General features: G+C 40.8%; 1 protein-coding gene and 1 pseudogene across 1 annotated transcript; one reads left to right on the top strand and one right to left on the bottom strand.

Annotated features, from left to right (window-relative positions):
• Window positions 1-28,977: 28,977 nt before the first annotated feature.
• On the bottom strand, window positions 28,978-32,148 carry LOC133110514 (uncharacterized). The gene is made up of 4 exons (XM_061220692.1): window positions 30,924-32,148; window positions 30,565-30,711; window positions 30,094-30,195; window positions 28,978-29,377 (listed from the first exon to the last, which is right to left on the bottom strand). The coding sequence occupies exons 1-4, from the start codon at window positions 31,266-31,268 to the stop codon at window positions 29,069-29,071; spliced, it is 903 nt and encodes a 300-aa protein (XP_061076676.1). The 5' UTR covers window positions 31,269-32,148; the 3' UTR covers window positions 28,978-29,068.
• Window positions 32,149-51,969: 19,821 nt separating this feature from the next.
• Window positions 51,970-59,348, top strand: LOC133127565 (piggyBac transposable element-derived protein 4-like; annotated as a pseudogene).
• Window positions 59,349-68,830: the final 9,482 nt, after the last annotated feature.

The raw sequence follows: 68,830 nt of genomic DNA on the forward strand, positions 1-68,830 counted from the left end.
TATAGGTTTATATATGCCATGAATTATGTTTATATATGAATAAACTGAATAAACTGATTTTAAGATTTTAAGGCAAGACAGTGGTTATTAATATCCCTGTTGCTGGCTGTTCTGCCAATCAAAATAAATAATTGAATAGATAACTGAATAATGATCAATATTTTATATTCGAACATACAAGAAAACTATATACATTTATACAGATATTTCAATGTTTTTAATTCAGTAATTTTTTTCAGAAAATTACAGGTGCCAAAATTATTGGTACCCCTAACAATTATTTTAAATAAGATTAAAAGTTAAATTGGCAATAACATTTTACTTTAATTTACTTAATCTCAGTCTAAAGGAACTATTGTGTCACCCCATCACTTCCTGTTTCACTAGAGTATAAAAATAGGTTAAAAGCATGATCCCTTCAACCATCAGCATGGAAAGAGCTCTCTATTCAGAAGACACAGATGGTAATTGACCATCACAAGTCAGGTAATGGGGACAAAAACATACATAAATGTTTAAACATACCACTCACGTTGTAAGTGCAATAATAAAAAGGCATAAAACATGGAATTGTCGCAAACTTGGAAGGAAAAGGAGGCAAGCGCATATTATCCCCACATACAGTAAGGAAAATAGTGAGGGAAGCCATGAGTAACCCAAGGATCGCAGTTTAATGTCCAGTTTTAAGAATTGCAAAGACTGGTTGTGTCTTGGGGTCACCAAGTCTAAAAAAACATACAATGGCACCTCCATAACACAAAACTCTTTGGGAGGGTGGCACAAAGACAGCCATTACTAGCACAATAAACAAAAGCATCTTGAGTTTGCCAAACCTCTCTAGAATTATGACTAGAAGAGAGTGCTCAGATGAGACCAAAATTGTTTGCCAGCAAAATAGATGGCAGTCAGTCATTGAAGTTTTGCTGCCAGTGGTCCAGGGTCACCATTTAAGATCAATTAATTCAACAAAGTACCAGGAAATCTTGGCAGAAAACCTGGTTGCCTCTGCTATGAAGCTGAGTCTTGATCATATATAGACTATCCAGCTGGACAATGACTCCAAGCATACATAATCCACACAGAAATGGTGTATTATATTTATTTTTGTAATCTATTATTCATTCATTCATTATCCTAACCCGCTTATCCTGAACAGGGTCGCAGGGGGCTGGAGCCTATCCCAGCATACACCCTGGACAGGTCGCCAGTCCATCGCAGGGCACACACACCATTCACTCACACACTCATACACTCATACACTCATACCTATGGGCAATTTAGACTCTCCAATCAGCCTAACCTGCATGTCTTTGGACTGTGGGAGGAAACCGGAGTACCCGGAGGGAACCCCCACAAACATGGGGAGAACAAGCAAACTCCACACAGAGAGGCCCCGGCCGACCGGGATTCGAACCCAGGACCTCCTTGCTGTGAGGCGGCAGTGCTACCCACTGCACCATCCGTGCCGTCTTAATAAATAAATGACAAAAATATTGCCACTGGGGTGTGATCCTTCAGTGAGAATCATTTGAAGATTTGCCAATGGGGTAACAAAATGTTGCCAGACTTAAATCCCATGAAAAACCTGTGATCTTAACTGAAGAGGGGCATATCCCAAGGATATCAATGATTCTGAAAATGTCTGCATGGAGGAATTGTCAAAAGTCCAAATGTGTTCTCTAGCCTTATCACAATTATAAGAAAAGACTCATGGCTGTCTTCTTTGCCAGGGGTGTTTGCACAAAGTATTAAACCAGGGGTGCCAATCATTGTGAAACCTGTTTTTGGATAAAAATAAAAAATAAAATTTAAAATGGTTTGGTTGCTTCCATTGAGTCATTGAAAATGCATACTACATTAGGCATGTTGAAAAAAAAAAAAAAAGCGTATGTCAAATTTTTAGTTTACAGCAATTTTTCTGAAGATTTATCAGCGGTGGCAATAATTCTGGAGCCCACTGTTTGCTTGCAGTGGAGACACATACATTATTATAAATATGAAAATGTGGTGATATGATCACATGTAATCTAACAAGAGTGGTAATTATTGAGCTTTAATGAAATTAAAGTAGGATCTTGTAGGGTTTAATGTGACAGGTTGTGAGTCAAGGGGCCCAGGGCATTAACCAGCCAGGGGGGCCAAAATTCTTAACAGTGCTCCTGGTCATGATCCAAATTCCTCTAAGGCTCATACACACTAGGAGAAATCTATCTTTATTGCCACGTATTTTGGAGATGAGTGTGACCTAACTGTTAAAAAAAGGATTTCACTATTTTGGATCCAGATCTATGAAGAGGTTTATGGGAGCTATTTTTTTCCTGTATTCTTTACATTATATTCATTTTTCAATGTAAACATGGCTCTCATTTTTTATGTACCCTGCGGCAACATTATTTCTACAAGAGACCTTGTAATTGCTGGAAGCATATATTATAATATTAATGAAGCAAAAGTGATAGTTAACTATTCATGTAATCGCAGGCTTCACAAGAAAAAATTGTACATGCGCATTGTGCATGTTAGGAAGAAAAGAATTTGGCAGAGTGAGGATGTCAAACCACTCCATTTATTAGCACATTTTCCCCAACTGGTAACACAGGGTGCTTCTCTCCCCCTTTTTAAGCAATTAACTGCTTTTTCTAAATATAAATGCAGAGATCTGTGCGCAGATACCTTTTGATAACTAACCGTACCCATTTCCAAACCTGTAACATTGTTGCTTAGGTTTTCATTATGGTTTGGTTTAAGAGCATTATTTTTGAAGCAGTGAACAATTAATTGGCTGTTAATTAATTATTAATAAAAATCTAAAATCTGCTCAGCAGTAGATTTTTAGCTTTTTTTCAACACTTGTCAAGTGTGGAACGCCTTTGGATGCAGCTAATTGCTAAGGCATTCCAGCTTGCACGATCCTCATAATTGTTTAAATAGGTTTAAGATTGTAGATAAAACATCCGTAGATGATCTCTAGTTAGGTTTACATGGAATAATGAAATGCTGTCAATGAATTCTGCCCAGTGGCGGCTGGTGGCCATTTAACTGAGTGGGGAGCCATATACACATGCGGACGCAAGAATGCACACACACAGACACACACCAATACTCACCTCTATAAAGCAAAGACAAAGCAATGGCAATATGAAAAAAAAAAATTGTATATAGTAATACATACAAACTTAACCGTGGTAGCTTAATGCACAAATGGAACAATGAAAAACAAGAAAATCTGAAAAATGTAACACTTGGCGCCATATGTTGCTAGTACGTAATACAAATGCTTCCACACAAAAAAAAATACTTAAACTTCATATGATCATATCATATCTCCCTTGAACCATTTCATTGGTTTCAGTCTTAGGAGCATGGATTTGTTTCTTTGACAAAGTGAAAAGATCAATTCATTACCCTAGATCAGGGGTCGGCAACCCTGGTCCTGGAGAGGCTTTCGTCTCCACCTTAAAATAAGCAACCGATTCAGACCCAAGAAACCCGGCGAGGTGAGTTAACTGCGTAATCAACGGCTTTCATTGATCAATTAATGCCAAGTAACAACGAAAGCCAGCACACCCTGCGGCTCTCCAGGACCAGGGTTGCCGACCCCTGCCCTAGATGGCGAGAGGCTTTAGAGGGCAGCTGTGTAGGCTTTTCATGCATTTTTTGACTGACAGTAATGTTTGTTAAATTTCATCCAGGTTCAATGTTATGTTGCCATTGTCCAGTTTTAATAAAAAATAAAAAATCTAAGATGTTTTTTGTATGCCGGCTGTATTATTGCCCTGTTTTTATGTGTTCTGTGAGACTGTGGAAAGGGGTAGCCTACTTTATTAATTTTTATATCAACTAGGTAACATTCTGGCTTTGTTTTCGGTCATTAGAGGGACATCATGTCGCATTATTTTTATTATTGTCTGCATTGCACTGCATGAAGCTTGTGGTGACTGGTGCAGTGCAGCAACATGTTACCGTTAGTAGACTATTGATTAGAGCAGGCCAGCCAGCTAGCTTCAGTACTGGTATCCTTCTGTTTAATATGAGAATTGTAGCGATCATGTGTTCATATTGATCAGAACAGGCTAGCCAGGTTTCGTGCTGGGGTTTCCCTTCAATTAAATGTGAAACGTGCAGGTAGCAATTCAGGCTATTGTATCAATGTCTTCTGTGACATTTAAATAGTAAAGTTAGGCTCCAGGGCCATGTTGTCTCACATCATTACTTATAGAGGAACAACCTGGGACTGAAAGTTTAAAAAGTAGCCTACATTACCCGTGTCAAAACAAGGGATTTTAAATTTTTTTATAATGACGTGATGTTAGCGAACTGACACAGAAAGAGCATGACTAAATATTACTTCACTGATTTCATCCAAATACCTAATGGTTTTGTGTGCAGCCTAAAGGAAAGGATAGCTAATTACAGGAGGTCCAATGTACACATTGTACATTGTAATTACTGTAATTAGCTATCCTTTCCTTTAGGCTGCACACGAAACCATTAGCTAGCTATTTGAAATTACGCTAGCAATCACGCTGAACAACCGTGGTGCATGCACACGGCGATCCCCACTAATCCTTGCTGAGTCCCTCCCTTGGAGCACCGAGCCAATTATGCTGCTCCATGAGAGCCGGCCAAACTCAGCTTTTGACAGTATCAGGAATCGAACCCCGGTCCTCGGTGTGCAACTGTAACGAAGTGATGCCTGCATCAAGGTCCATTACTTTAGCTGTGCGCCACCGTGGCCCACAGGAATATATTCCTATTATATTTAGCTTAATATACTTAGCAATATATTTAGGAAATAGAACATGCTATTGACACTGCCATGTTACATAAGTTTACAAAAATTGTTGTGTGCTAATTTAAGTCTGGTATTCTAGGTCTAAAAGTACATTTGCCAGTCCGTTATCAACTGCTATTGATTCTGCCTCTGACTGTTGATGGAGTCTTTCCCTGGGACATGCATGATCCAGATTAACTTCTCTCCAAAATAACTGAATTCATGCATGCTCATTCCATAAACCCACTGAGTTAAATGCATTAAGGCACATGAGTTACAGTTTTAAAGGTACACTAGGTAAAAACAGTCAAGAGAGTAATTACAGTAATAACAACAGACAACTTCAAACCACAACACTGTTTATGCTTCCACAGTCTATGAATACAACGCGTAATATAAATCGTTGTTATACTGTTCTCGTGTACTTTTTCGGAAAGCTGACAGTGACAAACGCAACAGAGTCTGTCGTCTTTTCATAGTGCTCTCGTAAGAAAATGTTCCTCGAACAGGTGACTTTATAAGATCTTGACTTTGGTGTGCTACACAACAATCAACTATCAAGCTGGCTATATAACTAACATATGATAGTCTACCACAAACGATGCAACTGCAACTAACAGGAAATCTAAAATTTCCCTTGGGATGAATAAAGTATCTATCTATCTATCTATCTATCTATCTAACAGTTTGAAAGAAATAAAGGTTTACGGATGATTGAACACATAGAGACAAAAGGGCGTGGCTGCCGAAAGTGCACTCCAGATAAGCGATCACTGAAACTCAGTATCCTATTGCTTATCTAGTTATAAAAACAATACCAGTTTGCTATAACATGCAAATTAACGATTACTAGTTAGCTTCCCAAATGTACAAATATCCACCAGAAGCACAGCGCTTGTGCAATCGCTACTATGTTCGTATTGCCTATATTTTATCCTAAGTGGATATTTGTAAATTCTTCAAGCTAACTATAGCTAATTTGCTTGTTGCTACCGACTGCTATTGTTTTATAACTAGATATGTAGTCTTCACTTGGATAATAAGCAATAGTACTGGAGTGCAATTTGGGCAGCAACACGAACAATCAGAATAAGCCCCCAGAATGCCATTGGCTGTGGCAGTTGGAACAATTTTTTAACCAATGAGCTTTAGTTGTTGTACAGCTGTATAATGTTTTGATACATTTGACAGCCCAACAAATGTACACTTTGAGACCCGAATTTAAGGACTATAAACAGAGGCAGAGGGTGAGTCAACATCAGTGAGCCTTTTTCAATGATAGGAAGGGATGGTCTTGTTACGTTTTAACACAAAAAACCTATTGTACCTTTAAGTTATTAAATTGTGCAGGTTTCATGGTAAATAAGCAGGATAATTTATGTACAGTATTTGAAAATATATGTGGAGAAGAATTTGTTTGTTTTTTTCAGGTGGGAAGGTCACATTATAGGAGAAAGACTTTTTTTTTTAAATGGGACAGGGGGATTCAGGCATAGGACTGGTTTTGATTCAGAAAAATGTTTTGGGAAGGCCTGCTGGAAACTTCAGTAATCCACATGCTAGGAGCTGCAGGCTTTAGAGCAGAGCAGAGCAGATCCATATCCACTCTCACCTGAGAGAGATTTCTGCTGACCTACCTGCCCGCATTCTCCACCATCAGGACAGTACCTGGGGCACTCAGCCTCCTGAAACCTGCTTCTTCAATGTGAGAGCCTGGGGATTTCAGCCTTCGCTTATCTCATTCTTTTCCAGTCCAAACTGCTTTTTGTCAGCCAAAAATAAATGTACAGTACATTAAAATAAGACCTGTGAAACTACAGCACATGAGATATTTGCTATATCACCAACCTTGGTCTGGGATATTGCAGTTTTGCGTAAATTCTGTATAAGTCAGATTACGCATTTATTATACATTTAAACTGGAGCAATGATATTGTAAAATATGCACTTCTGAAAAAAACAATTCTGGGAAATAATTATGAATTAAGTCAGACTTGAGTGAGAAGCAGCAGCACAAGTATGTGAAATAAAAGGCAAATCAATGTCACAAAGCCAGTGCTATTTAAGACTTTCCTGAATTAATGTAATGGTGTCACAGTGGAGTGCTTCCGCTGACAGCTTGACAGGATTTTTACAAAATTCCTCACAAGTGCATGTATCCATTTTTTCTTCTGTCATTTTCACAGCTTCAAGGGTGAACAAGGTTCACACACCTATTAAATATTTTAGGCAAAATGTAATATTCATTCATGCAATGGTTGCATGAGGATGTGAATATCTGAATATGAGTTACCCGTCTCAGATACATTGGACCTCATGCAAGCACCACTCATACAAACTGATTTGTTCTTAAATCCTTGATGAGCTTGACAACCTTCTCAGCGTGTTCCCATAGGACAGGGGTCGGCAACCCTGGTCCTGGAGAGCCGCAGGGTGTGCTGGCTTTCGTCTCCACCTTAAAATAAGCAACCGATTCAGACCCAAGAAACCAGGTGAGGTGAGTTAACTGTGCAATCAACGGCTTTCATTGATCAATTAATGCCAAGTAACAACGAAAGCCAGCACACCCTGCGGCTCTCCAGGACCAGGGTTGCGGACCCCTGCCCTAGGATCTCCCAGGGAGACATCCACCTGGAAGCCTCCTAGGCTGCAGTCTTTCTACTGCTACTCCGCTCCTTTGACCTCTCCCAGCAGCATTCTCCACCAACCCACAATGCTGGCAACCTTATAAGCGAGACCTGATTTTTGTTAGGAATTGCTGCTCTTTTGACCCCATGGTTACCCCTTTGCATTAGGGGTGTGAATGGTTAAAGGTTTAAATATTTAACTGAAACGGAGTTGTATACGTTGCTAACCGATAACCAATTCTTTTTTCTGAAGCTGAAATGGTAAACTCAGTTTAATTAAATAAATGAGCTTTCACCACCAGTGACAAAACTCAGAAATTGGTCAAACAATTGAAAGAAAGATTCTGGCTGTGAATTAACTTCCATCAGGCTTCCATCAGGGGCTTAAGAATGCATACAGCACAGGGAAATAGATGCTGCAGTATTATAGTTATCAAATAATTTTAGTCTGTAGCGGTTGGTTCACTTATGACATATTGTATGGCGTTTCTTCAAAGAGGACTTTGTGTTTATTTGTTGACACGCTTTCCACCATGCAGTATATACTGTCAGGATTTGGGACAGAGGAACCAAATGCAGACTCAGGGGTATGAGGAAAATGGCAGGTTAATGAAGTAAATGGGGCAAATCCAAAATGTAATCCAGGGACAGGCGATGGTCGCAATCCAGGTACACAGGTACATGCAGGCGAGGCAGAGCATAATCTTAACACAGGCAGAGTTCAGTTAACAAGGAGACAGACCAACCAACAAAAGTACAAAACGAGATCCAAAAACACAGAAAGCTCAAAGCCAGGCAGATGTCAAAAACCAGAAAAATCCAAAAAGAGCAAAACCAGACAGAATAACACTAGGGCAGAGGTACGGGGAAGAGGAGGCTAGAACCAGGGGCCAAGGAATACAGGGGCAGAATCTCAGAAACAGGAAGAGACAAACTAGCAAAGTGAAACTGAAAAGGACAGGTATAACTACACAGGGGAATGAGGGAACCTAGGCGGGGCATGGGAGTGAGGGCGGTCTAACAAATAAACATCAGGTGAGACACATGATAGGGCAATCATACAATGATGAGGGAGGAATGAAAATGCAGGACTGGATTCACATAGGCACACATGTAATACAAACGACTCCAGATTAGGGAGTAGACAATTGCACAGACAGGAATGTAGTGATAGTCCAGGTGCGAACACTTTGCAGAATTAAGGCAGGCAATCAGAGATAGAACAGGGAGGTGGAGCTACAGAGCAGTGTAGAAATAGAGAATAATTATATTTAGTTATGTGATTAAACTATAAATACCGAAAGCTAGTGAATGTTAGTTTGTTAGTTAGACGAACATATTAGTGTGTTAATATAATTAGTACTGTACAAATTCTATGTTAGTGGGGATTACTATATTAGTGCTATCTACAAACATAAATGGAGAGAAAGCAGGAAGTAAGAAAAGCGAGACTGAGAAGGAATTTCCAAAAACACCCGAATAGTGAATCACGCAGACAGGGAAGTGACTCAGGCTCAGAACTACATAAAGACACAGATATCACAGGGGAAGATGAGTGCAATGACTAATGAAAACCAAACATAATAAATATATAAAATAATAAAAATATATAAAATAATAAATGTATAAAAATAACTAATAAACTAACAGACAGAATCCAGGATCATAACAAAACAAATAAAGCAATACATCATCATTTTGATTGAGTCTAACTTACTTAGTCTAATAGTGCAATCACTAGCCAACGTTTTTTAAAGTGTTGTGTTCTATATATCTAATGTTGGCCAGAGCTAGCTTACCTACATTTTCTAGGACCATGTAGTTTCACTATTTCTAAAATCAAGGAAAATTTTTTACCTAAAAGAAAAATCCATATACCAGTAGCCTATCATATCCATCGGATATTGAAAGCAAAAATTCCCTGCCTTAAAAGGAACATATTAATCCCATCACAAAGATTGCCCTGAGCCATATAAAATCAAACCTACAACCTGTGCCCTTGACCCTATCCCCTCTTCTCTTCTCCAAACTATCACACCTGACATTCTCCCATTTGTCACCTCCCTTGTCAACTCCTCCCTGTCTTCCGGCTGTTTTCCGGCATCCTCCAAGAGGGCCCACATCACTCCGCTGCTAAAAAAGCCTACTCTGGATCCCTCCATCATCCAGAACTACCGCCCGGTATCTCTTCTTCCTTTCCTTTCTAAAACTATAGAACGAGCCGCTTCTACTCAACTTTCTTCTTTCTTTTCTAACAACAACCTGCTAGACCCCCATCAGTCTGGCTTCAGATCGGGCCACTCGACAGAGACTGCGCTCCTCTCCGTCAGTGAGTCACTCCATGCCGCACGAGCAGCCTCCCTCTCCTCTGTCCTCATTCTTCTAGATCTCTCTGCTACCTTCGACACTGTGGATCACTCCATCCTCCTGTCTGCCCTGTCAGCAACGGGCATCTGTGGCACAGCCCTGGACTGGATTGAGTCCTACCTCTCTGGTCGCTCCTTCCAGGTTGCCTGGGCTGGTTCGGTATCGACACCTCGGCCCCTCGCCACAGGAGTTTCCCGCTTCTTTTTTCTCTTTACACTCACTCCCTTGGCCCTGTGATCACTGCACATGGGCTATCCTACCACTGCTACGCGGACGATACCCAACTCTTCGTCTCGTTCCCGCCGTCTGATACGCAGGTTTCAGCCCGTATCTCTGCTTGCCTGAGGGACATCCAGAGCTGGATGGACAACCACCATCTAAAGCTCAACCCAGGCAAGACTGAAATGATATTCATCCCTGCTAAAACCTCTCCCCATCTGGATCTCTCTATTTCCCTCGGGGATACCACACTCACGCCGTCACCCAGTGCAAGGAACCTTGGCGTGGTGATGGACAGCAGACTGTCCCTCTCCGAGAACATTGCGGCGGTGACCCGGTCATGCAGGTTCTTCCTATACAACATACGCCCCTTTCTCACCCCCTACTTGACCCAGCTCCTGGTCCAAGCGATGGTTCTGTCCCGCCTGGACTACTGCAATTCCCTCTTGGCTGGCCTCCCAGCGTCTGCCATCAGACCCCTCCAACTCATCCAGAATGCAGCAGCTCGTCTTGTCTTCAACCTTCCCAAATACTCACACGTCACCCCCCTGCTTACTTCCCTCCACTGGCTGCCTGTCATGGCTCGCATCAAATTCAAAACATTGGTGCTAGCCTTCCAAGCAGTTAAAGGGTCTTCCCCAGCTTATCTACAAAAAATCACCAGACCCTACACCCCTACCAGACCTCTTCGTTCAGCCTCCACAGGCCGCTTGGCACCTCCCCCTCTCCGAACCTCCACATCACGCTCACGACTACTGTCTGTTCTGGCTCCACGGTGGTGGAACGAACTCCCCGTTGAGGTCAGAACTGTAGAATCTCTCCCCACCTTCAAGCGCAAGCTGAAGACACACCTCTTCAAGCAGCACCTCTCCCCATCCCTCCCTACCTCCCTGTGAACCTTAATTGTTGTCTCTGTGACTTGTTTGTGTATCGGTATTTTCAGTTGGCTAGGTAAGCAGTGTTTGGACAGTTAACTTTGGTCACTTTTGCTCTGTTTGTTTGTTTCTTTGTTCTCAAAAAAAAAAAAAAAAAAAGGGCCCTCGTCCTTATCTTTGTTGTACAGGTAGCAGTTGAAATTGTACTTCCCTCTAGGGTCTTTCAGCGAACTTATCCCTGGTTATGGGTATGCACTTTGTTGTACGTCGCTCTGGATAAGAGCGTCTGCCAAATGCCAATAATGTAATGTAATGTATAATTATAATAGTGAGGTAGAGAGGGAAAGGTGCAGCCTGAAGAGGTGAGTTTGAAAGTGGTGAGTGGTGATGGACAACAGGCTGTCCCTCTCTGAGTACATTGTGGCAGTGAACTGGGCATGCAGATTCTTCCTGTGCAACATCTAGAGAATCCGTCCCTTCTTCACCACCTTCTGAACCCAGCTCTTTGTCCAAGCAATGGTAGTGTCTTGCCTGGACTTTCTGCTGGCTGGCCTTCCAGCATCCGCTGTCAGAGCCCGACAACTCATCCAGAATGCCGCAGCTCGTCTGGTGTTCAACGTCCCCAGACACTCTCATGTCACTGCTCACTGACCTCCACTGGCTGCCTGTTATGACTCGCATGAAATTTAAAACGTGTTTGCATACGAGGCAGTTAAGGGATCAGCCCCAGCATACAATCAAAAGCTCATCAAACCCTACATACCTGTCAGACCTCTCCGTTCCGCTACCTCTGGACACCACCACCGACCCCCCGCACCTGCACTTCCCAGTCACGGCTGCTGTCTGTTTTGCTGTTCTGCTGTTCCTCCTTCTGTGGGGGTCAGAGCAGCAGGGTCTTTCACTAAGTGCAGACTGAAAACTCACCTTTTCCTCCCTACCTCACTATAATAATTACCCATGCGTGCTATATGTATTAATCACACTTGCATTTAATTATTTTACTATTAGTAGTATTCTACTTGACAAAACTTTGGTATTGCTATTTGGTCTAAGTGTGTCTATGTGTCTAAGTCCTAAGTTCTATACATTTTGCATTGGAACCCTATAAAGAATGGGCATTATCAAGCTGTCCTGCATTGTCCCACGAAGTCCCGCAATTAGACTGTTTGCATCTGGTCACCCTAGTTTATATTTGTATTTGTTGAATGAATTTGATTGATTATGAAGGAATATTTTTAATATACGTTTCATTTGCTTACATGGAGAAGCCTCCACTGCTACAATATATACTGTATGTCTTGTTCTGGAACTATGTATGACATTTTATAAGTATCTGTAACACAACCCTGCCTGTGATGACATGGGTTGTGTTAAATACAGTCTGATGACAGATCCGAATTTCAGCTTTTATTGCCTGGTATTTTCATCTAGATTTGTTAGAACAACTTGGTTTTAGCCTTGGGTTGTGCCTGCGATGACTGCGTTTGTGTTAGAAAAGATAAACTGACACAAAGACCAGAGAGCTGTCTTGGGAGAAAGGCAAGCCATTTTGAAGCTTAGAAAAGAAGGGAATTACACAAGCATTGGGTATAGCTTGCACAACAACTTGGACTGTCCTGAAAAAGAAAGAAACCATTGGTGAACTGAACAACAGACATCGACAGGTAGACCAAGGAAAACAACAGCGGTTCATGACAGAAACATTGTGAGAGCTGTGAAGAAAAACCACAAAACATCTGTCAGTGACATCACAAACTATATCCACAGGGCAAGGGTGAAGGTATCTCAATCAACCATTCAAAGAAAACTTAGAGAGCAGCAATACAGAGACTATACCACAAGATGCAAATGAGAAAATTAGATGAGCTACAAATTCTGGAAGAAAGTTTTATGGACTGATGAGACTAAGATGAACCTCTACCAAAATGGAAAGCTCAAAGTGTGGAGAAAGAAGAGATCTGCTCATGATCCAAAATATACAATCTCATCTATGAAGCACGGTGGAGGAAGTGTCATGGCTTGGGCTTGCGTGGCTGCTTCTGGAGTGGGCTCACTCATCTTTATTGATGATGTAACTCATGATGGTAGCAGCAGGATGAATTCAGAAGTTTCCAAACCATTCTGTCTGCCAACTTACTGAGAAATGCTTCCAAAATAATTTGGAGGAACTTAATCATGCAGGAAGACAATGACCCAAAACACACTGCCAACACAACAGTGGAAGGTTTTAGACTGGCCAAGTCAATCACCAGACCTTAACCCAATTGAGCATGAATTTCACCTCCTGAAGAGAAGATTGAAGGGAAAACCCCCCAAAACAAACAACAACTGAAAGAGGCAGCAGTAAAAGCCTGGAAAAGCATCACAAAATAATGCAACAGTTTGGTGATGTCAATGTGTCGCAGGCTTGATGCAGTTATTGCAAGGGATATGCTACCAAATATTAAGTGTTATTTACTTTCATTTATTTAAATACTGTCTGTTGCAATACCTTTGCTCACTTAAAATACCAAAGGTGCTATGTTCTAAGTATTTTAACACATTTAGGTGTAAATACCAGGAATTAAAAGATGAAATTCTGAACTTGTGTTCATCTTTTTATCTCAACCCAAAATGTATTCAGTGTATTGCAAAAGAAAGGATGAATTTGCAATGAATTGGAAAAGCAGTAACATCCAAGTTATCTTGCTGCCATTGATAACTGTTCCTCCTTCTGTTGTTTCATGTTCTCATAAGGGAGAAGTGGTTCTTTTCATTCTCTCGCACCCCACTCTTTTCCTCCTAACCAACTTGCTGTAAATTAAATTAAATTCAATTGGCTTTACTGGCATGAAAAGAAAACACACTGCCACTGCCAAGGCAAATACTGACATATGCTCCATCTATCTCTCATTCTGCTCATTCGTGCTCACCCACTCTCAAAACACATCGCTGCCTTGTCCTTCGCCCTTTCCCTTTGCCTTTTTATTTCATTTTCTTTACCCCATCCACTTGTCTCCAGTTTTTGTCTTTTAGGGAGAGATCAAAATTAAAACTGATGTGTGACTAATGTCCGGACACAAGCCACAATGGTCCAACTCTTTGATCGTGATTCCATTAAATGTAAAATCAAAGGTAAAGAAAGGCAGATGCGGTCATGCCCCATCCAGTGCTTTCATGCTTCATCAGGTCAGTCAGTCAGGCAATGGAAGAAGTATGCAAGGCATGTATACAATTAAGGATTAGTTATTCAAAATAAGCCCTGTGATTTCTCTCCCTTTCTGAGGGATAATTAGTGCAGCATGTACATGTCCCCTAAGCAAGTTATTCAAAGATCAAAATCCGAATAATCAAAAATTATTCATCAATATTCTTTGTACTCCTTAGAATAAATGTAATCTATACTATAGATATCTGTGTGTTTGTAGCAATAACAATAATTTATGGAGCCACTTATTAGACATAGTTTAATTGTTCAGTGATGTGTAATACAAAACATAAGAATAATAATATGTAATAATTATAATATTTAGCAATAGTAATAATTAAAAGGAAGTGATACTGTGTATTTAGTTTATTTCTTTGCTATGGTGCATGACTGTGTCAATGTTTGCATTTGTTAGCATTCTAAAGATGTATTTCAAGCAAATTACATTTGAAATCAACAGATTTTCAAGAGGACAACACACCATCATAATCAAAGCATTCGATTCTCCAAGCTGCCCGCCTTCCAATAAGAAGGGTGTTTTATTAGCAATCTTTTTCATATAGACAACATCATTATAGTAACTGCAGATAGATGCTAAAAATTGCAAATCTAAAAAATGGTTTAAATTGTGTCAGTATTTGCCTGATTTGAAAGGGGAACAAATAGGGTTTGTGGCAACCAGGAGGGGCTCAGAATTAATTTAAAAAATGAATTCAGCACTTGACAGAAAATGTGCTTTTTGGGTGACCTTGATGTCAGCACTCTTTGAAACCTGGGATTTGTGCACATCTTGAAGAAAAGGAGCCTGCTCTTCTCTGATGTATGGTTTGAGGTGTGGTTTGTAACCCTCAGGTCAACATGCTTCATCTCCCACATCCCGAGGCTCTTGGGGGGAGGAAGTGCCTGACAGCAAAGGGAAACCCCAGAGGGAGAAGCACTTCCCCCTCTGTCTCTGCCACCATCACTCCATTGTTTTTGTCATAAACAACATCCTGGCTGAAATGAAAAAGGCGATGAATTTGGCATGGGTAAAAATCCTGTTTTAATTAAGAATATCCATATTGTACTTGTTGGGGTTTTCTTTCTTTGCTGAGAAAGACCTTTTGCAGGAGGGGTATAAATTGGCCCATGTGGGTAAGTAAAGGGCATGTATTTGCGTTAGCCCAGCACCACGGCACCTGATTCAACGAATAGATTAATATTCAAGACATCGATAAGTAGAATCAGGTGTCTTAGTTTTGGGCTAAAAAAAATGGCCATTTCGAATAAGAAAGTGTTCTACTCTGCAGTATATCTAAAGGTATCAGGTATCTAAAGATCACCTCAAAGACCCAATATCTCTAAATGTACTTCCCTGTCTTTCTTGCACAGCAGATAAATCGAAAGTTACATCCCTGGCTTGTGCTTAGGGTATAATGCAGTCTGAATAACAAACCTATAGAAACAAACTAGCACCTTCTGGCCTACAGATAAACTACTTACCCATTAGCACACTCTCTCAAATCACAGGGTGATGTAACGAAGTAACCCAAATAGAATTTTGAAGAGTTAACGAATGTAACTCTTAGAATACCTCTTGAAACATTATTTTCACAACATTTTTTTGGAAACATGCATACAATTTTTTACACTTCAAATAGTGTGCGAAGTATGATGTGCATTTTTAAGTCTCAACTTATAGTTGTTAATACAGTTATTATACTAAATCTTTAGCAACAGTTAGCAACACCTACAGTACAGAAGTCCAATTCTGAACAAATAACAGGACCAATTGTTAAATTTACCAATGTACACCTTGCATTTTACAGCTGCAGTAAAATAACAAAAGATATGCTTACCTGGAAAAATACAAAACATTATAGCACCTGTGAAAAAATACAGTTTCGAAAGAGATCTCTAAATGACCACTCACTTGCATAAGTTATGTAATGTGTTTGTGCAACATTCATTTGCAGCAGGTACTGTTTTCAGATATGGTATATAAAGCCAATCACAATGTGTGCAGATGCACATGTTCTGCACTTGACAGGGTGTAAGGCATTGTTAAATATTGCTAAAGGATAACAGCATAATTAACAACCTGGAAAACACTTCAATAGCCAATCACACTCACTCGCTTTTAAATGAATTGCTGTAAGCCAATTAAGTAGAAAAAAACTACTGATTTAATTTACTGGGGTAATAATTAACAAAGTCCTTCCATAAAATATAAAACAATGGCTGTTATAAAAGAAAGAAAAAATCTCTCATTTCATATCAGTTTGATTCCTATTTTGTGTCCTCTTGGCTTTATGCTGTTAACACTTTTCCGAGGGGAAAAAAAGTCATAGCCAGAGACATATAACTTCTTTCCTGTCAAACAAAGTTGTCACAAACTCAAAAAGCATTGGTCTGATGCGATGCTCTATCAGAAGTTTGGCTCAGCAGGTGGTCCGACACTCATATTTGAATCGAAAACCGTCACTTTTGTCATCACAATCTGGCAAGGTGAGGAGTCCTCCAAGGAATGAGTGACACGTTTTTAGGCATGTTAAAGAGGAGTGTTTTTAAATAGATTTATGCTGTTACATGCAAGAGGGGATTGGAAAAGAAAGGAATGTAACAAAAAGTAAACAAAAGACCCAAGGAGTTGGGACATGGCACTTTTGTTCCTCAGCTTTTTGTGATGGATTTTCACATTGATCCCATAGACTCCCTCCTTTATTTCCTTTCAAGATTCGATTGTGAGCGCATAAAAGAAAGCATGTCTGAGAAGTGGCATATTCTCTCTCACTCTCTACCCAAGCTGGCCTCTGAAGAGATCCCTCTGTTTTTACTCACAAGTTTGAGGTTTTCATTGGCTGAGACTTCACAGAGATCAATAGCGGATGATGAATTAGACAGAATACCAGAGGAAGCCAGACTTCAGACGACAATGCACCGGTTGGCATGCGGCTCCGATGCATTATGCAAAAAAACACTGCCGATCATGTTCCATGGAAGCAAAACATAGAGGAGCGAAGGGATGCAATAACACCCGATCAAAAAAAAAAAAACTTTAAAAAAATCCTAAGAAGAGAAGAAGCAGCTCTTTCCTGCGGGCGGCCGATTTTACACGTCAACCTGCATAAGTCTACTTTTCATTCTTGTTATTCAACACCATGTTTCCTCTTTTCACATCTGAACATCAGGAGTAGGAAATCAGGTCTCGAATACTTGCGTATACCCTAGAGTCCCAATTCTGCTTTCTCATTTCTCTGTACTTTACTGGTTTGCTGGAACCTTGCCATGAAATAGACACTGACTTACCTTATTTCATGTAGTATATGGATTTCCTAAATGCAAAGAAGGCGAGGTCCCCCCATGTTCATTTTGCCACTCACGTTACAAAATAAGGAACTGCTGCTGCTAAAGCAATGGCATCTTAAAATAGGTTAAACAGATAGAACGCTTTCTTTTTAACAGTTTATATGCTTTCAAGCGGTATATCCTGTTACCATTGAGATTGAAAATGCAGTTAAAAACGGAATGAATGTAAAAAAAAGCCCACACTGCCCTGGACTGGTGAGACTTAAGGAGTTACAGCAGTGACGGCCAACAGGGCATATGTCAACTTTCAGCTAGGCTCTAATGAACTTGTCCACAAGAATGATACCAAGTTTGACATAAAAGAATATAATTGACTTTGTCTTCTCTGGTGATGCTCTGCCAGGCCTGTATTGCAGCCATCTTTAACTCATGCTTGTTATAGAACCCCTTAAGTTCTCTTCAGCATATGAAAGGCATGCTCAATTGGGTTGAGATGAGGTGATTGACTTGGCCACTCAAGAATTGTCCATTTTTTAGCTTTTGAAAACTGCTTTGTTGCTTTAGCAGTATGTCTTGCTGTAGAATGAACCGCCAGAGTTTTGAGACATTCCCTTGAAATTGAGCAGACAGGATGTGTCTATACAGTTCAGATTTAATTTTGATTGAAATTAAAGCGCTTTTTTTTCCCTCAAAATTCTACACACAACACCCCATTCCTCTTTGCAGCACCTCTCAAACTCCATCAGGTTGGATGGGGAGCGTCGGTGCACAGCCATTTTCAGATCGCTCCAGAGATGTTCAATCGGATTCAAGGACATTCACAGAGTTGTCCTGAAGCCACTCCTTTGATATCTTGGCTGTGTGCTTAGGGTCGTTGTCCTGCTGAAAGATGAACCGTCGCCCCAGTCTGAGGTCAAGAGCGCTCTGGAGCAGGTTTTCATCCAGGATGTCTCTGTACATTGCTGCATTCATCTTTCCCTCAATCCTGACTAGTCTTCCAGTTCCTGCCGCTGAAAAACATCCCCACAGCATGATGCTGCCACCACCATGCTTCACTGTAGGGATGTTATTGGCCAGGTGATGAGCGGTGCCTGGTTTCCTCCAAACATGACGCCTGGCATTCACGCCAAAGAGTTCAATCATTGTCTCATCAGACCAGAAGATTTTGTTTCTCATGGTCTGAGAGTCCTTCAGGTGCCTTTTGGCAAACTCCAGACGGGCTGCCATGTGCCTTTTACTGAGGAGTGGCTTCCGTCTGGCCACTCTACCATACAGGCCTGATTGGTGGATTGCTGCAGAGATGGTTGTCCTTCTGGAAGGTTCTACTCTCTTCACAGAGGAACGCTGGAGCTGACAGAGTGACCATTGGGTTCTTGGTCACCTCCCTGAGGCCCTTCTCCCCCGATTGCTCAGTTTAGATAGGCGGCCAGCTCTAGGTGGCTCCTGGTGGTTCCGATTTGTGCCTCAAGACAATCCTGTCTCAGAGGTCTACAGACAATTCCTTTGACTTCATGCTTGGTTTGTGCACCGACATGCACTGTCAACTGTGGGACCTTATATAGACAGGTGTGTGCCTTTCCAAATCATGTCCAATCAACTGAATTTACCACAGGTGGACTCCAATTAAGCTGTAGAAACATCTCAAGGTTGATCAGTGGAAACAGGATGCACCTGAGCTCAATTTTGAGCTTCATGGCAAAGGCTGTGAATACTTATGTACATGTGATTTCTTAGTTTTTTATTTTTAATAAATTTGTAAAAATCTCAAAAAAAAACTTTTTTCACATTGTCATTATGGGGTATTGTGTGCAGAATTTGGAGGAAAAAATGAATTTCATCAATTTTGGAATAAGGCTGTAACATAACAAAATGTGGAAAAAGTGAAGCTATGTGAATACTTTCCGGATGCACTGTATATCAACAATGAAGATAAGATGAGCCAGTACCTTCGCCAGCCATACATGCCCAGGCCATAACACCCCCACCACCATGTTTCACAGATGAGGTGGTATAAATATGTTAGTCTTTGTCTCATCTGTCCACAAGATCTTTTTCCAGAACTGTGGTTGTTCTTTTAAGTACTTCTTGGCAAACTGTAACATGGCCATCCTGTTTTTGCAGCAAACCAGTGGTGGGGAACAAAAGTAGAATATTTCGTAGCATAGCCCTTAAATGCAATAACTGCACCACTACCCATTGACATCATCAATCACTTGTTACCTTCTTTCAAAATGCCTTTCCAGGCCTTCACTGGAGCCACCTTCAGTTGTTTTTTGTTTTGGGGGGTCTCCCCTTCAGCAAATGAATTGTATGCTTGATTGGATTGAAGTTAGGTCACTGACTTGGCCAGTCCAAAACTTTCCACTTTTTCCCATGAATACTTTACTTCTGTAGGCAGTGTGTCTGGGTTTGGGCACTATCTTGCTGCAGGATGAGGTGCTTGCCATCCTACTGCTTCAATCCGTTATCCTTACATACAATCCTTGATCACTCCCTACTCCCCAGCTGGACCACTCCGGTCTGCTAGCTCTGGTCGCCTTATGGTTCCCTCTCTACGTGCACCTGGCGGTCGAGCTGCACGTTCACGCCTGTTTTCCGTTCTGGTTCCTCAGCGGTGGAATGACTTGCCTATGACTGTCAGGACAGCAGAATCCCTCCCCCTATTTCAATGCAGACCCAAAAACCACCCTTTCAAACTCTATCTTAGTCCTCCCTCCTGATTTCCCCCGCCCCTCCTCTCTGATATCCCTATCCTTGTCTAACCCCCCCCCAAAAAAATAAAAAAATAAAATAAAATAAAATTGGGCACTTATGATGACGACTATGTTTAGGACAGCATTCCATGTGTATTTTCCTCGTTCTGGATGTCATGCTTTGACTTGTGGTAGAACCTATGCACTATGACAAAAATGTACAAATGTAAAAAGACAATTGAGCCTATTCCAGAAGCAGCTATACATGCCCAAGCCATGCCACACACTACCTCCTCCATATTTCTTAGATGAAGGGGGTGCTTTGAACCATAGGCTGTTCCTTCCTTTGCCCACACTTTTTGGTTTCTGTTGTTTTGGTAAAAGGTTTATTTTGGTGTGATCTGTCCATGGAACTTTGCTCCAGACCTTCTGGCTTGTTTGAATTTTTTTTTTCTTAATTGGCCTTTTGTTTCTTGCTGCAACGAAACTGTTCTAATGCTCACCAGGAAATGTTTTTTATTGTATTTTCAAAATGTGAAATACTAGGGGTGAGCAAGTACTGCATTACTCATATCCGTATTCATTAAATCAATTGAATTATCCGTATCCATTACATTTACATTTTTGTCATTTGGCAGACGCTTTTAATCCAAAGCAATTTACAAGTCATAGGTTCCTCTACAGGTTAAAAACATCAAATCCATAGCTAGTAAGAGATGCACAAAGAGCTGGTCGAAACAAAAAAGACAACAGTCATCGAAAGTGCAATTTATTATTATATATTTTTTAAATCCGTATCTCAGAAGTGGGAGTAACATAACCCGGAAGTGGTATCGTTTAAACAGTCCCCGTACTACATCGCGATTTGCAGTACATTGAAAGCAAGACTTTCACCAGAAGCACAACTACTACAGTTTTGCACTCTGGTATGCAGGTAAATCTGTATTCATCTTTATCTGGTTAATCTTTGCATTCATTAAAAACCGAAACCGTCCATATAAAAAGATGTGTGTACGTGCGTGTACACTGTTGGCTGAGCCACCTGCTCATTTGTATCAGAACCACTATCCATGTTACTGTCGCACTTGCCTCTTTAAACACACACCCATGTTTTTCTAAAGCACTATACTCTGAAGGAACACATCTGTCACAGTTTGTTACATGAATAAAATAATGCAGATAAAAATCACTCAAATAACATACCGTAAATCATAAACACTTGTGTGACAAGGGACCACACCCCTGTCAAGATCCCCGGACCGCTAACTCTCACTGCAATCTGCGACACTGGCAATACACCTCACTCAATACACTGGGCTCGCATGGATTATTGGTATGTTTCAAAGTAAGGGCGGAACAAAACTGCACCATACCTTGCTATCGGGGTGACATCTATCCGTCACTCACACTACAGTACAGTCAGCCTAAAGTAGCCAGCTAGGCTACCAACCACAACCTAAGGTTACAATAAAGAGGCTTATTTCAATTCAGCTACTTCACCATTTTAGGAGCTAAAAATGTATGAATTGACATGATCATTAAAACACTGTACTTACCAGTATGATTGATTTCCATCCCTGACTGGAGAATGCCTCCGAATGCAAAGTAAGTCTGACCCAGGTAGAAAGCTCACTCTATACAAAGTGTCGGCATTCATGCTTTGAAATGTTTGGGGTGTGTCTATATAATACATGTATCGTTTGCAACCTGGAACATGCACCTGATAAGGTTCGGTCAGGAACACCCAGTGACTATAGTTCCTACCAGAGGTGCGTTCAAGGCAAACTATGTTTGCAGCAAACAGTTACTGTTGAACAATTTTAAATGAACATTTCATTTAGTTCACCAGCAACGCATTATGAATACAAATGGATGCGATTTAAATCTAACAATGCCAGCTAGCTGATTCATATTCGATTCTGCAGCCAGAATTGATAGCTAACTTGGCGGCGAACAGAAAAAAAGTTTGAGTATGTTTGCTAACGTTTGTGATCTTGAATGCACCTCTATTGGTCACACTATGACAAGATACAAGTTAAGTTGTTATTTTCTTAATCTACTATCAGAACAAGGTCTCTTGACATAGAGAAAAGTGAGGAAAATAGCAGCAGGCAGTAATCTTTTACTAATCTAAGAGGGGGGAACCAGGGAGGAACTTATTTAAAAAATAATAATAATAAAGCAGGCCAATTCTCAGATCACGGATAATGAATCCAATTACTCGTACAATACTCGTTACAAGTACTCACCTGAAATGAATACTCAGCTCACTCCTCACAAAATACTGTATGTCATTTTGATACATTTTATGGTTGCAGTATTTTGTTGTATACAGAGCCAATAAAAAATATATATGATTTTCTCCCATTCTTGTCACGTTTCAGGTCTGTCTCGCCATGTTTTATGTTTATTCATGTTGTCTTAGTCACGTAGTGTCTTATCATGTATTATGTTAGTCTAGGTTCGTCATGTTGTTTAGTTTATTTCTTGTTACGATTTATTTTCTCGTCATGTCTAGTTATGTTTCGTTACGATTATATTACCTTGTTATGTTAAATGGTTATCGTCTTAGTTTCGTTTTGTATTATGTTTTGATTTATGTTTATTGTTACGTTGTATTGTATGTTTTTTGACTACGTCCTCGCCTACCGTTTTTGTACTTTTGCTTCGCTGATTGTTTCATGGTTTCGACTCCCGCTTCGCCCACGACTACGCCTCTGCCTGCCGTCCGTCTGTTCATCTGCCCCGCTGACAGCTCTCCTGCTACCGGACCTCCCTGCACGTCTACCGACTACGAGTTTGCCTCTTCCCTCGGCACCGTGCTTTTTGTTTGTTTACTTTTTGTTTGGCTGGATCTACGTGTATGGACTTTGCTTGTGTTGACTACTCTCCTGGGATTCGTCCCGAATAAAGCCCTGAGGGGTCTTTATATTACAATTGTTTCTGAGTCGTGCATTTTGGGTCCAACCCCCACGCACCCGTCTCAGAACAATTTCGCCACTATGGACCCTGCTGACTCAACTGCCATGTTCCACGCCCTCCAGGAACAAGGAGCCATCGTCCGGCTGCATTCACAAGGAATCTCCGAGCTTCACCTGGAGATTCGTGACGACTGCACCATCAAGCTCCTTCCTGGTTCGTCACTTCCCTCAAGTCGCCTATACAACGTCTCCAGACCAGAAAGGGAGGCGATGGAGAAATACATCCGTGACTGCCTGGCTAACGGACTAATTCGCCCTTCTTCCTCTCCCGTCGGTGCGGGATTCTTCTTCGTTCAGAAGAAAGATGGCTCCCTACACCCGTGCATCGACTACAGGGAGCTGAACAACATCACGGTGAGGAACAAGTATCCTCTGCCCCTGATGGACTCCGCGTTCCACCCACTTCACGAGGCCACCATCTTCACCAAGTTGGATCTCCGCAACGCTTACCACCTGGTCCGTATCCGTGAGGGCGATGAATGGAAGACCGCCTTCAACACCTCTCTCGGACACTTCGAATACCTGGTCATGCCATTTGGCCTCACCAATGCTCCTGCTGTGTTCCAGGCCTTGGTGAATGATGTTCTTCGGGACTTGTTGGGTCGCCATGTGTTCGTCTACCTGGATGACATCTTGATCTACTCCACCAATGCCAAGGATCATGAGCACCACGTCAGGCAAGTTCTACATTCTGGCAGTTACCAATTGGCCCACACCCACCTCACGTAAGCAGCTCCAACGCTTCTTGGGATTCGCCAACTTCTACCGAAGGTTCATCAGATCCTATAGTCAAGTGGTCGCCCCCTTAACCAAGCTCACGTCCCCTGCGGTGCCATTCCGGTGGAGCCCCGAAGCTGAGACGGCCTTCACCAAGGTCAAGAGACTGTTCTCTTCCGCTCCCATCCTGGTACACCCCGACCCGCCAGTTTGTGGTCGAGACGGATGCTTCCGACACAGGGGTGGGAGCAGTGCTCTCTCAGGTGGCGGCCGCTGACAACCGACTACACCCCTGCGCCTTCTTCTCCAAGAAGCTGTCCCCTGCAGAGAGGAACTATGACGTTGGAAACCGAGAGCTGATGGCAGTCAAACTGGCGCTGGAGGAGTGGAGACATTGGCTGGAGGGGGCCGAGAAGCCGTTCATCGTTTGGACCGACCACAAAAACCTGGCATACCTCCAGACAGCCAAGAGGCTGAACTCTCGACAGATGGGCTATAGACACACCCCAAACATTTCAGATGAGCTAGATGGGCGCTGTTCTTCGGGAGGTTCAACTTTTCTCTGACCTACCGCCCGGGTTCGAAGAACGTTAAGCCCGACGCCCTGTCCCGTCAATTCAACACCTGTTCTGAGCGTGAGGTTCCCGAGAACATCCTTCCTGCCTCCTGCACTATCGGATCTGTCACGTGGAAGATCGAGGCGGTGATCCAGAGGGCTCTACGGGAGGATCCCGATCCCAGGTCCAACCCCGGATCACGCCTATACGTTCCCTCAGCCGCTCGGACACAGGTGCTGCAATGGGCCCATTCATCCCTCCTTTCCTGCCATCCCGGCTTTACCCGCACCTTGGCGGTGCTGAAGCGGAGATTCTGGTGGAGCTCCATGATCCCTGACACCAGGCGCTTCATCAAGGCATGTACCACCTGTGCCAGAAGCAAGGCCTCCCACCAAGCCCCGGCTGGTCTACTCCAACCTCTGCCTGTGCCCAGCCGACCCTGGAGCCACATCGGTGTGGACTTCGTTACCAGACTTCCCCCTTCCAAAGGTAACACCACCATCCTCACTGTGGTGGACCGATTCAGTAAGGCGGCCCACTTCATCCCCCTGCCAGGGTTACCCACTGCCCAAGAGACTGCGGATGTACTTATTAAGGAAGTGTTCCGCATCCATGGAATCCCCTCAGACATTGTATCCGACCGGGGCCCACAATTCATTTCTCAAGTGTGGAAAGCTTTCTGCCTGGCCCTCGGTGCCACAGCCAGCCTCTCATCCGGCTACCACCCTCAATCCAATGGGCAAACCGAGAGGGCCAACCAGGATTTGGGAGCCGCGCTACGTTGTGTCTCTGCCCAGAATCCGGCTTCATGGAGCAAGATGCTCACCTGGGTGGAGTACGCACACAACACCTTACCCTGCGCCGCCACCGGGAAATCTCCATTTGAGGTCTCCCTGGGCTACCAACCTCCACTGTTTCCCGACCAAGAAGCTGAGATCGCTGTTCCCTCCCTCTCCACCCACATGAAACGATGTGCCAAGATTTGGAGGGACGCCAAGGCCGCGCTCTTACGCACGGCAGATCGTAATCGGCGTGTTGCTGATCGCCACCGCACTCCAGCTCCGGCCTACAAACCAGGTGACTCCGTCTGGCTGTCCACTAAGGACATTCCCCTCCAAGCCACTTCCCACAAACTGCAACCCCGCTTTATTGGTCCCTTTAAGATCCACAGTATCATCAACCCTTCCTCTGTTAAACTGTCACTCCCTGCTTCCCTTAAGATTCACCCCACATTCCATGTCTCCTGTATTAAGCCTGTATCCTCTCACCCCATATGTCCCCCGGATCCCCCACCACCTCCCCCCCGCATTATTGACAACCACCCTGCATTTACTGTTAACAAACTCTTGAACATTCGTAAGAGGGGCCGTGGGGTTCAATACTTGGTTGACTGGGAGGGCTATGGCCCTGAGGAGCGTTCCTGGGTCGCTCCCAGTCTCATTCTGGACAAATCGCTCATCGGAGACTTCCATCGTGACCACCCTGATAAATTCCAAGGACCGCCAGGAGTCGGTCGTTAAGGGGGGGGTCTGTCACGTTTCAGGTCTGTCTCGCCATGTTTTATGTTTATTCATGTTGTCTTAGTCACGTAGTGTCTTATCATGTATTATGTTAGTCTAGGTTCGTCATGTTGTTTAGTTTATTTGTTGTTACGATTTATTTTCTCGTCATGTCTAGTTATGTTTCGTTACGATTATATTACCTTGTTATGTTAAATGGTTATCGTCTTAGTTTCGTTTTGTATTATGTTTTGATTTATGTTTATTGTTACGTTAACTGGTCGTTGTGTATGCATACACTTTTACATGTCTTTCCGCAAACCTTGCGTTCCGCCTTTTCTCTCTCGCTCCTTCTGTCATTCACTCCCTAATTATTTCCATTTGTCTATTTACTAAAACGACTAACGCTAGATCAGGATTGGGTAGAAACTAAGGTAGGTAGAAACTATTGGGTAGACTAATCATGTGTTCATGTTACCTTACGTTTCTCGTGCATGTCATTTACTAATTTACTAATGCTAGGGCAGGATAGGTTTATTACTAACGATTACTAATCTCCTTGTTAAACTTGTCATCCATCGCACCTGTTTTCCATTTCCTTGCTACGCTCTAACTAATTGTCTACACCTGTCTACACCCGCATTTATAGCCCAGTCGCGCAACTGTTCTTCGCGAAATTGTCTGCCTCTGTTTACCACGCAACTCTTGAGCATTTACCACTATTGATTACACGTTACGATCCAAGCCTGTTTACCGACCATTGTTTATTGATTTCTGTTTTGTGACCATTGTTTGTTTTTTGACTACGTCCTCGCCTACCGTTTTTGTACTTTTGCTTCGCTGATTGTTTCATGGTTTCGACTCCCGCTTCGCCCACGACTACGCCTCTGCCTGCTGTCCGTCTGTTCATCTGCCCCGCTGACAGCTCTCCTGCTACCGGACCTCCCTGCACGTCTACCGACTACGAGTTTGCCTCTTCCCTCGGCACCGTGCTTTTTGTTTGTTTACTTTTTGTTTGGCTGGATCTACGTGTATGGACTTTGCTTGTGTTGACTACTCCTGGGATTCGTCCCGAATAAAGCCCTGAGGGGTCTTTATATTACTATTGTTTCTGAGTCGTGCATTTTGGGTCCAACCCCCACGCACCCGTCTCAATTCTTCCTGTTTAAGTCGCTTTGTTGTTGTGTTTTTCAGGTCTTATGTTGTCACTGTTAACCACTAAATTAAAAAATATTAATGCAAACGTTGATAGATTTGTTTAAAAAAAATCTTTTTTTGGAAAGTTACTTATTTCATATTTAAACTACATTAACACTTGCCCTTGACAATGTTTCAAACAATTTATTTTGGAAAGCATAATGTTTCGCAAATATCTCTGACTCATAACAGCTTCCTTGACTGTCATTGGCACAATTATGCTGCTCATGTTGACAAACACCAATAACAGACTCCAAAGGCAATCAAAAGCCTAGAATCAAGACTAGATACTGAAACCTTTCTTATATCTGCTCTATGGAAGCAATTTAATATCCCTGACTAATCAGAAACAACAGAGAAGCCAACTGTCCAATGACTTTTGGTCCCCTAAAATGAAGGGACTGTGTACATTGTACATTGTACATTGTACATCGATCACCCGATATGGCTGTAGATACCCTGCACTGTAGTACTCCATTTCAGGACACGATAATCTTTGGGACATATTAAAGTTATGTAAAATAAAGTAGTCATGTTTACTACTTTGTCATATATCTTCTCTGGAGATGCTTTTCCAGGTCCATACTGCATCTTCAGCTTCTGCAATTTTTGTGAGTTAGTCGCCTTAGTTAGTTGAACTTCTGTTCAGCATATGAAATGCATGTACAATTGGATTCAGATCAGATTAATGACTTGGCCAGTCAAAATTTTCCAATTTGGCTTTGAAAAACATTGCTTTAAGTATTTGTGTTCAGGATCATTTTCTTGCTACAGGATGAAGCATCATCCAGCGAGTTCGGAGGAATTTGGTTTACTTCTAGCAGATAAGAGGCTTCAGAATTCATTCTGCTGCTGCTGCATTAGTGAAGACAAGTGAGCCAGTACCTGTGGCAGCAGTTCATTCCCCACCATGTTTCAGAGATGAGTGGAAGGTGCTTTGGGTCTTGGGTAGTTCCTTTTAGTTTCCACAGTTTGCTCTGATACACTCTGATACAAGTCAACCGTGGTCTCATCTGTCATTTTTCTAGAACTCTGCTTGCTGTTTTATATACTTAGCAAATTGTAACGAAGCTATCCTGTTTTTGCGGCTAACTAGTGGTATTGCAGTGTAGCCTCTGTAGTTCAGTTTGCAAAGTCTTCTGTGCAGCATAGTCACTGATCCATTCATCCCTGCCTCCTGAAGTGTTTCTGATCTGTCAGACAGGTGTTTGGGGACTTAATCAGTCATCAACTCTCAAGGTGTTCCTTCACCTACACTGTAAAAAATGTGACCAATGGTTACTTAAAAAAATTGTGGCAACAAAGTGACACGTGATATCATTGAATAGATTTTAAGTACTACAACTTTGATTAAAATTAATTGAATAAGTCAACTAAATTTACACAAAAAAAAGTAAGATTAAGTAATTGCATGCCAAATGATGAGTTATATAGCCCAAAACTATTTAGTAAATCCAAATAAATCTCCAAGGAAAACTGACTTATACTAAGTATCTATGCAAAATTAATTTAGATTTACTACATATCTGGGCCAACCTAATTTATATGTATTAAGTATTTGAGCAAAAGTGATTTATATTCACTAATTATCTATTGGAATTTGGTATAAGATTACTAAATGTCTGGATGAAGGTTATTTGCATTCATCAAATAAAATGAATTATATTAAATCATATTTTAGTGCCTTGTCTACGCCTTCTAAACCACTCAATATCATACCTTCTTATAATGCCAAAGTTTACTTAAGTGATGTGAACAGATCACCATGAAAATAACAGCTGGTAAACATTTATTTGTGTAACTTTGTCGCACAGGTTTACCCAAATTTTTTTAAATGTAAAATGCATTTGGACTTCATTTGGGTAAACTGAAATTTTTTGAATAAATCATGTCCAATTTGCATCCCTGTTGTACAAGAATAGTTGCCTCTGACAATATTAAGTTAAAAAAAAGATGATGCCACTTCCCTTAAAATTAGTATGGTTGATTGGTATTTCTGAACAACCGCTTGCAAACAACTCAAGCATTTGAAGGTAACCATGTATCAGACTTAACAATTCCTTTTCATTTTGCAAGGGCCCATTTTCTTAAGCTAGCAGTTTGTTCTTGAGGCTGTTCACTTTTGGGGACAGCTTTGAACAGTCCAGCTCGAGGAGGAGTTTCTGGAAAACTTCAAATGTATATCTGAGCTCCTTGGGATAGGCCAGTTTTACTGCATACGTCAAACCAAGGAGCATGGAGCAAGCCCTTGGAAGGTTACCCAGAGCAGTCAGAACTTTCATGCCCTCTACCACGATACCAACGTCGTCTGGACCATCTGATGTATTAGTCTTGATGCTGTAGATTTTCATCCTTTGTGCAGTAAGGTCCTGTGACACACTGTCTTCATCACCATCCTGAAATAGCAAGAACATTGTGTATTTACGACTGTTAAACCAAAGGATAAGGTCCTAATTGAACATCTCCCAATTTGCTTCTTTTGAAAAGAAAACCTGGAACTGTTACAGTTGCTGCACCTAATATAACCCATGTATATCAGTGTTTTAGAAAGTGATAATGTACTTGTGAAAACATTTTCTTGCCAGGTTATTTAAATAGGACACAGTCAGGTCACCAACATATCAAAATAATTCAACGTCAGCTAATATAATAGTCTGACCTATTAGTCTATGAGTGACAGTTCTAAATATTTGTAAATTATTTGTTTGAAATTAAATCGATCCATTGCTATATACATTTGTTTCTCCCTGGCACTTGTGTATTGATGAGTATTTTATTCTACATTCACAAAGACAGGCTGTCAGCTCATCTCTATATGGCACTGTAAACTCATTCCTGGAGCCAGGAGTCATCCACAGCAACTGGATCAACTCTGCTCCTCTGCTTATTTTAGAATAAGGTCTCTGTAAAAGTGGCTCCTGACTGCTGTTTGAATAGCTCTTAGAAAGAAATCCCTAGCTAGGAACTTTTAGAGCCAAATTAGAAAGAGACATGAATATAGTATATAAAACTGCAAACATCAGTAGCTTGCCAAGAATTATTGGGAGAAATACAGTATATAGAGGGATGACAGAGCGATCACCTTCATATTTTAATATGTACTTCAACTTACATCATACTGTTTTAGGAGATGATCTAAAGATTCCCCAAGGTACACCATCAAACACCGAATGACACCATCTCTGGTCAAGTTAGTGCTAGGATTGGTTGGAGCCTGAAATGACAAAAAGAAGCATTATTAAGGGGTAAAAACTGTCCACTGACCTAAAACTTTTTAAAGATGAAATTTTTAGGTGTCTTATTTTACTGTTATATGAAACTCCATCAAGGCTCCTTGATGTGCTGTTTCAGGGACCAGTCTATTGAAACACTTCCTGTCATTACTGAGGTTTTCAGGTAACCAACTATGGCTCCAGGAAGTCATTGTTCCCAGCAAAGCAATAGTGCATAGCACATGAGCCTGAATTACAGGCTAGCATTACTTCTTGTAAATTTAAGTAAGACGCAAATTATATTCCAACCCATTCCTAACCCTTCCTAAAATAAAACATTAGCTAACATACAGTAACTCATTGAAGGACACCTTGAGTAGGATGGCCTGCAACCTCAACCCCATGGTTCCACCTTTGGCGTGGAAGAGATTCAGAAGCCTGGGAGTGTATTCATCTAGCTTGGACATGAACTTTGATTCAAGGTGCACCATTGTGATTCTGTAAAACTCATCCTGGATCTGAAAGATAAATGAAACTAGTGTACATAATAGTTCTTACAACATTTTAAAAGCAGGAAATAACCTTACACTGGTTCTGGAGTTTGATCTAGCAAATATGATTTAGAAAATAGTAACAAAACATACATTTTGTTTAAAATATGCAAAACCACCGGTGCAGTCCTTTACAATGGATTAGGAATATTTCTAATTAGCATGCATTTGTAACTCACTTGAGATGCCTCAAATAGAGCGGGCCATCTGATTTTGATGTCCTCTATGCTGGATGACTGGTAGACAATTTCATTTCTTCTGTGTGCAAATGTTTTGCCCATTTTTTCTTTTATCACTTCGTTGTTGTCCCTTTTTCTCACTTCAGTAAGCAGCTGAATCCTCTCTTGTTCTTGACTTTCTTCATTCTCTCCTGCCGGGGAAGGGGGGAGGTAGTTAACCTCTGCCTTTCTAGGCTTTTTTACACTCTTTGCAGACTTCTGGTCCGCAGGGCTTTTGCGTTTGTGTGCATTGCACATCACTTCAGGAACACCAAAGCCTCGGAGTTTGGTGCAATAATTTGCCATCTTGTACTTCAAGCTTTGTTGCCAGCCATAGAAACCTGAGAAGGAGCCGGGTTCTTTGAGAAATGGATACTTCTTGCAAAGTGCCTCAGCAACGTCACTGATCTGTGCACCTGATGGATACGCTGTATATATATATATATAGTTTCAGACAGCTTCTGCCTTAACCTTTGAAGCATTCAGAAGTGTTCCATTCTTCTGATAGTCTTCAGCGGCTCTTTCAAGGCACATCTCAGTTTCATATGCAAACTGTGGAATAGGGAACTCCTTTGGCCATGGTTGGCATCTTTCTGTGGTACTTCTTAGGCAGGATAACAGTATCCTGTGAAGCCACCGATCCAGCAGATGACTCTGCACTTGATGCAACTGACTCTGGATAAGATGTAGACTCACAGTCAGTTGATTGTTGACCAAAGGAACTGTCCAAAGGTTCTTCAAGTGTAAGGTTAAGAAGAATCGGGGCAGCCTTAACAACCTTTATGGTGTCCGTGTGTTTGATTTGGCCACTTTCATGGAGGGTAAATAAATCTTCAAACTCAGAATCCAAATACTGGAGACTAAACTCAACAGGAATTCCAAAGGTCTCCTTCACAACAGTTTGCAGCTCCACCACAGTGGATGGGATTCCTGATGGAAGAAGCAACTTCTCAGTTTGGTTATCAATTATTACTCGGAGCTTTGCTTCCATCTTTGCCGGCCTGACAAGACTGTGAATAGACAAAAGTTTACATATGAGACTGGACATACAGTGGTTATGTGATGAAGAGCCTGTATGTCACAAGAATAAATAAGTTAAAAAACATTTAAATAATCAATGAACTCAAAGAAATTATGGTTAAATTTACATACCCGTATTCTGTCTTTAAATGTTGTAGATGTATTGGTTAACATAATCCATTTCAATAACCTTGAATTAACAACAGATGTGACGTTTGAGTGCAACCAAGCATTTTCCTCCTACACTGTAGGCTGCCAAAGGGTACACATCACCAAGTTTCTGCTGCTCCACAATACACAATTTCCCAGTGTCCTCCAGCTGAAAAGATCTTAGATGCTCTTCATACCAGGCAGCAAGTAACCCACCAGTAGTGCCGTAAGACAAAATCATCCCAACAGTGTACCTTGTTCCATAGTAGGTGACAGTGTTGGCTAACTGCACACTAGATAGGAGTGGCAATGTTTCTTTTAGAGCTTCCTGTATGTCTGAATGCAGCACATCCAATGTTCCAAAAAATGGTGTACTGTATGAATTTCTGGGTAAGATTCCCTCTGCAATGTCTTTATTCTTCAAGACTTGCTGCAAAGTCTCAAGAATAGGCACATATTGAAAGGTCTTGCTCTTGTGAGAATCAAGAATATATTCAACACTACCAACACACTGGAAATGCTCCTTAAAATACTTTCTTCTCTTAAAAGCCGAACCAAGTGGACCACCTTCTCCAAGTGCTGTACTAAAAGGATGGAAGTTATACAGCTGTTCTGCCAAGTCAGTTATGATGGCCTGGTCAACAACACATTGATTAGACTTCAATGTTGAATCAATTATGTTTCTAACAACAGCAACATATGCTGAAGATGAAATGAACTGAAGGTCTTCAACCAAGGCATCAACACACTTCACTGAGGCATTATAGATGGTCTCTAGCTTCAGCAGAAGTAAGCCAATTATTTTAAGAACTAAGTCTGATGAGCTTTCCTGATCAAAATTTAAACTAGTGCCCTCAGAAATCACTCAAGGAATAGGATTTGTGTTTTCTGCTTTTGTGTTTCAGGAATGTATTGTATATATTTGTCCTAAAGTCACATCCTTCAAATACACAAAACACAGTTTCGGGGATTTTCAGATGATTTCCAATATGCTGAAAGTAGTCCTTCTCTGTAGAACAACAATAATCACAAACTAAACACTTAAAAGCAGAGATAATTCCTGACTGTAGACTTTCTTTAACTGCATGGTATCTGGACAAATGGGTGCGGAGGGCAGTCTGGGTTTTAAATGTGCAAGGACAACCGTCATGTAAACATGGCTGGGATTGACCACGACTAAATGTTGCGTGCTGTAGTCTGTAATGCTTTAGCAGATTCCCTTTTGTAGCAGACAAAGACCTGCAGATCTTACACTGCCATCCCATTGGTCAAAACCTAAGGTAATAAGAAGAGAAAAGCAAAGATCCATGTATCAGATATCAGATATCTCTAATCACATGTGGACAATAAGAGAACATTTGTTTATGGGTACAGAGAAGTGGCCAAAGAGGTCTTTGATCTCTGATGATACAGAACTGCATTTAAATAACCCTGCAGTATGAAAGACTAAGTCAAACTAGTCAGATAGAATGTAGACTTACTTCCATAAAATATGTCAAACCATAAAAATTGTGGCGGGTAACAATAGTTCTTACTTAAGGGTATGAAGGGTACACTGAAACGTTAGAAAGGCTATATCGTCTAGCAAGTTTCTAATGCTGATAGAGGCGCAATCATTCACATTATTTGCATATTGTGCAAATATAGCATTTAACATGCATGGCATTGAAATTTCTGACAATTCCAACTTGGAGAAGGCCCATTTTCAATGACTGTCATTGTCACCTATCGGAAGCCTTGTAGACCTAAGATATTTTCACATATATTCAAGATTTTTTAACTTGTCATAAGTGAAAAATGACTTGTCACAAGTGAATATGTACTTCATCAGCAGCAAAAAATATATGTTCTCTGGAGGTTGTTTATCTACTTTTAGATTCACCTCAACTTAAAGTATGTTTTAGCTCTCACTGTGTTTGTAACATTACTGGGAAGCCAAATCTAATCAAGGGAGTGCAAACCTGTGCTACCTCATTACATGACATTACATTACATTATTGGCATTTGGCAGACGCTCTTATCCAGAGCGACGTACAACAAAGTGCATACCCATAACCAGGGATAAGTTCGCTGAAAGACCCTAGAGGGAACTGCTACCTGTACAACAAAGATAAGGACGAGGGCCAATTTTGTTTTTTTTTTGTTTTTTTGAACAAAGAAACAAACAAACAACAGAGCAAAAGTGACCAAAGTTAACTATACAAACACTGCTTACCTAGCCAACTAAAAATACCGATACACAAAGCAAGTCACAGAGACAACTATTAAGGTTCACAGGCAGGTAGGGAGGGATGGGGAAAGGTGCTGCTTGAAGAGGTGTGTCTTCAGCTTGCGCTTGAAGGTGGGGAGAGATTCTACAGTTCTAACCTCAAAACCTTAATTGGACCTGGTTTATATACAAACCTTTCACAAACCTGTGGACAATGTTCTCAGAACAACCAAAAACAACCAAAGGGGAACATTGTGTGGAGGTAACAGTGCAAACAGGATAACGTTTCAGTTATTAGGTTCCCACAATGTTTTGGGAACTTCAGGCGCCGTTAGGTTTCTGTGTGACCCAGATGGAACGTTCCCTAAACATCTAACGTCTTTAGAGAACTAAAGAGAAGCATATGCTAACGTTATCTAAATGTTATGTGTTAGTAAGGACATACATCAACGGATGCTGAAGAATGAGGCTAAGAGTATCAGAGAGAACATTTCTAATATCAAATCATGTGACAGTTCAATATATTGTGTGTCTTAAGCCGACAGGCATGTTCCCTTTTTTCCAGTGGTTGAAACGTTATGAGGCAAATCATTAATTTAGACATAGAACAATATGTTGTAGCATTTGGACACTGAGCATATTGTAGGCTCCTGTGAACAGCAACATGAAACCGTCTTGTAGCCTACGTGGCTGACAGAGCCTTAATAAAGTTGGGATTAGCACAACAACACCAGCCAGAGTGTGCAAAAAAGACAATAACAGACTGTCCATGAAAAAAACAAAAACAGTAGGCTAATGTAAAAAAAATAATTACAAAGATAACATGAAACAGCGCGTGTTAATTGTTTTAAACTGTCGCAACGCAAAACTGATCTCCCGAAGAGGCTAACAACATGTTAGGCTACTTAAGTAAAGACATTACCCGAGTGCAATTTACTTTTAGAAAACAAAATGCTGTTACGGTAGCCTAACTAGCAATTACTCACCTCTGAGAGTAAGAATGTTTACTCCTACATTTGTGCAGAAAAGCGGTCTCTAAGATCTAGGCTAGCCTACTTGCTAGCTAGGTAGTCTATAGCTTGTAAAGTGAGCGGTGGAAGCTTCGGTTGAGGCAAGGGAAATTGGTAAAAGCTTAGAGGCGGCATGGCTACATACGTTAGGCTAAAATGTTACACTTGGAAAAATCACATGAAATTGTTATATTTCGGCCAGACACTGTTTAGTCCTTGCTATGCTTTAAGTAGAAACAAAGACAAGACAGACTAACTGAATCAGCTTCAGTTTGTTACAGCGCAGTAAAATTGGCATAGGCCTATTTGGCTTGAGAACTTGCAGTTGGCTAGATCAAAATAATGTTTGACTGCACAGGCTATAATTGCAACTTAATTTGTCCGTTGACCAACAATAATGAAACGGGTCTTACCTTCGGGAAAACAACACTCCATGAAATATGTGCGGTATGATGGCGCGAAATGCTTTGGGCGGAAGTGTAACTAGGTGATTAAAAACAACAATCTCCCAATGAGTAAAATTTACCAATTTTCTGTATCTTTGTAGCTAATTTTATTCACACAAAACTGAGTAAAATGCAATTAATAAATAAAAAAGAAATGGTTGAATTCCACTCAGTGCGATTCCAAACTGCACATACCCTTTTTTATTATGTATAGCTCACTATAATTTATTAATAACCACAGTCTCAGTTTTTACAGTGTACTAGTTCATTTGTGATTACTTCTTAATAATGTCCCAACCAGTCAATTGTGTGACCATTTTGAAATCAGATAAAATGTAGGCTAACAATAGGAGAATAACTAAAAAATGATTTATTAGTTACATTATCATTGAAATAAATACTATTGGGCGACCTTGAAACCATTCAAAGCCATTTCAGATGGTTTTCTAAATGTCAAAACTGACATTCAGAACTGTTTCAGATAACAACAAATTCATAAAAAAAAGAAAAGTATTAGAATAAGCCTCCTACATTAAAAGGATTTGAAACGTTCTCCATTAGAGTTTTTAGAAAGTGCATAGTCTCCCCAAAATACCTTCCTTCTATTCAGACCACAACAGGTGAGTTGTATTGTCTAGTCTGATACAAGATTGATTAGATTGATTGATTGTGGTCTCTGGGTCTTACCACAATCTTGACTTAGATATGAATATGGTAAATGGTAAATGGTTGGCATTTATATAGCGCCTTTATCCAAAGCGCTGTACAATTGATGCTTCTCATTCACCCATTCATACACACATTCACACGCCGACGGCGATTGGCTGCCATGCAAGGCACCGACCAGCTCGTCAGGAGGGGGGTTAGGTGATAGAAGATAGTCTTTGGAAAAAACCTCTTCCAACATATTATAAAACCATAGTAGGGCTACTATGCAAATGATACAACAGTCTATATATTTGCAAGTCTGAAATTAATTTGCTTGGTACCACACGTGCAATCGCCTAGGGGACCACCATTGGCCTGTGGGCCATACCTTGCTTTACCCAGTTTTAATGAATGGCATGCTGAGCTTGGATGGCTCATAGCATTTCAGATTACACGCAATGCAGTTCAGGCAGGCACACATACACGCCTGAACATGTATAAGTATACCCCCTGGACAATTAAATATACACAAGAGATGTCTGTGTAAATTTAATCGGTGGCTTGTCTTCAAAGAAATCAATGACAAAGGGCTGAGCAGGGCATGCTATTCATCTAAATTCAATTTGGTAGTTTCATGGGGTTAGTTACATCACTTTGAAGCAGTGCAGGTAGATATTATTCATAATTTGTATACTTAGCCATCTCTGTAATTGCAAATCTCACACTTTCAGTTAGCACTGTGCCACCCACACAAGAGACAGAAGCTAGAAGCTAGTGTACTAGTCAAAACCCTAAAAGCTTGAAAATACTACAGCAGACAGCTATCAGCGGAGACGTAACCTCTCACAGAATTGTGGAAACGGAATGTAATGAAAATATATGAAAATATATAATCTATTTTGCAATATTAGGGGAGATATTAAAATTATTGCCTCTTTCAAATATTACCTTATTATATATTTGTGGGGCGGCACGGATGGTGCAGTGGGTAGCACTGCCGCCTCACAGCAAGGAGGTCCTGGGTTCGAATCCCCGTCGGCCGGGGCCTCTCTGTGCGGAGTTTGCATGTTCTCCCCGTGTCTGCGTGGGTTTCCTCCGGGTACTCCGGTTTCCTCCCACAGTCCAAAGACATGCACGTTAGGCTGATTGGAGAGTCTAAATTGCCCATAGGTATGAGTGTGTGAGTGAATGGTGTGTGTGCCCTGCGATAGACTGGCGACCTGTCCAGGGTGTATTCCTGCCTTTCGCCCAATGTATGCTGGGATAGGCTCCAGCCCCCCTGCGACCCTGATCAGGATAAGCGGGTTCAGATAATGGATGGATGGATGGATATTTTTGTGAAATATATTTATTAAAAGGCTTGAGCATGGAATTCTTCCTCTGTAAATTCAAGACTGTAAGGTTGTTATTCTTCGTCAAAATCGAAAAGCTTGTCCTCCAACTCGGTGAAGTCAGAGCTGTCTGTCATATCGCTAAGGTCATCATTTAACCACATTTAATGACATCGCTTTCATAGTGGTGATGGGCAGTTCGTAAACTAACAGATCTTTCCGAACGGATCTTTCAAATGAAGCCGAGTCTTCTCTAGGAAAGATTTGTTTCCCCCAAGCACTGAGATCTGCCCGCCCCACTCCCCGTTTGCCTCCTAAGACAAAGACAGTGATTTTAGTGACTTACACATTGTCTATTCGCTACTTATCAGGCCAACATTGTGTGAAGGCCCATAGGCTTACCGAAATGGCAATCAAACAACCGCAAACGACCATATGTACCTATGTCAGTGAGCCGTGGAGCCTTATTGAGCCAGTGAACAAATAGTGACCAAAAGAAGTGAACACTGAGCGAAGAGCCAAATGAGCCATTGAACAACTGAACGAACGAGCCATGAGCTGGTGTTGAACTGAAAGTACAGCGCAGTTGCTGCAAGACATAACGTTAATGCTTTCAGCAGGCATTCCGCGGACCAGCTGAATAGTTAGGATATCACAGATAATATTTAGCTAAATTATCCATCCATCCATCCATCCATTATCTTAACCCGCTTATCCTGAATAGGGTTGCAGGGGGGCTGGAGCCTATCCTAGCATACATTGGGCGAAAGGCAGGAATACACCCTGGACAGGTCACTAGTCCATCGCAGGGCACACACACCATTCACTCACACACTCATACCCAGGACCTCCTTGCAGTGAGGCAGCAGTGCTACCCTCTGCACCATCTGTGCCGTCCTAGCTAAATCATGTCGTCTTTTCATTTCCTGTAATATAGTCAGCTAGGCTACGCAATAAAAGTGATGAATGGTTTTGCAAAGACCACAATGTACATTGTCATTTTATTTTTGTAGGTAGTATATTGAAACATAGCTATCTTACCGTAAATCCTCAAATTGTGGCCGGGGTCTTTTATTTACTTAGGCTGCACAAAGCACAGGCCTTTATTTGGGGCAGGCTTGTATTCGAGGCAGGCCTTTATTTCTTATTAGGCTTCTGTTGTAGAATTTTATTCTTAGAAATAAAGTAAAAGGCTACACTTAAAGTGGGCCAACACTGTTGAACACTTCCTGTAACCGTTCAGAAACGCAACTTGAGTAGCTAAACCATTAATGAAAGCCAAAACAGATGCGTCTTCATAAAATACCAACTTGCCAGACACGCCTTCATGAACAATAACAAATTAGCGTAGATAACAGCAAGTTAAGGATCTTTTTTTCCTAAAGTGCGTTTTATTGTGAGACATGCGTTTCGTTTGGAGCAGCATACCGGTAGGCTATCAAGAGATTTTCGCTTTGGTTTGGGATTTAATTTACTTTTGGACTGTTTGATTCAATTGCTAAATCTTGGGACTAATGGGCACTGAAATCTGGGGGGTATTTGATGGTTCACTGTTAAGTTTTATGTAGTTGAAAGAGTGTCGGGATTTCCACAAGTCTGTTTATTGCGAGTCATTCATTCATTGAACGTGCGCTGTGCTGTAAATACATGGAAACCTTATTGCGTAGCCAAGTAGCCTAAATTGAGTTAATTTTTAATTTAGCCTGATTTACTTTTTATTAAATTCGTAGGCTGGAATGCCTCGCTGCAACAATTGTGTTTAAATGTATACTGCTTCAGCCTTTGGCAAGCTACTCAGAAGGGGGCGGCAAGCGACTGGTAGCTTGAGAGCAACGTGTTGGAGACCCATGGCGTAGGACAACGACTGTTCATTGGCAACAGTAGTAAACCAACCAACAATATAAAATATTAAGAAGAGCTCTTTTATTTCATTGAGTTAAATCGAAACAATGCCTTCTAGTGCTCATGGACTGATAGCCCTACTGGTTGGCGATATTACCCCGGCTTGTATTTGGGGGCCAGCCTTTATTTGTCCGAATCGACCACGCCCCAAGCTATTATCCGAGGCCCGGCTTCAAACAGAATCCCAGACACAATTTGAGGATTTACTGAAATTGGATTGAAGTTTCATTTTAGCTAATGGTACATTGTATACATTGTATTGAGATTGTTGAATGTTCGGAATATCGTGAGCTAACACAGGGGAGTTGTGTTGCTATTTGTCATTTTCTCTATAGGCTAATTATTGGTCCAATTCACATACATCTATGTGTTTTAGTGTTTGGGATAGTCAATAAACGACCATAATCACAAACTACATTCCTCAGGAGAAAAACTACCATTGAACAGACGTTAAATTCTGTTCACAACACAGTGAGTCTACGTTACTAAACTAATGTTAAATATGCTGCGATTTTTTGAGAGGTTGATTTACAATTCCTGTGCACGTCCCTGACTACATTTCATATATTCATATATACCTTCTTGGTTGCAAATGGAATCTGCACACACAATACCACTTAGACTGATGGCTTATGTATTATTATCCAACAAGCATCCTGGAATACACTTAAAGTAGTAGAAAGTAAATACATTATGATATATATAATACAAATGTATTATATATATCATTACAAATGTCAATTTGGAATACTCCCTATATACATGTACATATTAATAAGAAACAAGTTTTGTGGGGAAGATTCTGAAATTGGGACAGTATCTAATTTCTACAAAGATGTTATTTTCTTGGAAGTGGATGAAAAGTGATGCAAAAGAAAAGATGAGTTCAATTAATTAATTTTAAATAATTCATATTACACAGGCAGTTAAATCTGCTGACAGACATATTCAATTTAGGCGTAATTTAAATGAATGGGCGCTGTTCATTAAAAATTATGCCAGGAACAATCATTTGGTGTCTAGACTATACAAAGTTTCTCAACAAAAAATTGAAAGGAATGCAGGACCCTGTCAGGGAAAAATGTAGTAAAGATCTAAATATATAATTGAACAAAGAAAGTGATCAAAGATTTGTAAACTTTTTTTTGATACTTGTATGGAGGCTAAAACAGATGTCTCAACATCATAATAAACAGAATTTACAGGGCACCACTTGAGCTTTTTAAGGCCAATATATTAAAGATAGCAAATGTTGGAAATGTAAACAGAATAATGCAGTGCTAGCACATATGGTGGCAGAATGTCCTAAATGAAATGCATTTTGGAATATAATATTTTCTGACATGAGACGGACAACTAGAGCCAATGAAAAGAATAATACTCTGGAACTGGAAAGAAGAGGAATCTCCATCATATGCTGAGTGGTTAAATTTGGTCATTTGTAAGTCCCGTGCCTTACATTACATTAATGACACTCTTATACAGAGCAACGTACAGTTCATTAGACTAAGCAGGAGACAATCCTCCCCTGGAGCAATGCTGGGTTAAGGGCCTTGCTCAAGAGCCCAAAGGCTGTGCGCATCTTATTGTGGCTACACCAGGGATCGAACCACCAACCTTGTGGGTCCCAGTCATGTACCTTAACCACTATGCTACAGCCCCCCGCACATCTTGTGTTCCCTCATGTTTCATTGCATTCACCTGATGCTCATTTTTTCTCCTTACCTGTGAATATAAGCCTGTCTGTTTCTTTGTTCTGGGCCAGAAGCCACCCTTCATGCTTGTGTCTTGCGCACTCATGAATATTTTTCCTGTACCCGTTCCTGTGGTTTCCTGTCCCGCTTCCAATCCTGCTCCTAGCTTTATTGTCCTGTTCCAGTTCCCTTGGCCCAGCCCATGCTCCTCTGCCCCTCTCCTCTTTCAAGCCCTATCTTCGTTTCTTCCTTTCCCCTCGGACTGATTTCACCCTTGCCTGTGTCTCGCCAGCACTCTGGCTGTCCCAATTCTGACCCTCGCCTGTTCCTTCACCACATACTGCTTATCCTGTGTTGTTCCTGTTTACTGGCTTCTGTATCTGGACTACCTTGGTAATAAAGAATCCCTTTTCTCCCGGTCTGTGTGGTTCCAGACAATCTGTTTGCGACAGTAATGAACACAGTTAAATTGGAAAAAATGTTCGCTGATATAAAAGGTAAAGAATATGAAAAGATATGGGATAACTTTGAATCAATTTTATGCACGAAGGTATAAATGGATGCTTTCGTTTTCTTCATAATTAGGAATATGTATACTAATAACGGGGGATTGAATGAACTGAAAGCTGCACTCTTAGGGATACTTGTAAATTAAGGTACATGACTAATTTGTCATAAAGCTGATACTGTGCAAATTGTACTATGTTTTCTACATTTAATTATGTTTGTTAAATTTTTTATGTTGTGTTGTGTTGGTTGTGTTTTTGTTTTTGTATGTGTATGTGTGTGTGTGGAACAAAAAAATGTTTATTCTGTCAGTTGTTTTAGCTTGGTTATCATTTCGTTATTCAAGTTAAAGTCATTCTTGATGAAGGGAACAAGTTTTGTTCTTGGGAAGCCAAGTTCACGAGGAATAAGAAGCCCCATGAAGGACCTAAACCTCAGCAGACTACCAGTGTGGGGGATAAATAGCCAACAATAACACATTTGTAGTCTCTGATCCAGAGAAGGAATAAAGTTTCTTCAGTGAGCAAATTCTCACACCTCCTCCATCCCATTCCTCTGACACCAGAAACCGTTCCAAATTAATTTCTTTAAGACTTTGCTGGGAGGGAAAAGGCTGCTCGCCATCTTTGTCTTGGACTGGATTCGTTCTGTGTACTTGATATCAATGAACAGCTGGTGAGCTCAGCTCTAAAGGCTAAAACTGATGAGCAGAAGAAAGCGTGGATGTTTCTGGGAACATATACACCAGGATATATATTACAAATTTATACATTATATTTCTGTTGACAGGAAATTAAATTAATGCAGTGGAAGCTACAAATTCTCTACTAAATAGCAGGCTGACACTCACACAATAGGTTTTTCCAAAAAATGATTTGCATCCTGGAGAGTCATCTGTGGAGAAAGAAGAGTTTCCTGAGCAAGAGCCTCTGTGCATGCAGGTTTTTGCTTTAGCCCAGCACTACAGTGGTTTCATGTTTCATTTGGCGCCCCTACCGAGGGAGATCAGCCAGGCGGTGGCAAATTAGCATATATATTTTTGTTTTTCTACAGTAACTACTTGTTGTTCACACAACCACCACCAGGTGAGAAATTTGAGCACTCTAATCCATTGCTGTCTGAAATACTTACAATGTTCCGATAGAAAGGGGCAGCAGAGTGCCGTATTTTCAAGAACAGTCCAAACTCATCCAACTCATCCAAAACTAGCCTACTATCTAAAGATACAGTAAACTATAAATATTCTGTGCGATAACTGTCATTTCAGAAATAATGATGTTCAGGATTAGTTCTAGCATTTTATTTTAGGCTACAATGGTTAAAGTTAGAATTTGGGTTGGGAAATCTGATCTACGCAGAATTTGAATGGTTGCCAATATCATTAGCAAATGTTGACATCAGGTTTAAATATAAAGTAGTTCTGGGTTGGTCCTTGACTTTAGATTGAGATATTTAGTGCTAAGTGCATGTACATGCTCTGACATGGCAAATTATCTCTGAATGTTATCTTCACTGTTTTTTGGGAAAACCTTAAAAATGCAAAATGTATTACTAAACAATTACTGACTTATGCAGATTAGCTACCGATTTTGCTTGGCATATGTTACACTTGAAAAGCTAGATGGGAGCACAGTTAACAAGTAATGTTACTGTTCTATTTCTGTGGTTGTGTCAGTGCAGAATGCAGACATTTCAAGTGGTTATAGCTACAATTGCCATGTTATTTGTTTTTTGTGTCGTGCACATGGAATGCACAACAGCTGAACAATGTGGTTTTTTAAAATGATTTCGTAAATGTGTGCGTAAAACATGGTTAACACCCTAATCACATTGTAGGTTAGCTACTGTACTAAGGTGTATAAATTGATGATACTTTCACTGAAACCAAGATATTTCAAGAAAGGGGTTTTAATAGTAGGCAATTAAACAACAACAACAACAACAACAAAAAATTCAACAACAATAACATGTACTACAAAAGTCTCTTGTTGAGCTGTGGAGTACAGCGCTCACATTTGCGACCTGGTGGTGGTTGTGTGAAAACAAACCCTAAACGACTGTCGATTATGGGTAATCTTGCTACAAATGACTGCTCCACCTGTTCCAGGCCGAAATGCAATGCAGCTGCCCCCTACTGTCGGAACCTTGCAAGTATTATTTCCCGGCCAGTGGTATTCTTGCCACAGAAGTAAACTGCCAAATAGCACACGGAAGCTGTGTAGCACACCTGTACTAATCAGGTGTCTTATTTTTGGGCTAAAACTAAAACCTACACGCACACAGGCTTTTTGGGCGGCCTGTAGCATAGTGGTGAAGGTATATGACTGGGACACGCAAGGTTGGTGGTTCTAATCCTGGTGTAGCCACAATAAGATCCGCACAGCCATTGGGCCCTTGAGCAAGGCCCTTAACCCTGCATTGCTCCAGGGGAGAATTGTCTCCTACTTAGTCTAATCAACTGTACATCGCTCTGAATAGAACAGTGGGAAAACTGTTGACACCTAAAAATATTTCCGATTTTCATATATTTCAGGCTCATTTTCAAAATTAGACAGCTGTTACCAATCAATACTACACAAAACGCTGCCAGCACCGGATTGGTTAGAGAATGCTTCATGCAAAATAGATGTGCCTACAAGTAGCTTTGGCCAAATAGTGTTGCAGCAGTTGGATCAGTGACTACAATCTACAAACACTTCCAACGTGCACATATACTCACACATATACACACAAATACACACACAAGCACACATGCACAAACACACACACACGCACACCCACACACACAGAAACAGACACAAGCTCACTACAAATCTAACTGCACTTTTTCATGCTTCAGGACGCCCACAGAACTCAATTGCCCGCTCCTGGAGTGGTGGAGCCACATCTCCCAGGAGAACGCAGCTGGTGAGACAAGTCCGCTCTGAGAGACACGCAGTGCGTGATCACGGTCGTCGGCACCAAGCTTCCACCGTGCGAGGCGTGCTCCGCGTCTGTCTTTCTCGCCATGGCTGCCCCCCTCTCGCTCAGCCCCATATCTCCCTCCACCATTTCATTGCTGCTTACCTGGGGAAGCATGCATAATTCACACAATCTGAAGTTTGTTGACATTTTGAGTTAAGAGATTTTTAAAGCTGTCAGGGGAAGCTGAGCTCAGTGTTGCTATTCCAATCACAAGCTGATACAGCCATGCAGCATGCAAATGCATTGACCGACAAAGGCAGGCGGAAACATAATATTTATATCTGATCATTTCAGATGATGAGCTGGGAGGTCCTCGACGCTCGTGTTGTGGAAAGGAGCTGCGTGATTCCATTTCCAGGAAAAAGTTATCACCAAAGGAATCATATCCACTAGGCTTTTCCAGCTCTGATGCAAGACATTATGCACCAAGTCATGAAAGAGCAATATCTCTGGACAATTAAGAAGTTAATTATTTTTATATTCATTACTGTATGCAAATCAGAAAAAGTCAATATTTCAAAGACGATGAGCATATTTTCTGTCGAAAAACACAGGGTGCCATATCTGTTAATTAGCAATTGAACAGGACTGGCTAATTAGTTGCATGCAAATTACACTTTATAGGAGTCCATTTAGCCCCACTGCATCGGCAACAGAGGCTAGATTACTCAAATCCCACTGCAAATTGGGAATAAACCTTTAGGTCCTCCCATTCCGGATCAATTGGAATGACAGGCAATTTAAAATCAAGTTAATCGCCTAATATCTAAATGTTAGCAGAGGTTGTGACCCACATTCAGGGGCGGTGATATGCTGCAGGTTTGGATGTGGAAACAGCTGTGACATACTGCTATTACTTCGCTATACTGATATTTAACGGCTCAGCATGGTCATTCATTTGGCCCCATTTTCTCTGCTGCTGTGATGGAGAACTGCTCATACAACGTGCCTACATATAAGTCAGCCTTACACATATGCAGTCAAACAGGTCACACATCCTTCTACCCTTCATCCTCACCCAGGTGAGTGCTGGGGGGGTTTCTTTCATGCTTAAAGTCTTAAAAACAGACGTTTGCTTGCATTCTTTTTCAAAGCCAACTATGAATGTTTACCTAATCCAATCCAGCCACTGAATGTATAAGAGTTTCCAAGAGACAATACTTACAGTACTGTGCAAAAGTCTTAGGCATCTGTATAACATTCTGTGCAGATACGATTCTTTCAAAAATAATTCAATGGAAGGTCCTAAATAAACATACTATACATTTCACATTACATTTTAGTAATTTGGCAGAATAGTTATGGTATAGTTATGATTACAGTTTTTTATTTATTTATTTATTTTTTATTTATTTTTACAATTGCTAACAATTCACTTTTTAGAAACTCTTCATACAACTCTGCACCAACATGCAGATTGGCACAACAGTTCATTTCATGCAGAAAATGCACCAAAACTACCAAAACACTGAAAACATATCAGCAGATTTTTTGTCAAACAATGATCGAGAAAACACAAAACAACCAGTGGCGTTACAGTAGGTGCACTCTTTTCTGTCAGTCGTTTTCAAATTGGGCTGCAACAGTATAGTTTTTTGGTGGTTCAACCTGACTGAGATATTATTTGTAAAAGGGTCTAGTGGTCGTCAACAGTACATCAGACGACCCCCGGGTACTGAACTCAAGCCACAGTACACTGTGAAGACAGTGAAGCATGGTGGCGCAAAAATCATGGTATAGGGATGTTTTTCATACTATATGTGTTGGGTTAGTATACCCCTGGTTTTATGGATCAGTTTGAATACATCAAAATACTTAAAGAGATTATGTTCACATTATGTTTATTATGTTGAAGAGGAAATGCCCCTGAAATGGGTGTTTCAACAAGACAACGACCCCAAACACACGAGTAAGCGAGCAACATTTTGGTTCCAGACAAACAGGATTGAGGTAATGGAGTGGCCAGCTCAATCCCCCAACCTCAACCCCATTGACAACTTGCGGGGTGACATTAAAAATGCAGTTTCTGAAGCAAAACCCAAAAATTCACAGGAACTGTGGAATATAGTTTGTTCATCCTGGGCTGAAATACCTGTTTCTAGGTACCAGAAGTTGGTTGACTCGATGCAACACAGATGCACAGCAGTTATCAAAAACAATGGTTATGCAACTAAATATTAGTTCAGTAATTTAAAGGGAAGTTAAATCGTTCAAAATGTATTCAGTTTTGGTGTCTCAGTGGCGCAGCCTGTAGAGCAGTGACCGCATGCTCATTGCGAGCCGCGACGTTGGCGGTTCGAATCTGACAATTTGTCACGTTGTTCCGTCTCTCTCGCTTCCATTCTTCCAGTCTCTCTCCACTATACTGTCCACTAAAGCTGAAAAAAGGCCTAAAAAATTATTCAGTTTATACAGTAAGTGTTTGAGTTTGAAGAGAAAAATGTTGACACTGCCATTTTTTTAACAGATTAATATTCCTTTTCTTTACTTACTGTAAAAGAATAACGCAGACTTGATAAAATTTGTTAATGCTTTCATTTGGAATTGAATGTGTAATGTTTCCACTAAATTTGAAATATTGAACTAAAAACTATTGAAACATATTTGTACTTTATTCATTTTTTTATCGGGCTGCTATTTATTTGAACACAACTGTATATATATATTTTTAAAAGTTGGAATACATTCTTTTTTGTGAAGAGTCGTAGTCTGGTTATTTGGTGCAGATATGTTTCTTATCCAGAAAAGATTGTTCTGTTTTGCTTATGTCTGGGTCAGGGTCTCGGTGGCAACAGGGCAAGTACAAACTCTCCCCAGCAAATTCTTCTAACTAATCCTGGGGGATCCCAATGGTGGTCCCAGGCCATCTGAGTGACATAATGCATCCAGCTTGTCCTAGTTCTTATGAGGTGCCCAAACCACTTCAACTGACACCTCTTAATGCAGAGGAGCAGCAGCAGTCCTCTTGGATGGCTGTGCTCATCACCCTATTGATGATAGTAGGCCCCGCCACCATGCGGAGGAGCCCCATTTTGGCTGCTTTCATTCTCCTTCCTGATAACAAAATGGTACGATAGTACTGTCCATATACTTCTGTGTGCAAGGTATTGCTGCTGAGAGAAAGAAATGGAATTGTTGCTATATTGTTGATTTGTATTTATTTCTCTTTTTCAGTTAGATGTGAGATGAATTACGCCTTCAATATAACTGATCTTTCAGTTTTTGATCCCTTTGTTTTTCATGAATAGCCTCCTTTGTCGTCTCTGCTTGGACAAAAACTCACAAGTTACCTATAATTTGTTATAGAGATTTTGACAATATTGGCTTTCATGTCGGCTTAACAAAAAAACAAGCAAGTGTGAGTCAGGGATATTGGATCCATTGAATAAGTATGTCCATTGTGGTTCAAAACTTGCAATCCCACTGGTGCAGGGAAACATGGAAGTACTTTTTTAAAATGCAGCTTAAAGGTCTGTTAACTGAATTTGTGTTTTAATGAACAATACACACATTTCCACTGCACATGAGTGAGGGCACCCTTCATTTACATTAAAGGCTGGACATGTTATGTTAAGGCTCCAGGCATTTGTTACTTATTAGAGCACAAATTAAAGAAAAGAAATGGAATTTAAAATGGGCATGCATATTCAAATTAGATCAACGTCCTCAAAAAAACAAAGGGGGAAGGGTAGCTGGGGGTCATTAATTATGTGTGTATTCTGCAGTGTTTTACATACACATGCCCAGTGGCTCTAAGGTGTAGGCTTCTTAGAGAAACCAGCTTATAAGCAGAAACATATCATAGCAATTTTACATGTTGCATTTACATTTGTTCATTCAAATATGAATTCAGAGTTTGTACTTGGCAAATACTCCTAAGTGATGGCAAAGTGGTTGTTGTTTTACAAAAAAGAAAGATTGCATCTACAATGGAGTACATGGACAATGTCTTGGGACAAAGACATTCAGTGGGCTCTAGAATTATTGGCACCCTTAATAAATATGCACATGAAATGCTATAAACTAAAAAATAATAGTTATTGACAGGAGTTTAATTTTCCAACATGCATGAACTAGTATGCTTTATTAATGATTCAATGTTATCAACTAAAGTTTTACATTTAGAAATATATATATTTCCCTAAAAAACAGGTTCCACAATTATTGGCACCCCTTAATACTTTTGCAAACATCCCTGACAATGATGACAGCTATGAGTCTTTTCCTATCATTTGTGATCGAGAACACATTTGGAGGACCATTCCTTGGGTTTGCATTTATGGACCCCCCTTATTAACAATTTCTGTGTGGATTTTGATGTATGTTGGGAGTCATTGTCCTACTTGACAGTCTACTTACTACCTCTCAGCTGCAATTCTTAAACTGTGATCCTTGGGTTACTTATGACCTCTTCCTTACCATCTGTGGGGATACATTACATTACATTATTGGCATTTGGCAGACGGTCATGTCCAGAGCGACGCACAATAGATTAGACTAAGCAGGTGACAATCCTCCCCTGGAGCAATGCAGGGTTAAGGGCCTTGCTCAAGGGCCCAACAGCTGTGCGGATCACCGACCTTGCGTGTCCCAGTCATTTACCTTAACCACTACACTACAGGCCACCCCGATACTATTCACTTGCGTCTTCTTCCTAGCAAGTTTGCAACCATTCCATATATGTTACATGTTTTATTGCCCTTACAGTGTTAAGTGGTATATTTAACCATTTATGAATTGATAGCAGAGATTGTAGATATAAACACTGATGAATATGATTGGGCATTCATACAAGGGGAAAAAGAAAAAAGGGCAGCAAACAAATGAATACGGAAATAATTAAATGAACCATTGAAATAAATGAATTTATACTATGAGGTGACTTCATAAAGTCACTTCTTGTTGTACACTACTTGTGCAAACACGTTCCTTTGTGGACTCCCATTGTAAACTCTAACAAACTGTATTTTCATTAATTTTGTAATGGATCAAATAATACAACTGCATGTCAAGTACACTTGCCACAAGCATCAATTCATTCAATCACATTACATCGTATATATTTATTTTTTATCTATACCATAGTCAAAATTTTAGAGATGTATGTTGTGTGACTTTATACACTGGAGTAAACTATTCTGTATAATGAGAGCAAAACGTGCATTTAAATATCATTATGAACACTGCATGAATGATTGTAATATTGACGATTAACAATTCACTTTTCAGCATACAACACTCTTTACAGTGTTTTTTGTCATCACTTTCAATGACTCTGTGTGGTGTCTTGGAAAATGTTAGCAACGGTGCATCATAAAAACCGTTGTACAGGCTTCTTTTTCTATTGTTAACAGAAAATGGGGCTCTGGATTGTTTGATTGAACTCTTATTCGGTGCCATCATCATTATAATCACTGCAATCATATATGTAATCGACAGCAGACATGTCGAGACACGCATGCATGCATCCACCACCTCTCTCAACTTCCTTACTTACTTCTTTGAATAACAAACTCCATTCTATGAAACTGGGCATTTGTTTTCATGGAGATAGTTTAAACAGGGGATTGACAGTGATGATATTGCCAGCTGTGATATAAACTGCCTCAAACATTTGAATGACTTCCTGTTTATTCGTTTCACATGACTGGTAATGTCTGATAATGACTGAGCCAGTTGTGCACTGTTCCACTGCGGTTCACACAGGTTTTTCACTCTGCATGTGAGATCTTGGAACTCACTCTGACTCTTTGTGGCTTTCCCCCTTGCAGGTCCTGTGCGGTCTGAGCCCTGGACAGGTGACTCGGGGACATTGAGACACACTTGTCAGTTTGAGCCAGAAGGGCGGACCCGCTTTAGAGCCACCTGCAGCGGCACACAGGAAAACCGTTTACTCTTCTCTGTAAAAACACGTTCCTCTCCACAACCCACTTCCCTCTCTGAGAAGACAATAACAATGCACTCTTAACACAGAATAGGGCTAACATCACCAATGGACTGTCACATGCAAGCACAAGCACGTACACACATGCATGCACACACACACAGACACGCACACATGCACAAAACAGGTCTGCAAAGTACACAAAACAACAATGTCGTTCACTTTCTTTCTCACAGAAACATACACCCAGACTGCAATATTTATCACTCTTTCCTTTGCACTCTCTCTTTTATACACACACATACGAAACAAGCCTTCAAGGTGCACAACAACATCACTGCAACGTCTCTTTCCCCCTCTCTCTCTCTCTCTCCCTCTCTCTCTCTCTCTCTATCACACACACACACACACACACACACACATGCACTGCTATTATAATAATGATAATTACTATCTTTTGATGCAGCAATACCTCAGTGGCATTAAAATTCTACATATCTGCTGAGACATTTTGTGTCTCAAGGTGCACGACACCTTGTCTCAAACCACCACAATGCTCCATTAACACACTCCTTTTACCGTTAAACACTGTTCTGGTCAAATCTGACCGATTTGCAACTTCCCTAAACCATAAATATAGCATTTTTCATCTGATTGTCTCAATACCTTATGTTATCCTTCACAATATGCATTTAGACATATAAAAGTAATTGTGTTTTATTCAACTTTGTCACACCTGTGGGGTTTCCGGTCAAAAGTGACTGCCGTAGGAAATGAATGGGTAAGACTATAATTTTCATCCAGCAGATGGAAGACATCCCCATACACACACTCATACAACTTCCATGTGCTTGTGCGCCCATTCTCCCACATGAACCACACCTTCCACAAAACAATTTACAGTAAATTATGGGAACCAACCTCTTTCTCGCACTTATGTGCCCTTCCCCCCATGTGAACCACACCTTCCAGACAAATACATTTTATGTCAGTTATGGGAACCTACCTCTTTCTCGGATGTGCCCATCCACCACATGAACCATACCTTCTACAAAATAGTTTACAGTAAATTATGGGAACCAACCTCTTTCTCGCGATTATGTGCCCCTCCCCCCACGTGAACCACACCATCCATCTGAAACAATGTATCATATCTTCTTACCGACTCTATATGAGCATATTTTATATTATTCTTGCTATATTTTTCATGCTGCTTTGCTCTCATTTTACTCTGCGACCAAGATGAAGAGGCGGATGTCTGTCAGAGAGGCTCTGGACCATATACTTCAAACAGATGATGAAGAGGAAACAGAACCAGAGATAGAGGAGGATGTCTCAGAAATAGAAGACAGCATTGATCCAGATCTTGATCCAGATCTTGATTCAGACCAGTCAAATTATGAGGAAGAGGGCCAAGAGGGAGAGGCAGCTGAGGAGACATTCCTTTCCAAGAATGGCAACTTGGTCTGGTCTTCTTTGTCCCCGGAGAGAGGAGGCCGAGCGAGAGTAGAACATATAGTGAGGATGACCCCAGGGCCCACGCGGTGCGCAGTGTCTCGTGTGGATTACCCCAGGGCCCACGCGGTATGCAATGTCTCGTGTGGATGACATTAAGTCCAGTTTTCAACTTTTTAGAGTCCATTGAGGTAACTATATTGGACATGACAAGCATGAAGGGAAGGCGTGTGTATGGTGTTAAATGTGAAGAATTGAACCGGGCAGACCTCCAAGCCTACTTAGGCCTGTTGATTCTGGCAGGAGTATACTGGTCAAACAATGAGGCTACACCCTGTCTCTGGGAGGGTGTAGGAGTCCGGGAGGCCCATATTCCGGGCAACTATGAGTTAGAACAGTTTTGTGTCCTCTCAAGAGTCATTCGATGTCATGACAGAGCAACACGACCTGCTGGCTGGCGAAATGACAAACTGGCTGCCATCAGAAATGTTTGGGACAGGTGGGTGGAGCGCCTGCCGTGCATATACAATCCGAGCCCTGAGGTGACAGTCGACGAGCGCCTGGTCTCTTTCAGGGGCCGCTGCCCCTTTAGGCGGTACCTCCCAAACAAAACCGGCAAGTATGGAATTAAGATCTGGGCAGCCTGTGACGCCAGGAGCAGCTATGCTTGGAATATGCAAATCTACACAGGGAAACCCATTGGTGGAAGGCCCGAAAAAAACCAGGGCATGCGTGTTGTGCTGGACAGGACAGCCAGTCTCAAGGGGCACAGTATCACGTGATAACTTTTTCACCTCGTACGCGCTTGGTCAGGAGCTGTTCCCAAGAAGGACAGAAATGTCATCTTGATGAGCACACTACACAGAGATGCCACCATCAGCACCAATGAGCACAGGAAGCCACACATCATCCTGGACTACAACAGAAACAAAGGGGGTGTTGACTGCCTTGATAAGGTACAGTAAAGTACTTTTTCATCTTTCATACATTTTTATTTTCCTTTATATTTCTGTAAAACATTGCATTTTTGTGTAAGACAGATTAACTAAGTGTCCAATCTCATTTTATTTTACTGCAGCTGGTACCTACACTTGCAAGCACAAGTCAGCCCGTGGCTGTGTTCCACAACATCCTGGATGTGTCTGCATATAATGCATATGTGGTGTGGACGGCAATCAACCCAACCTGGAATCGGGGGAAACCCTTCAAGAGGAGACTCTTCCTGGCAGAGCTTGGGAAAGCTTTGGTTATTCCTCTAATACAACAGCGCCAGCACCTTCCCCGCACACCAGCCTCTGCCAGTCTGGTGAGGAGTGTGCAGGGCCCAGCCACTCCTCCGTCACGTCCCCCTCACCAAGCAGGGGGACAGAAAAGGAAGAGGTGCATGCTCTGTGTCCCCAGAGATGTAAAAACCAGCCTTACACGCCACAAATACAAAGCCTATGTTTGCAAGGGACACTCCAACCTGACCGCATGTTGCCACTCATGTGCGTGAATCAACACAAACGTGCACGCACACACACACACACACACACACACACACACACACACACACACATACAGAATTCATATTCATGTTCTGATAATAAGGTGTTAATGTTCTGATACTGGTTTTTTTTTACAATAAATGTTCTGATGTGCTCTTGTCAATCCTCATGTTCTGATAATTAGATGTTGGTGTTCTGATAAGATTTTTGATTTTTTACAATAAATGTTCTTTGAGACAAATAATTCCAGTGTCTGGTGATGTTTATTGGCTTTTGTGTTAATATAAGAGCAGTTAAAACAGACCGGTCAAATTTGACTGCGAACAGTAAATTAAGGGGGGTAGCAACAAACAGTGTTTAAAGGTTAAGACAACAGACACAACTCCAGTCAACGCACTTCAATAATGAACCACAAATAATGAACTCCTCCTTCCAAAAGGGTTAGTGAAGCTATTCTGGAATGCTGGACCGTATTTGCTTTGACAGCTCCCAGTGTAACACAGTGACAGTAGATGTGCTAAGAAAATAAGAACAGCCAGGCTTCTCTCAGTCTCCATTAGAGGCAGTGTAGGTCAGTAGATGGTCCTGTTTCAGTAGAGACACTTTTATGTAGCCGTTTTTCAGCTTGGAAGATTAATTGGATCAGAATTTATGCTTGTAACTGCAAAAACTACGATATGTCCTTATTTGAATCCAAAATCATTTGTACACACCAATAAAAGCAAGTGCTACCCATTAAAGCAGCATATTTATTGTTTTATCTAATCTACTATAAACCACACTACCTGAGATTATTTTGTTTCGGCTTTGTTTTTTAAGAATCAGGCATTTTTAGTGTTGCTGAAAAGATAGCGTGTGGATTTAAATTCTCCACTGTAAAGGACATAGTGTGTAATTTAACAAGTTGTGTATTTGCACGTGACTGTGCTTAAGAGAAGAGGACGTCTTGGTTTTTACGGTCAGGGGAGTTTTCACTGTTTCTCTGACAGCAGTCAGATGGAGGGTAAAGTGATGCTTGTCAGCTTGTGTTTTTATCAGTCCACGGTTTGTCAGTGTGCTAAGTTCTGAATGAAGGGGGCTTTTTCCTAATGAATTATTGAAGCTCTTGTGCTTTACTCTCCTACATGTGTCTATTTGGTGCTGGTGATCATGTTCAGAATTGCGCTGAGCAATGAACTTGATCTACAAGTGTTTCAAGTGTTGAAATGGTATTTAAGCTTATGTACATTGCAATGTCATTGTGTATCTGTGTGTCTTTCTCTGTATACAGTATGTATTGTATGAGTATATACTGTATGTACATGAGGGTGTGTGCATGTGTATGTTGCTGCTGCTTATACATGCATTTGCCTGTGTGGACACATACTGTATGTTTTCATGTGTATGATCTTGTGTGTGTTTGTGCAAACCTTGTGTGTGCACGTGTATGTGTATATGTGAGAATCTGACTGTATGTGTGTAGGAGTGTGCATGTGAATGTGCACATGTGTGATTCATGGAAAATTACCTAAGCAGCCAGGTAACAGTTTGTTGTGTTCGACACGTCACAGCGGTTCTCTCCACCCGGTGCTGAAAACTAAATAGTCATTGATAAATTTAGCCCAGTTGCCATAGAGACAGAATGGTTTGATGAATGATTTGTGTAGTACTGCATCATTTCCTATGTCAGGTTCACTCTTACTCCTCCCGAGTCCAATAGATTTGTAATGACTCTAAAAAATCATTTTTACACTGACAATTGTGATGAAGGTAACCCAATCGCTCATTCAATTACCTTGACACATTGTCAACACAATTGAAGTATTGAATAAAATCAATTCAACAGCAGAATTGATTAAATCACACATTATATGTATTGAAAGCCAGCCAGGGTAAATTCACTGTCTCTACATCAAATGGTAAAATAGATTTCAGGAAGACACAAAACTGGAACCTCGAGCCATGAATATATTTTTATTCAAGGTATCTCTCCATTGTAACTATTTATGAAAGAAGAGTTGAGAACTAGAGTAGCTTCTCTTTAATACTGTGTAATTATAGTAATTATCAGACTTAGTGCGGGTGACCATGCATCCAAGGCCACTCAGCATTTTGCTATATTGTGTGCAGGCACCCTGAAAACCTGCAGGAAGGGGGCGCTCCCCACACACATCCATCTTTGTCTTCCGTTTTCTTATCGAGGTGCGGGATTGAAGCCTGTCACAACTCCACCATTTCAGTATATTTCCCTCACGGTATTTTAAAAAACCTTAAATGAGTGAAGGGTAAGAGACGCATTCAAAAATGTTTCAACTGTATGATTTTAGCCATGATTGATTTTAGCACACAAACAAACAACACGTGGCACACTGACCGTCTGCCCCCTCTCTCCCCCATCCTAGGAGTCTCTGTAAAGCTTTTGTGCACCTGCTATTTAACCGCGCCCTTGGTTTTCGCACGGAAAAGCGGGGAGTTCAGGCCACTGAGCTGGTGTCAGAGAGAGCTGTGACACACTCGCAGGGCCCTCCTGACTTCAAAGCGCATCGTTAATGAAAGTGACTGAACGCCGTCACATACTGTACAGATAGCAGTCTAGACGGGCAAAATTTGAAATTTCTTCATTTGAATTTCAAATGGGCTGTGACGTTAAAAGCAGGGTGCTGCCATTTCAGTAGAGAGCCGAGCAAGCTGCAGCTGTTATTGAGACTGGGTTAGGAAAGACGGTCAGAGCCCTGTATTCTTTAGATGATTTAGTTTATTCTTTAAGCTTGCTCTCATTTATTACACAATAGTAAACAATAATGGAATATACACAGGCAGGTGCAGAAAGGTGCAGGAATGTTGAGGGGGCAATATTTTTTTCCTTCCAAATTGCAGTACAGATAGTAGCAGAACATGGTTTGAGAGCCTTTAATCACCACCATTTTACAGAAAACCGTGCAAATGAGAAAGGCCTTGGAGCTCTATCAAAAATGTGGGTGACACAGGACAGGTGTGGAGTCTGTCGCTTTATAAAAATAAAATGATTTGTGAATATTTTATACACAGTGCAGTCCATAAGTATTTGGACAGTGATACACTTTCTGTTCTTTTGGCTCTGTACGCCAGCACATTGGATTTGAAATGAAGCAATGAATATGAGCTTAATAATAATAATTTGATGGTCATTACATCCATATCAGGTGACCCGTGTAGAAATTACATCCCTTTTCATACATAGTCCCCCTGTTTTAGAAGACCAAAAGTAATTGGACATATGGCTTCTCAGTTGTTTATGATTATTATAATTATTATAATTATTCCTCTTCTTCTACGCTGCCCCTGTTGTCACCAGGGCCATTGACCTATAAACCGCACTCACAATGGGACACATATTGCTGGAAATCTATTTTATGCTTTTTGTTAACAAATGACTTACTACAAGTACACTGTCTTTTTAATATAGGTCACATACTGTGTTAAGGCAAAGCACATTTTGAGATATTTAAAGCATCTATACAGAGAACAGCAAGCTTTCTCATTTATTACTATTATTTGACAAAGCTTGCAACTACTATTAAACCATTTATAGTTTCATTTCTCATTATTCATGGATTACAGATCACAGAGAGAAGCGTGTATGACTGTGAAACAAATCCTGATGATAGACTGGGTGCCATGGTCATTGTATAGTACAGGCTCTCTTACTGGCCAGTTACATACACTCAGTGACCACTTTATTCGGTAGACCTGAACACCAACCTGTTAATAGAACTATTTTGCAGCAGAACGCTCACCACACACCAGCTGAGGTGGAGAGGGAGAGCACAATGTTTTTGTCAATTGAATCAGGGGACGATTAGGTGGCAGATTGGGAACCCCCTACTCTTTGCAAAGAGTGCCATGGGATCATTAATGACCACAGTGACACAGGATAAACGTTTCATCCAGCACCCCACCACGTTGGGACATTGTGGATAATTTGACCAGAGGGAAGATCTCCCCCTACTGCCCCACCAACACTACTTCTAGCAGCAAAGTTTTCCCAGGAGGTCTCCCATCCAAGTACTAAGCAAGCCCCCATCTGCTTAGTATAGTACTGAATTATACAGTGATAAATGTTATACTAACATGGAAACCGTTAATGCACAAAAATTAAAATGAAAGCGAACATCTTGTCTGAGTAAGTTGGAAAAAAGGTATATTTCCCAAAATGTTGGTGTATTCCTTTAATGAGAATGGCCAGACTGGTTCAAGCTGACAGGAAGGTGACAGTAACTCAACCACACATTCAAACAGTGGTATGCAGAAGACCATCTCGGAACAGACAACACATCAAACCTTGAAGTGGATGGGCTACAACAGCAGAAGACCAATAAGTAAAAAGAAAAATACATATACATATGTTAAAAAGTGGTCAATTAGTGTAGAAGATACGCAACAGTAGCAGGGGAGAGGGTTGGGAGAGTGGGCCATTTCCAAAAGCCAACAAATGTACACATCAGATCTCGGGAGACAAGAGTTGAGAGCCTCATGATAATCAGTCTTGCCCATGATAAGGTAAGATATAAGAGCCAGAAAACATTGGGATGAATTTTAATGATTTTCTTAGCAGGCACCCTCATCCTGGTTTAGGTTATTATTATATTATTCGTATTACACATTTAGGCAGCAAGATATAGCTTAAGCAGTTCAAGTGAAGCTTCTTAGCCAAGAACAGAATGGGAATGTCAGTGCATTTTTAGGGATTTGAACTCCCACCCTGTTAGATACTACACCACCAATGATTAGCATGGGTACCAATCAGAACATGCCATATTACTTTTTACACTGTCGATTAATATTAGTGCATATTTTTTTATAGTCATTAAAATTATTATTGCTCTGTATTATGCTGTGAATGCATTTAAAGCATGCATTGCGTTCAAAGAGGTGTAATGTTTGTGTGCTACTTAGTGAGCCTATCTTTACCATGCCAAAATCAATTAAAATCTTATTATCACACCCATTCGTTTTAATATCTCAAATTTCAATTTTCACTCCCATGAAATGTAAAATATTAATATTAAGTTTGTATCCAGTATACCCATCAGTTAGGTACTATTGTATTCTTTACATGTTCCTGGGGATAGGAATTTGGTTGAAGATTGTGGGGGTTACATGTTTGTATTTGGTTGATTCACACCAGGCCTGATTCCCTGTAGGGCGAGGAGATGTTAATAAACACAGGTAAAGGTGTGCTTTTGTAAAAGTAGCACCACAGATGTGAGTGTGGCCGTATCCAGAAGAGCAGTTCCCTAGTCACCAATTATTAAGCAAGAGTCGCCATTCAAATTGTCTTCTGCAAGGGGCATCGAAAACACCTCAACAGGAAATCCGAGATGTTGCCTACAGCGTGGAAACCGTCTGTGCAGGTCACGGACAAGGGGCACGTTACACTGTGACTCTGAGAATAAATGCTCGGCCTCAGACAGCGCAAAACACGGCCCAACCTTCATCGCTCTGTGGCAGAGGGATCAGCAGATGACGGCACTATCTAAAAAGAGCCTAGAGCGTGAGATTCTGGGGCTTTCAAAGCCCATCCTCTCAAAGTCTGCCCAGCTCCCCCCCCAACTCCAGCCCAGGGCTGACTTCCAGACACCATTAATCCAGGCTGCTACAGCTCTGGAGATAAAAAAGGCTCAGGGCTGGATGGAAATACAACGAGCTCCGAGTCCTTAACAAGTCGCGAGCTGCTCTCCTTTGTCAGAACCTGATTAAAAGTAATCTGGAAGGGTAATAACCTGGACTTGAAAAGCCATTTCCCTACCTGCTCATTAGCATAACACACACTCACAGTGCCCTCATTGTTTCAACCTGGGGCCTGTTGGCTTCATGCATATGCTCTACTGCACGCTGGGGGGTGGGGGGTTACGGTGGTTGGGTCATCACAGTCTGAATTACAAACAAAATGAGCGTCGTGCTAAATCACGTCTCTTCTCGAGCCATATGATAATGGCCCTGGTAATTATTTTTCTAATTGATATTGGAAGAGCGAAGGTCTACCAGGACTCGGGAGGGGTGGAAATGTAAATGGCGTAAAAGTTGGCGTCCTTGGGAGAGGAAAATCAACATAGGTCAAGGGAAAAACACAGCACCTTCCCGTCACTGGGCCCTACACAGCCGTCAGATGCACAACAATGCTAATTAGATGGCACACTTTGTCCGTCATTACACGTAAATTCAAATCCTGGGTCACGACACAAGAATCACCAGATGCATTCATTTTTTAAAAGCATTTTCCCAAGTTGGTATAATTCATTTTGGAAAGTGTTGGCATCTCAACACCCAGATAACCCTTTTTATTAACTGCGCTCAACTCACACAAGCGTGCTTTTTTTTTGGTGGCTGCATTAAACAGCAATATGATTAAATATTGGCTTTTCAGGAAGGATGCCCCTTGAATTAATTCAATGACTTCAACAAGAACTTTGCACAGTATTATACATTTTTGAAAATGGTTGGACTTTTTGAGGACAGAAAAAAAGAAAGAACTGAAAAAAAGGAGGCTGTTGTACTGTTATGCTGGAACTTTCTGTTATGCTTTTGGTTTACAAGCCAGGTGAATTGGATTGTTTTTCATAGATAGGAACAGTGGTGTTAAGAAGGGGAAGTTGTGGTTGATGTAATTTACCCTGCTGCTGTTGAACAAAGAATGCTGAAAAAAACAAGACGTTCAGTTATTTAGGCTTGTCAACACTTTTTTTTTTCAAGTTAAAACAGGCACATACAGGCACAAGAGTACACACAGTGACACACATGCACCATGCACGAGTGAAATCAGTGAGTGAGTCTGAGAATGTGAGTAAGGGTGTGAGTGTGAGAGAGAGGGCAACTATGACAAAACTATTTCTCAATGGATAGCTCTTAAATCTGTCCATGGTTGCAAAGCCATATGCAAAAGCAAAGGCTATTGAAAGGTCATATTAGTTTAAAGGACATTTGGTCTACAGCAACATCCTCCCTTCTTACATGACAGCAGCTTTACATTTCAGGCCCTGAGGAGCTATGTTACTTTGCTTCATTTCACTTCAAACTAGCTTCACTACAAAAACCAAAAACGTACTGCTGAAAAAAAACTGTTAAAGCTAGGGTTTGAAATAGCTGGTAGACCAGTTTAGACAAGCTCCATACTCAACATGGTTTGACCAGCTGAAGCTACGTTTGGAAACAGCTGGTAGCTGGTCATTGGTCATCGCTGGATTTTACTCCAAAGTAAGCCAGAGGAAACTCTGTTGACATCCATTTTATTTGAAGCTGCGACCTGTGACAGTGAGAACTGATCAAATGTATCTGGTGTACGTTTTGAGTTGACCTTTGGTATTACAGTAAAATTTTTTGGGAGAAGTGTCCCAGAACCCAGGACATAGCAGAACAAAGAGATGCATGGTACAGTAGCAAGAGTTGTAACAAGCATATTAGAGATATATTTCATTTCTGATTTAAATCCTGCATTATAACATCATGTCCATGCTTAAGAAAACAACCTGAAGTAGTGCGCTTACAGCAATTATTCATATGTGATAGTGTGGTATGTACAGTGCCATAAAAAGTATTTGCCCTCTTCCCGATTTCCCTGATCAGTTTCAGTGAGGTATAAAAATAATTGCATTGCAATTGCTTCGTATAATTTTATATTAGTCTTTCACACCGAGGAGGAATTGGTAGATTTTGGAACATGAACTGCTCATTTCAGGTCCTGCCACAGCGTCTCTGTTAGGTTCAAATAAAGACTTTGACCAGGCCTCTCCAAAGTCATTTCTAAGGCTCTGGGACTCCACCAAACCACAGTGAAAGACATTATCTTCAAATGGAAGAGTATCTAGCCTGCCAAAATGTATCCAACAGTGCAAAGCAATCTCACACCATCACACTACCACCATGTTTTACTGTTGGCATGATGTTCTTACTGTGAAATGCTTTGCTTTGCTTTACACCAGACATTGTCTAGGTATTTTTGCAAATGTGAGATGAAGATTGCTATTACTCCTGGTTATCAGTTTTTTCTCCGCCTTTACTCTCCAATGAACCCCATTTTGCCCAGTCTCTTGTGCAGTCATTAACATTGGCCTTAGCTGAGGCTAAAGTTCTTTAGATGTTCTTCAGTCCTACCAATTTGTCTGAATTACATCAGTTCCACAAAGAAGAGTGGGCTAAATACTGGTGTCAAATTATTGGAAGCATTTGGTTGCAATTATTGCTGCTAAATGTGCTGTAATCAGGTCAAATACATTTTTATACAGGTCAAATGCAGGGCTGATTTGGGTGTTTGATAACTTTTTTCATTAAATAAATGAAATAGTAGCCTGTTTTGTGTTTACTCAAGTTCACTTTGTATTACATTTTGTCTAAAGATGTGAAACCATTCAGTGTGATAAATATGCAATTATAGAGGTAAATCAGGAAGAGAACTTATAATGGCGCTGTATGTCTCATTTCAATTACCATCATTGGCACAGTTATTAATACGGTCACTTTTCCTCAAGTGAAATCAACTTGTGGTCTCCATCCACACTCTCCACTCTTTGTTAATGGAGTCAGGACGGATCCTTCAGCCAGAGCATTAAATCAGACTCATGGTTGGATCCTGGAGCCAGAACAACAAACATCAATAATACATTTGATGTCTTGGTCATTAGGTTTCATTGGAATACGCACACAAACACATAGCCTGTAGTGGATAGGTTTATTTGGCTAGGTTTCAGACCTTCAGTTTCCTTCAGATTTCCATAAATAGGGCCACCACTTTGTCTGCTCTTTTCTTGTATTGTACTTCAGTCCTCCGCCAGCTAGAGGTCGCTATATTCTTTTTGCCAAGTCCCTTCTCAAACAATTATCCCATTTGGACCACCGCAATAATCTAAGTTCTTAAAGTAATTGCCACTAATTAAGCTAATAAATTCAGTTTAATGACTTACTACAGTGGATATGCAGCATTATTTTTAAATGTTGTATAGGAGCATGCCAGATTCTGTTAGACGCAGTGGGAAATGCCCACATTTAAAGTGATGAAAAAAGTAATCAATGATTCAACTAATTACTAATCATTATTTTTACTGCAGTGATATTCAATCCGGCGGCACGGATGGTGCAGTGGGTAGCACTGCCGCCTCACAGCAAGGAGGTCCTGTGTTCGAATCCCCGTCGGCCGGGGCCTCTCTGTGCGGAGTTTGCATGTTCTCCCCGTGTCTGTGTGGATTTCCTCCGGGTACTCCGGTTTCCTCACACAGTCCAAAGACATGCAGGTTAGGCTGATTGGAGAGTCTAAATTGCCCATAGGTATGAGTGTGTGAGTGAATGGTGTGTGTGCCCTGTGATGGACTGGCAACCTGTCCAGGGTGTATTCCTGCCTTTCGCCCAATATATGCTGGGATAGGCTCCAGCCCCCCTGCGACCCTGTTCAGGATAAGTGGGTTAGGATAATGAATGAATGAATGAATGATACTCAATCCAGTACTTGGAGAGCCATAGGGTCAGAGGGCCAATTGCGTTAGAGAGCCAATAGGTCCTAACCAGGAGTGAGGACCACATCAAAGACTAAACTTAAACTTCCATCCATGTTCACTTTTTTCCCTGACTCTCCCCATATCAGATCAATGAATTGGTTTTCACAAATGTCTCAATTGCAAACTTGATTGTACAATTAGCCACTTGACTGTGCTGTTGGAGTACCCCTTGAGGATAACCATTGAAGGATAACCATTGAAACAGCACCTTATTAGGTATTTATTAGACTTATTGGTCTTCTGCTGCTGTAGCCTATCCACTGAAGTGGTTTGATGTGTTGTGTGTTCAGAGATGCTCTTCTGCATATCACTGTTGTAATGTGTGGTTATTTGCGTTATTGCCTCCTTCCTGTCAGCTTTGACCAGTCTGGCCCTTCTCCACTGACCACTCATAAATAATAAAAATCCCAGGAGATCAGAAGATTCTGAAATATTCAAACCTCCCTATCTGGCACATTTCATCCCCATTCTGACATGTGGTCTGAAAAATAGCTGATCCTCTTGACCATGCCTGCATGCTTTTATGCAATTAGTTGCAGCCACATGATTGGCAGATTAAATATGTACTCTACCTATTTAAGTGCTCCGTGAGTGTATATTTACATTAATACATGATTGTTGAATCCAGAACAACAGAGGTTATTTCATTTTTCTCAGAGGTTATATTGTCCTGCTTTCTCAATCCTTGATAACTTATCTGGTTTCCTCTGCCTCACAGCACCCTGGCTCGTGCCTATTTGAGACCTGCCAGATGAGGAGCGACTGGGTAACATGAAGCCTGGCCAGAGCTAGCCCCATCAGGCTAACTCCGCTCTGCACCACCATCTTCTCCAGATGGCATTCTGTGATCATTTATTAATGATGTAGTTCATAGGAGCCCCTGCCAACTGCTGTAATGGTGCTCCGTGGCCACCCAACGCACTGGGACCTACACATCAGCCGGACACAGCCAGGCTGAATTCCGCCCACCCCTGAACACAGTTAAATACCCCATGATCCAGAGACCAGGAGCAGGGCTCTGATCAATGGAAGGGTGTCCACTGCACTGCAGAGACTTGTCCTTTTCGGTTGAAAAGACCCTCTTAGTGTCACCTTGAGAACGGTAAAATGCCACAGTTTGAAAAATGAAAGTGACCAATGACAATTTGTAGCAAGTTAAGAAAATAAAAGGTTAGCCCTGTCACTCGTCTGCACTTAATTATGTCTCTGGACAGAAAAAAGATGTCAGCTGTCAGCGGACATTCAATTTTAAGTGCAACTGAGGTTTAAATAGAAGCTCCCCACTTCACTCCGGGTTCAGCAAAATTCTGCATGATGTTAACTGCTTCTTGAATTAGACGTACTCTGAAGTCTGGCCTTTCAAGTCTCTAGAATTTAATCATACCTCCAGCCAAATCTCTAGTGTGTGAGAACACCTTCCAGCACACAAAAGCAGGTTTTTCTGTCAGACAAGGTATAATGGGGAAATTATTTTTTCCATTTTGTCCAAGTGAGAGAAATGTATTGACAATCAGCATTCTGGTTATATACATTGGGCTCCAGAATTATTGGTATCCTTAATAAAAATTTTGAAAAAATGCTGGGTGAGAATAAACAACCAAGATAATGATCTATATTTTATGTTCAAACATACAGGAAAACTATATACCTGTATTTCAATAGATTTACTTTCATGTTTCAATGTTTTTTTATTTAGTAATCTATTTCTTTCTGAAAACCACAGATGCTAAAATTATTGGCACTCCTAGCAATTATTGTAGATAAAATCAAACAAAGTGAAATTGGTAATATTTAGTTTAGTTTAGTTTAGTCTGTGCAAAGGAGCTAAATTGTGTCATCCCATCACATTGTGTTTCATTAGAATATGAATAATGAGGTAACAAGCATGCAAAATCCCTTTGTCAACCATCAGCTTGGGAAAAGGCAAAGAACTGTCAATTCAGAAGACACAGGGGGTAATTGACCACCAGGCAATGATCAATGGTTACATACCACTTAGCATTGTAAGGGCAATAATAAAAAGGCATAAAACATATGGAATGATTGCAAACTTGGCAAGAAGAGGATGCAATTGCATATTATCATCATGAAAGCTAAGGAAAATGGTGAGGGCAGCCATAAGTAACCCAAGGATTGCAGTTTAAGAATTTCAAGTGTTTTGGTGTCACAAGTCTAAAAGAAAAACATAAAATGGCAGCTCCATACCAGCAAACATTTTGGAAGGGTGAAACAAAGACAGCCCTTACTGAGCACAATAAACAAAACCAAGCATGTTGAGATTGCCAAAGATAATTGGAATTATGACTGGGAGAGAGTGCTATGGTCAGCTGAGACCAAAATTGAACATCAGGCCAGACATAAACATGTTTGGTGGCAAAATGGGATGCAAACAAGGAGAAGCACCTCATACCTACAGTCAAATACGGGGTTCTTGACATTTTGGAGTTATTTTGGTGCCAGTGTTCCAATGGTACAATTAATTATATAAAAGTACTAGAAAATCTTGGTTGCCTCTGCTAGAAGGCTGAGTCTTGGTCGTAGGTAGTTTGTCCAGCATGACAATGACTCCAAGCATACACACAGAAATGGTTAAGTAAAAACAACAACCTGTTCTGCAATGGCCATCTCCATCTCCAGACTTAAATCCCATGAAAAAGCTGTGGTCTGAACTGAAGGATATCAATGATTCTGAAAAGTTCTGCATGGAGGAATGGTCCAAAGTTCCTCCAAATATGTTCTCTAACCTTATCAGAAATTATAGGAAAAGACTCATGGCGTTATCTTCACCAGGGGTGTTTGCACAAAGTATTAAACCAGGGATGTCAATAATTGTGGAATCAGTTTTTTGGTGAAAAATGTAAGACTTTGGTTGATTCCACTGAATCTTTAATAAAGTTCACAATATAGCATGTTGGGAAATAATGCATTTCTAACTATTATTTCTTACAGCACTTTTTGTGCATATTTATCAAGAGTGATAATAATTGTGGAGCCCATAGTACATTCAAGGGGAATCCTGCTGTTTTCTGAAAAATGTACAGGTTTGAGGTTTCTTGATAAAGTCACAAAGTAACTGAAAATAAACTTGTACTGTATACATTCAGCTTAAACAAGATGAGGGCATAGACAAAGTAAATAGCATTCCTGGTACATCCAACTACAAGAAGGCTTAAGAAGGGCATACCATTTGAAGGCAGAATAAGGTGTTAGCCTTTAGAATGAAATTATAGGAAAAGAAAAAATAGGTTTTAGGACAAAACTGGATAATAAAAAATATTTATGCCCTTCCTGAAAATATTATAAATAGCACAGGCTTCCTTTGAAGGAACATATGGACAACTGATGTGATATTTATTATATCCCTTCTCCCACAGAGCAGCATTTCACAGATGAATTGTTATATTTCCATCAAAACTGAACAGAAAAACGGGGAAGACATACATAAAAACTACATAAAAAATGGTACAGAGAGCAAAACATATATTTGTTTAATAAAATATTACAACTCTTGTTGAGTGCTTAGAGTAGCTACAAACTACATGCCAACTGATCAGAAAGTTGTGCCAAGAGCCATGCATTTTGTCTGATTTCATCGATGTGGATAGGCTTAAAGAAATATAAATAAAAAACTTAATCACACTCTATCAGCAAGCATGCAGGTGCTGTCCAGTGTTCTATCAGATCACTTAAAAGTACTGTTACAGCTGTCTTCCTGTGTTTCTGCCATTTTTCCCTGCATGGAATCAATCAATATTTATTGGTGTATTGCTCCACTGACACAAAATTTGCCACAAAGTGCGTCACAATCAGTGACCACAGTAGTTTTTAGGCCACAGTCTGAAAGCAACATGATTGAACTATGGTACATATATACTGTATTTAGTGGAGAGTTGCTGAATGAGAGGCCAAAAAGGCAAGTGTTGAGTCTGGATTTACAGTGCAAAATGGTTCTGCTTCCTATAAGAGTTGAGGAAGGTCATTCCAAAATGGGGGGGCCATGAAACTTCCAGACACAGTGAGGTAGCTCACATACTGCGATCATAGGGTCCTTTTTGAATGATACAGACAAAATAGACCATTCAAGTATGCTGATCTGAACAAAGGATATGATTTTTTTAAATCGGATAACTGAAAATGGCAATTCCATGGTAACAGATGTTACTACTGCCAGATATCTGTGTGATAAAGTTCTTTACAGCTACATAATTGAGACTGATGTAAGCTTCTGTAACCATCAGGAGCACATAACCCTGTCGGTCTCTTATGTAGCTCTATAGGACTTTACCATGTAGATATACTGCATTTGTAACATTGGATACCATGGCAGCGATGTAAACATTGTCATGCAGAGGGAGCATTTTCATTGGACAGCACCAAACTATGCTCAGTTCCAGAAATAAGCCCCCCACAGGAAACATACAGCACAATAGATTCTGTATGCTGCCAAATTATGTATTATGATTCTGTATGACCAAACCTATGATGTATTGTAGCTAGCTAGATAAGCAAACCCATTTTCATTGAAATGTAAATGTTGATGGAAAATACACCTCTATTGTCTTGCGTAGATAAGGAATAGAAATTACATTTTAACATTATGCACAGTGTTTTATTGGATATAGCAAAGCTAACAGCCCATTTACTTAAAATTAGGATTGGTCATACGTCAGCTGTTGGGCACTGTACATTATTGAAAATGATGTTGACTTTGCATGTGGAGTAAATTTAATGATAAAATGATATCATTACCAGATAAGGCTTGCCCCCATTAACTGATAAGCAAATTTGAGTCACAAACCTTAGTCTGAACCTACATAATGCTTTAGGTAAGAGACCATTTTGCCAGAATGGAATCCATTCAGGCGACAGTGAATGATGTACAAATTCTATTCATCGACCTTGCTGATGCTTCTTGCTAAAGCTGAACGGTCCACAAAATGTAGTTTGAACTACCACATACAAAACAGTAAAGAAACATTAAAGAAACATTAAAGAAAAAGGTTGATTGGATTAATGCCAAAGAACAAATCAAAATATGAAATCAGATTTAAATAAATATCACCATTGTTATCGTTACTGCACAGAAGCAATACAAAAACTTAAAGTCATTTAATAGGCGTACTGACAAATGAGCATAATATCTTACAATAAATGGGCAAGTCTGGCCACTTCAAACAGGCTGTCTTGGCATATTTTGGTCTTTATAAGAAATGTACAAAGAAGCATGACATCAGCTTGGGTTGATTTAATGATCAAAAGGCCCACTGCGAGGCAATACACACCTGAAAGCAGCCCACTCTTTTTGTGTGGGGGGGTTGCATAAACTAAAACAGCCACTTCAAACACATCCTGTATTTTGCTCACTTCCTTAGTTCTGCAACCAGAAAAGCTGCCACCCCTTAGTTCCTGCTCCTCCAACACTTTCCTTCCAAACGACTCGAGTACAAACCCTAGTGCAAGGAGACTAGCACAAGCTCCAAGCCCAAAATAAGAGAGGCCAGAAACTGGGAATTTAAACTCATTTTTTGGTCAAAAAGCTTTACATAGACTGTTAGCGGTTAGCAACTGTTAGCAACACTACAACCTTAGCAATTTGCAAGTAATACTGTTAGACAGAATTATGACATTGGAATATGTACATTTGTACAGTACTGAGAA

Source organism: Conger conger, chromosome 1, assembly GCF_963514075.1.
Source record: "Conger conger chromosome 1, fConCon1.1, whole genome shotgun sequence".
In the NCBI taxonomy this organism is placed as follows: domain Eukaryota; kingdom Metazoa; phylum Chordata; class Actinopteri; order Anguilliformes; family Congridae; genus Conger; species Conger conger.

Bases quoted from the DNA above. Each gene is read 5' to 3' on its own strand.
- LOC133110514 (XM_061220692.1), bottom strand. From the start codon at position 31,268: ATGGCAAATTATTGCACCAAACTCCGAGGCTTTGGTGTTCCTGAAGTG. The intron at 30,196-30,564 runs GTGTCCTTCAAT...TTGTCATTTCAG, and splicing joins TGCAGGCCATCCTACTCAAG to GCTCCAACCAATCCTAGCAC. The intron at 29,378-30,093 runs GTAAGTTGAAGT...TTGCTATTTCAG, and splicing joins ATCTCCTAAAACAGTATGAT to GATGGTGATGAAGACAGTGT.